At 39.1% G+C, this 56575-nt stretch overlaps 3 protein-coding genes across 5 annotated transcripts; all 3 read left to right on the plus strand.

Annotated features, from left to right (window-relative positions):
• The first annotated feature begins 219 nt into the window (after positions 1-219).
• On the plus strand, positions 220-27274 carry il12rb1 (interleukin 12 receptor subunit beta 1). Its single transcript, XM_061738983.1, has 16 exons — positions 220-274; positions 2003-2194; positions 7020-7137; positions 9877-10031; positions 10128-10270; positions 10373-10406; positions 12253-12375; positions 12634-12710; positions 18464-18692; positions 18796-18942; positions 19121-19219; positions 19764-19919; positions 20023-20178; positions 20335-20404; positions 20692-20767; positions 23344-27274. The coding sequence occupies exons 1-16, from the start codon at positions 220-222 to the stop codon at positions 23635-23637; spliced, it is 2124 nt and encodes a 707-aa protein (XP_061594967.1). The 3' UTR covers positions 23638-27274.
• A 2371-nt stretch (positions 27275-29645) lies between these two features.
• Positions 29646-46251, plus strand: LOC133458783 (ATPase family AAA domain-containing protein 2-like). The gene is made up of 22 exons (XM_061738984.1): positions 29646-29676; positions 29753-29824; positions 31071-31128; positions 32130-32204; positions 32766-32874; positions 33030-33145; positions 33533-33701; positions 34061-34149; positions 37209-37368; positions 37648-37738; positions 37839-38153; positions 38239-38344; positions 39361-39547; positions 40277-40462; positions 40606-40741; positions 42686-42882; positions 43055-43214; positions 44623-44745; positions 44994-45080; positions 45354-45454; positions 45643-45771; positions 46095-46251. The coding sequence occupies exons 1-22, from the start codon at positions 29646-29648 to the stop codon at positions 46137-46139; spliced, it is 2742 nt and encodes a 913-aa protein (XP_061594968.1). The 3' UTR covers positions 46140-46251.
• Positions 46252-47486: 1235 nt separating this feature from the next.
• On the plus strand, positions 47487-55968 carry klhl26 (kelch-like family member 26). 3 transcript variants are annotated; one of them, XM_061737205.1, is made up of 3 exons: positions 47487-47668; positions 50742-50924; positions 52986-55968. In XM_061737205.1, the coding sequence occupies exons 1-3, from the start codon at positions 47487-47489 to the stop codon at positions 54565-54567; spliced, it is 1947 nt and encodes a 648-aa protein (XP_061593189.1). In that variant the 3' UTR covers positions 54568-55968. The 3 variants fall into 3 exon arrangements, with proteins under 3 accessions (XP_061593189.1, XP_061593190.1, XP_061593192.1); XM_061737206.1 differs by lacking the exon at positions 47487-47668 and adding an exon at positions 48646-48882; XM_061737208.1 differs by lacking the exons at positions 47487-47668; positions 50742-50924 and adding an exon at positions 48646-48882.
• Positions 55969-56575: the final 607 nt, after the last annotated feature.

Genomic DNA, 56575 nt, shown 5'->3' on the forward strand with positions numbered 1-56575 from the left:
CAGAGTTTTTCCCTCAGCAACCACTGGCACTACAGCCCGCTTTGTCTATTGATACCTGTTGACTATTTCCAGAGTCCCACAAGCTAACCAAGCTTAACGCGACCCTTTCTTCAGCACGACAGCCTCTTACACCTGTGTTGTTCCCACTGGGTTTTACGATTGCTGCTAAAACAGGCACCAAAGACTTTGCGGATGCAACTCTGGTCAGCTGACTCAACGATGGCGGCGTGGGACATGACCCATTCAGATTCAATGTCCCCAAGTTCTGTTGGAGGTGAGAACTGAAGTTCTTTTTCAAAGGTTACTCTGCCCAACACTGCCAGAAAACCCTTACTATACGTTTGTATTTATCGAGTATGCAGGGCAGCCTCGCCTGTCCTCTGATTCAACTCTCCACCACTCGGCAGATTAGCTTCTTTCTTTACCAGAGTGTCCAAAACATACAGCCAAATATCCAAAAACATGACCATGTGGTCTGGCATCAAACTGCAGCATATGGTGTCCTGATTCTACCTGTACTTAAGGACGCCTTTATGTTTGGACTTGGCCTACGTTAATAACGTCACATTCTGATTTGATCAGAACGAATGTAAGGTAATTTTAGTAAGCATCAAAAGTTTAGCATGAGCCAAGCCAAGCGAAAATGGATAACTTGTAGTAAATTAACTAAGATCGTGGGCTCCATCTGGCTTCAAGGCCTGCTCTTTCCACCTTTGCAACATGGCGGCTTGCAGTATGATTTAAAAGAGGTTTCAGAGGGCCTCTTCAGAAATCCTGTGGGTGATGTGACAGGGCGTTTCTCCACCTCTTCTTGTATAGTCAGTGTCTAGGATGTATACTTGTACAACTGGGACCATATTAGGGACATGAAACCCACCATACATACTCTCAAATATCTTCTAGATCATCTTGGAGTATTTCATCTGTGTAAGTGGTCATTGTGATTTGAGGGTTGGGTCATTATAAAACAAATTGTTATTTTAATCTGTTCCATCTGCTGTTTTCCTTTTTATAGTGCATTTCATTAATCCTAATTTCATTCATGCATAAAGGGCATATTGGTTACACTCAGTGGTTATACTGTCCATTAAGTTTCATTTCTAGAAATTTACAATGAAGCTATGATGTGTCCTGCTGGTTTTAGAATTTTTTTTGTAAAACTTGCATGTGCACAGGGCGTATGACATCTTTGTAATATGAAAGCGCAAGTGATTTACCTTGAAACTGCATAAATGGGAAATGAGAAAATGAATGAGGATGCAAGATAAGGAAGACTCAGAGAAATGTTTTTGCAAGCCGCAGCGTGACCTGAAGTACAGTAAGTTACTATCATATCAAAGAGAAATCACATGCTCTTTCATGCACATTCATTTACAAAGGTTTTATATATCAGGATATAAGAATGATAATAACAACAACTAATAATTAGAGGGTGAATAGCGGTCAGGTGTTGTTAACCAAATGCACTGTTAGGAGCCTAAATTGTTAGGATGCTTGTCAACACAATGCCAAAGAGAAAAGACATCAGCACCGAACTGAAACAATGCCCGCATTAATGTTTTCATTTTGAAATACAAAACCATTCATTTTACACAGAGTACACTTAAAACCAATCATTGTAAAAGAAAGTTATAGATCACAGAAACTGAAAAATAAAAATGTTAACTCATTTCACATGTTTTTTTTTATCAAACTAGGAAAAATTAGAAAAATGTATAAATTTCCCATTGATTAAAAAAAAAAAACTCATAATGTTGTGCCAGTCATGCTGTTGACACATTACACAACATGTAGGAGTCTCTGTTCTTTTGCTGTAGTTTCCAGAGTTTTCTCCAGTTTCTTTGAAGGGGTTCATCAAGAGTAAACTCCTGTAAAGCATATAAAATATCAACAAATTACATTAAAGAGTCCCACAAACAATTGCTGTTGTGTCTGTCTACCAGTGTGACAAACGCAACCTCCCCCCTCCCCTGACAGTTGTGGTTTTGCTCTCACGTATAAGTTGAGACACTTGAAACTCCTGTGACATTTCTGAGAAAGGCATTTGAGTTACACGAATCCAGGTTAGGTTCGACTGTCTTACAACTGATAATCATCGTACAAGACTTTTTATTACACCTCATGGAAATCTTTACGCACTGGAGATCACTACATGGACTTGCCATGTTTATTCTCTTCGCAGCACTCAGCAAAGGTAATATTGTATTTAAGAAACAATTTTCTTCCTATTTAATTCTTTCAGTTCTACTTTGTGGTGAACAGTCTGTCACAATTCACCGCAATCATTGTCCCATTTAAAGCCAATTCAGAATACTTATCAGATATATATTGGTTAGCTTATCAGCATTGTGTGGTTATCACTTGTAGGTGACATCTGGATTTAGAAGTCTGAGCAGTGCATGGTACGAGCATTTAAAGTTATTTTGAAGGCTACATAACTTTTTAACTAAGTCCTTGCCTTATAAATACTATGTAAAACAAAACTTAAGAGCTAAGGTTTACTCCAATCTCATCTTTATGGTCAACAAGAAAAATATCTTATATAATATTTGTCATCCAAAAGCGTTTCGTACAGAACTAGTAAAATAATAATAATATATGGATGTAAATTTAACAAAAAAAAATATGAAAAAGAGTAAACTATTGCCCTGAGATTACTGTCATTTTGCTGAAAATGTGGACTATCGTAGTGCTATGTATTGTATGTTCTAGCTTAAAGGTAGGGTATGCAATTTTACACAATTTCGAACCCAAAAAACCTTTAGGCACTATCTCCTCACTATCTGCTACTTGTCCTTCTCGGGTCAAGTCAGGTTATTTTACTAATACTTGTTCGTAGATTTGTTAAACAAAACAGTAACATAAGAACAATATTTTTCAATTGCTATGATAACAAAGCTACTTCTATATTCAGGGCTGCACATAATTATTTTGGTCTGGTGCTCAGAGGAGCCCCTGGATATGTGACTTGGGGCTCCAAAAACGCGGTGACCCTTCACGCCGGATCGATAAAAGAGGGATGCAGGAATAAGTTATAGGCAAAACGATATTTAATCACTTATAAAGATGAATTAACAAATTATGGTGCGTGTTAGTCTGTAGAGTCAGTATAAGTAAGTTACAGTTTTTATCGGCCAGATTGGGATGCTCACGGCATATTTTGCACCTAGGGTTGCCACCTTTCAGAAATAGAAATGAAGGACGCCCCGATTTCAGCAGCACAGGAGCCAAAAAAAAGCCCCAAAACTTCTAAACTGCATAAAAATGTGTTTATTTTATATGAAAAAACGTGTTCTTTAATAGCATTGAACTTTCATGACTGTACAGACAGCCAACCGTATAGCAGCTGAAATAGCCTCCTATGCTCTGTATGTCCACATCAACCAAGGTGTAGAATATTGCTTCAGGTGAAGAATATGGTGTAAAAGTTAACTTATTTCAATAATTCAACTAGAATTTGGTGTAAAAGTTAACTTATTTCAATAATTCAACTAGAATATGGTGTAAAAGTTAATTTATTTCAATAATTCAACTAGAATATGGTGTAAAAGTTAATTTATTTCAATAATTCAACTAGAATATGGTGTAAAAGTTAATCTATTTCAATAATTCAACTTAAAAGGTGAAACTAATATATTAGCTAGTCTTATTACTGTACATGCAAAGCAAGATGGGTTGAATCTTTATTTGTTATAATTTTGATGATGGAATTGTTTATTGATTTCATAAAATATTCTCTAATTTAATTTTAATTTGGGGTTTTCATAAACTGTGAGCCATAATCAGAGAGCAGCGTCTTGCTGGTGCAGGAAACTGCTGCATGCAGTGACGGACACTGGCTGATTTATGGTTCCGCGTTGCACCAACGCAGAGCTTACGGGGTAGGATACGCGGGAACGCAAACGTACGGTACGCGTCGCCGCGTAACATCTTGCAGCCACTTCTCGGCGAACACACGTTTTATGGAAAATTCGGGTAGTGGTTCAGTTTGGCGTCTCTTTGTAGTTGGTGGTGATGGAACACCAAAATAATTACTTAATGGCGCTTGCTTCTTGGACATTTTGACGAGACGTGTCGGGGTTTGTTCAGTAAAGCAGATCCTTACCTCTCTTCCTGCCCTACCCACCGCCGCCACGATCATGTAGGGGGAGTAAGGACGCGCAGTGATTGGCCAGTACCAACTTTGAGTGGCAGTTCTGGGGAAAAGCTCTCCCAATAGATTTTTTAATATTAGTATTCTGGTCTGGCCACAACCAATAATATGCAAAAGCGCTTTGCAGCACAAGATTGACAGCGCACTGTGGATTTTGACGGCGCATGCGCTCTGGCGGCCCACTTATGTGCAGCCCTGTCTATATTGCTCTGTTCTACACTGTGGGATTGGAAACCTTACTCCCGAGGGTACAATCTGAAATTTCTCTTTTTATCAGTGTATTAATGAAGCAGAAGAAAAATAGAAGAAAATAGACAACAGAAAATAGATACACCATTCTTTGTCCAAAATGACTACAATATCAAAAAGGACAGACACTATTTGTACATATAATAGAATGAGCATTAAAATTAGGTAAAAACAATTTTTAAATGTATTTGGTTTTTATTTGATTGTCCTGAATTGGCTTCTAGAGGCTTGAACAGGCGGTGCCCCAGATGGGACAGGTCCTTGAGTATGCTTTTTCCTCTTCTGGCAGTGAAATGTACAGATGTCCTCCAGAGAGAGACTGGCTGACGTGATGACCTTTTTAAAGCACTTTCTTTTCTGCTGCTGTGAAGCCTGTAAACCACAATGAGGTGATGTGGCTCAGGACAGACTCAAATCAACCAGCAAAAGGAGGATATCAGCAGTTTCTCAATGAAGTTGCTTCCCCTGAGAAGTCTCAGAAAGTTCTGTCTCTGCTATGCCTTCTTCAGCAGTACATTTGCATTTGTAGTCCCCTTCAGGCTCTCTTCACTGTGTGTACCCCTCCCCCATTGGGGGTGATGGGCTGAAAGCTGGTTTTGTGCCTCCCGAAGTGCACGATCAGCTCATTGGTTTTGAAGAATATGAGGTTGTTCCATGAACACCATGTCGACCTTCACCATGTACGCACTCTCATCTCCTTATGAGATGAGACCAACCACTGTTATATCATCTGCAATCTTTATGATGGAGTTGTTAGAATTGAATGGGGTGCAGTCATGGGTATAAAAGGTATAGGTTAGGGGACTCAGTACACAACCCTGGGGGGCACCTGTGCTGAGGCCGAGGAGAGATGTGGACCTACTCTAACCCTTTAGGGGTGTCAGAGATCCTGCAGTTTGGTCACCAGCCTGCTTGGAAACTACTGCTACTACTACTACTGTCATTTAGCAGATGCTTTTATCCAAAGTGACTTACAGCGAAACTGTACTGTACTGAAAGCAGAGCTGAAGTCCAAGAAGAACAGCCTTGCGTATTTTCCATGGTTTTCTATGTGAGTCTACGCGACGCAACAAATATTAACAAGTCCATAACTCAGCCGTCCACATTCTCACAAGAACACCCTCCATCGATCATATCCCTCCTGTCTTGCAGCAGCCTCACTGGCTTTTGATCAAATCACGTATTGAATGTAAGATTCCCCACTAGCTATTTGAACTTTTACACATCAGCACACTATCTCTGAGTCTCAGGTCATCGTCCTGCATCCGGCTCACCGTTCTGCTCATGTGATCACCATGGGCTCCAGATCCTTTAGCTGCTCCTGGTCCTGGCCTCTGGAAGTCTCTCCCGCATTATATACGCAATAGTGATTATTTTCAGACTTTTAAATCCCGACTGAAGACGGATATTCTTAAAATTGCTTATTATTTGTAGTTCTCCTCATTCTTTTATTGTTTTGCTGTTTTATGTTGCATTGCCCTGTGATTGATTGCTGTTGTGCCTTCTTGTACGATAACCATGGGTAACTTGAAAGGTGCCTATAAATGAAATGTATTATAATAATAATAATAATAATTATTATTATCATCAGGGGACCAATTACTGTCTATGGTGCATTAGTTAGTGTACCATTTGTTGTTTATGTACATGCATAATCCCTGACCTTTGCTCTTTATGGAGTCATTGGTTCTGCCATGGTGTTGAGCTGCGCGGCCAGCTAGCTCGCTGGTCATATCAGGAATGGAGGGATGAAGCCAGGTCTATGATTTAAACAGGATACAACAGTCTTGGATGATTCAGTTAGTTGCTTTCTATAGCTGCAGTTCATCTATTTTGTTCACAATTAATCTTGCATGAGAGATGCTCGATACCAACAACTGGTGCTAGCTGACTGTACGCATTAACAGAAAAGGACAAACAAGAAAAGCAAAAAAGCACCAAAACCAAGAGTTACAAACTGCTGCGTCTGTGCATGTCACCACCATGAGTGTATGTATCTAAAAGACAGTTTTTTTGTTTGTCCACGACATTATTGAGAAATCACTTACTCTACCTTTAAATAGTTTCTTGATTGACTGAATGTTTGATGGGGATATTGCACATGTACATATATTATAAATTGCCTATGCTGTACGTTATGCTGTAGGCTTATAGGCACCTTCCCACAAATGCAAATGTGCATTAGGTCCACACAGACTGCAACAGATGTAAAAGGTCCTCTTTGTAGCATTTTTCTTCTTCTCTTCTTCTTCTTCTTCTCCTTATTTGTTGTTTTCAAGCTGGGTAGAATGATAGATTGCTGCAATGCTGGTAATAATTAATGTTAATATTCATCGTATGTTCATCATATGTGGGTTTATGTGAGTATCATTTCTTCACATGAGCAATATTTTTTGCTCCATTGCCATCAGTGGTGCAACTACAAAGCGAGACATACAAGAATGGACGAGTATAAACATAAACGGCTTAGGTCTCAAAGGCTACAGGGCAGTTGCTATGTAGAACCATAAGTCATGAGACATTTGCAAATGTATTAACCACAACAAAAGTACATCTGTTCAGTTGAACAATCATTCAATCCTAATTAAATTCTTTTTTAAATGTGTTTTCTCTATAGGATCAGCTTGTGAGGCTCCTTCAGCTCCTTTATGCTTCAGAAGAAACGAAGATGAGAATCGTTATACTTGTGAATGGAACTCCAGTGAGAGTGATGTGATGTTTGACCTTTACTCTGAGTGAGTACTGCGCAGTGTTTTAGATCCATGAATTTACTTAGTAATAACTTTGACATGAAGATATATTTATATTGAACGCTTACACTAATATCATTAGACAGTGCAAAAAAACAGTTTTTCAAAGTGAATGAAGATGAACAGATCCCCACAATATCCCCACATTCCTCCCACAATATAAAAGTGATGCCAAAATATTGGACAATTGTCATCTGACCTGCAGTAACTGGGAAAATAATTAAAAAACAGTCTTAAAGGGGACCACATTGCACATATATACAAATAATAGTTGTGATTTTTTTCCATATGATTCATGATGAATTATGCAAGATAGTCCCATAAAATTACGTACATTTAAGTGTTTTGTCAGTAGCAGATTTTGCGAGGAAATAGGAGGTGTTGAGGACATATACTGTACAGCATGGCTTGTAAATTGTTTTATTTCAAAGTCTTCTGTAGAAATAGTTTTCATGAGATGTAATTGTTTTCATTAGAAAAAATAAAGTAGTAGTAATACTACAGTAATACTAATACTACATACAGAGAGAGAGCTCGTTAGGGATTAACGAATGACAATATGACCCAGATAGGCAAGGGATTAGAAGGACCAGAAAAAGAGGAGAGGAAGGGGGTAGTACAGCAGGTTCAAGGTCATTTGGTAAAGAATTTAGCCTGTTCATAATATTTTTCATGCTATTTTTAACCGAGCTGAGTAGACCTCAAAAAGAATAATCGCACAGAAGCAAACGCTATTAGGAATAAATAAACCCAACATACAGCAGAGCAGAGAATGGTCAGAGTTCAGGTATTGAACTGCTGTGGGGACAAAAGTGTCTCCTTCTGTTACAGCGTTTTCCACCAGTACCTACTCGGCTCTACTCATCTCAACCCGGCTCGACTAGTTTCTTTTCCATTACGATCCAGTAGCTGGAGCAGGAGTAGCAGGTTGGAGCGAAGCAGCTGTGACGTACTTGAGTGTGTGACACAAACGAAGAAGGAAGAAGATGGTAGATGTGCTGCTTGGTCTGTGGCTTGTGTTCAATATCAAGTTAAAAAATGAGAGTGACAAAAGGGTTCAGGCTGAAAGGCTTTAAAAAAATGTTTTAGCTTGTCTCGGCGCTGGTAGCCGTGGGCAGCAATGGACTGACAAAGCTTAGATCTTTTTGTTCCTTATTGCCACATCTGGTTCCCTTTGAATTCTCTCCTTAGCCACCAGGTTAATGAAGGTCTTCACCTCTGCGCTGGACCATGGAACAGACTTCTGCGCTGCCATTGTTGTCGAATAAAATGGACAAAAAACCGCCGTCAGAGTCGCTCTTCAACTGATGTTCACATCCTGACTCAGACGTCTGACTGGCCAACCTCCTGACCAATCGGTGGCAGGTGGTGTGATGACGTCAGATACAGCCCAACTCAGCCCGCTTAGAATCCTCAGCAAAATAGTTACAGAAAAGTATCTACTCTGCATGGGTAGACCCCTATAGGAAAAGGACCAAACCGAATCGAGCCGAGCCGGGCTGAGCAGGTTTTAGTGGAAAAGCGCCATTAGTCCTGCATCCTGGCCAATGCAGTCTGTGTCCTGATGGGAGCCGCTCAAAACACAGAATGTAAAATTAGTGAAGGGTGTCAAAGAATCTTGCCATCAGCCTGCCTAATGAAAGGGTAAAAAGTCCCTCTTCTATTTGGTATCATGGTGTTCAGCACACTGAACATGGACCAGAGAAAACTAGGGTGAGATTTATTGAAGAGATCAGAAGGAAGATAACGGACAAGCATGTTAAAGGTAAAGTCTAGAGGACCATCTCCAAACAGCTTGAGGTTACTGTGACTACAAGTTTCATTCAGAAGTTTAGGGGCCATAGGAATGTAGCCAACCTCCCTGGATGTAGCTGCAAGGCAAAAACTGATGAAAAATTGCAGAGACAGATAATATCAATGGTTACTTAAGAGTCCAAAACAACTTCCAAAGAGATTCAAGGTGAACTCCAAAGTCAAGTTACATTAGTGTCAGATCCACTCATCACTCTAGCGGCTAGCCGAGGAACTGCAGCGAAACTTAGTTCCACATGAGGCTCAACCTGGAAGTAAGATGGCGCTTTCTTTAAAGCCTCTTTTTCTTCATACTGTGCACAGCACTGTTGCATGGGAAGCCGACGGTGACACGCCCACAGTTTGTCAATCAAAGTTAGCTCTGCTTAACAGCTCCATCAGTCGACCCTCACATGTCGCTCTCTGTCCCTGTCTCAGGGACAAATCGGTTGTGACGTTACATACCGGTGGACCCATCAGGAAAGCATCATGACCTCTCACATCCAAATACACCTCTGTTGAAATGCTCAAAACAAAACTCTTGAACATAACAGGATTTTGTCAGACACTTAATGGGTTGCTTAGCACCCATTAAGTCTGTTAGGATTTGGATTTAGTTTGGTGTTTCTGTTAGCATTTGGGTTTGGTTTATTGTGTGAACATCTGAGTTTTGTTGAAGGTTGATGTTCTTGGGTGTTTCCCAAAACCTAAGACTGTAATCGCCAGAAGTTGTATGCGTGTGAAATAATATATTTCCTTGCGCTCTTAATTCATGTCACAAACATGACATAATAATGGACGTTCTGGGACTAAAAGTACCATTTAGTGTTTGTATAAGTAAAAATGTAAAAATTGTGTTTTATATTGAACAGGTTTTTTAAAACATTCATGCTTTTCTTTCTGTTCTCACAATAGACCTGTCTTTAATTTCAGTGATGGTGAGATAAAGCTTAGCATCACTAAGAAATACCATACATTCCCTGCGGAAAGTCTGATTGTTGGTTTTCCTATCAACATTTGGGTGGAAGCTAAAACAGGAAACTCCACATGCAGATCACCCAGCTGGTCTGGTACACTCAAGTACACAGGTAACATATGCCGTGACATGGAAGCACTTCTTGAGGAACTGATTTTGTTCTACAGTAAACATGTATGTAAAGCAAGTAAAACTTTATTCTCAACAGTTAAATATGAAGTGCCACAGAATATTTCAGTCTCCTGGTCAAGAAACAATCTCAGTTTGAGCTGGCTGGCTGCAGAGACACATCCAGCTTTAGTGGAGGTCTGGTTTCAACGAGATGGGCATCCTAGAGAAAAATGGGAAAACGTGAGGAAAAGTATTGATGTTTGATCATTAAATCTTTTTCTCTTTTTGCTTTTTTTTCCACTTTACAAACTGTCTAACTTTATATCTACATTTTTATTGTAGATATCAACAAATACCACCTATGAAGCTTCCAAATGTGAGTACTTGTCTAATATCTATACAATTAAAGTCTTAAAATCAAATTTTCATTCACCTTTTTTTCCACATTTGTTGAGGCTGATATATCTGGTCTGTGCTGCCTATGGGTCTGCCTTTGAGACAATGATTGTGATCATTTATGGATGCATAGATCATAAAGAGCATATATTGCACTGATCTAAACTGACATAACGTTTCTGACATGAAGGCCAGTTTGATGGAGAAGTTTTCCTGATCATCCACCCCCCCCCCCCAAAAAAAAAAGAAAAGACAGTAACAATTACACAATGCTCGGCATCAACATTGAAACCATGGATAAGTGAAGTGCATTGCATTTATTACTTCATTACAATTACACCCTTCAAGAGATAGGACATAATAGGCAGCAAGAAACCAGTGGGGTTTGATGTGCTGAAAATTGGAAAGTAGGCAAGTACAAACAAGCCCCAGAGTCTTCTACCATCTCTGCTGTGAGAGAGGATCATGTCCATTCTTGTTAAAAGGCATGTAAAAAAGGGACAATGTTAGTTGGAGCACTAAAATAGAAGAGAACTGTGTTGGATCGTGTGCTAAACCTTGGAGCTTGAAGATAAACGTTTAATAAAAATGTCCCAATCTGTGGCAAAGACTGGGCAGCTGAGGAAGCTAGAGACTGGAGGCTGAGAATATGTAGAGTCACTCTGGTCTGTGGATAGTAAAGTTAGATAAGAAATAGTTTATTTGCACCACAATGGGGAAATTGCAGTTTGCAACAACATACAGAAACAGAACAGAATACAAGATAAGATTAAGAGTGTTCGTTGTGGAGTCTAACAGCAGCAGGAAGGAAAGACCTTCTATATCTTTCACATCGAGGGTGAAGCGGCCGTCACTGAAGCTGCTCCAGTTCCGTCAGGTCACCGTGTAGGGGATGACACTTTAGCCAGGACTCTCCTGTCACCCACTTCCCTCACTGAGCCAACTTGCTCAATGTTGATACCCTGGATGTTCACTGGTGAGGGGAGGGCAGAATGGCATCTGCAAAAATCCACCACCATCTCCTTGGTTTTCCTCGCGTTGATCAGGAGGTGTTCTCGCCAACACCAGTCCACAAAGTCAAGATATACTCTTAAGCGAGAAGAGGCTGAATGATGCTTCATTGGAAGGACAGCTCACATTCATTGTAATAATTAGTCTATCTGAACTGGCATAATGAGATAAAGGCTTCTGAGGAAAAGCAAAGGTGTGTATCAGTGAGACATTGAAACGAGTGCTATGGATGAGAACTTGCCACATTTGAGCCAAACTATAGCCCCTTTCACACAGAGATTCCGCAATATTGGTGTAAAGAAGTCCTGCCAATACGCCGCCTTTGTTGGTTCACACAGAACCATACAACGCCGGCATAACGCCGCTCCCGTCTGTAAATTCACACAGCATGCCGGCGTTCCGCAATCAGAGGCGTGACGACAGCGTCAGCGTCTAGTGGCATGCCGGCATGCCGGCTGTGTCATTCACACAGACCCCGTTTCGGCTCTGTGACTACCTCCGCTGCCGGCTTATTGGTGGGGCCACTTGGCCCCCCCATTCCGCCTCCGTGACTTTCACACAGAACAGCGAGGCGGCTTAAAGGCGCAACGTTCCCGCCTCGAACTGGCTGTGTGAAAGGGGCTAATGAAGAGTCAGAAGTCATGTCACAAGATCTTGATCTTGTGAGGTGGGAAAACATTTGCCAAGCAAAAAGGGTTCAACCATAAAAAGAGTAATGATATCAATTAGATTAGAAATTAGATGAATAATTTTGTTCATATTAGGAAGTATTTTGACGCAACGGTTGATGTAACATTTTTCTGTTTTTCACGCAGACAAGGTCATCATTGCGAATCTCCTGGAGCATTCAGCTTACCAGGTTAAGATCAGACATAAATCCACAAAAGCCAAACACCCCCTGTGGAGCAACTGGTCTCCAGTTGAGACTGTTCCTGCAGGTAAATCATGTGATACATGTAAATGAATGAATGGACTATTTGGTATTTTGGACCTTAAATCGATGGTATTTAATGGCTGAAATTGTCTGTTGGCACTAGACGTCACTTCTGGCAAATTTCTAATATTTAAACTCTGACAATACAGTATGTCTTAATTACTCCAAAGCGAACTCCTCGCATTTCTCATTGTTGAATTCCTCAATTTAAGCAAAATGAAAAGAGAAAGAGACCTCTAAACATTTAATGTTTTTATTGCAGAACTTGAACTTTCGCCTGAAGTAACCCAAACAATAAGACTTGCAAATGGTACAAGAGAGGTGAAGCTAACTTGGAAGGTAAGTTAACAAATGTAAACAAACCATATCATCAGCAGGACTATGCATTTAAAGGTTGCAACTTTTTACCTGTTCAAACCAGTATTTAGAAAATCCAGGGAAATACTTACAAATCGGCTGGTGATCTGAGGTATAGTAGACTGTCACCCAGGTAACGATAATTTTTCACTCAGGGAAACTGAACTTCCTTGCAAGAAACAGAAGGCTTTAAAAAAAAGCACTGTCACATGTCACACAAAATACTCCAATATGGCTGTAGATCTGGATCACTATTTACTTGGGGGACAAAAAAATAGACAAATGTCAGAAGCAGAGGTCATGAACTCTTCTAGTGTTCCTCAATAGTAGTTATGTTTCCTATGCAAGATTACAAGCACTCAAGAACAAAGGAAGGGAAGTCTAGCACTGGCTTGATTTAAGCCTTTCTTGGGCAGGTAATGCATTTCCGTTTGTCAAGAAGTTGAGAATGCAAAAAAAGAAAACATCTTTAACTTTGGAATACAGTTATCCAACTTTTTTCGAAAACCAGTTGTAAAACAGAGTGTAAATTTGCCAAAACACACAAGGAAGGTAATTTCACCTAGAGTCCATAAATCACCGCGTACCCTACGTCGTAGCTCTGCGCCGGTGTAACGCGGAACAGTAAATGATGTACACCAAACATGGTGTACATCAATTTTCAGCCAACATAAGGAATTATCTACCTCTTCTATCCGTCTGACATACTTCCCTGCAGGTCCCTATCCCTGATAGGCCTTCTATGATTCCTGTGCTCATCAATAACCAACCCAGACTGCCAAAGGCTAAATTAGATTTTAAGAATAAAAACAAATCAAATGTCAATGGTAACCTCATATCAGTCAAGTGTAAACCAATTCCAGATACTGTACATCCCACTGCTTTTAACAGTAAACTTGGTCTTCTTAATGTCAGATCCCTCTCCAATAAATCATTTTTATGTAATGATTTTATTGTCAGCCATGATCTTGATTTTTTTCTAATCACTGAATCATGGCTGACCAAGGATAACATAGCTCCTTTAATTGAAACGAGTCCCCCTGGCTACTCTTACCTGAATCAACCTAGATTAACCGGCCGGGGGGGTGGTCTAGCTGTTGTTTATAAGAACTGTTTTAAATGTTGTAGCACCACATTTGGGTCTTTCACTACCTTTGAATCCCTCTGTTTCACTGTTTCAGGTAGCACACGGACCCTCTGTATTCTTATTTATAGACCACCTAAATCTACAACCGGTTTTATCACAGAATTCTCAGAATTATTGTCAATTGCTATCCCTAAATTTGATAATATTTTAATTGTAGGTGATTTTAATGTGCATATTTGTTGCCCTGAGAATTTTTTAGCAAATGAGTTTTTAAATCTGGTGGAATCTTTTACTTTGTCTCTGGCTCCTACTGGTCCTACTCACATCAAAAGCCACACATTAGATCTTGTTTTATATACTGGAATTACTGTAAACAACACGCTCTGTGTTGATGTTGGGGTTACTGATCATAATTGTATTTTATTTAACACTACCCTGCCCATTACCTCAACCCAACATGAAAGTCAGACACGCTCCCGCATTTTTAATTCAACCTCTGCCTCCATATTCTGTCAAGAATTTGCTTCCTCTGAGTTCCAAATTTGCTCTTTAATGAACACTAACGATATTTTAAATGGTTTTAACAGCACCTGCTCAAACATCCTAGACAGAGTTGCACCTTTTAAAACCAAAAAGCCTAAAAATACCTCTCAACCCTGGATAAATGAGGAAATTCGCTCATTAAAGAGAATCTGCCGTCAAGCTGAACGGAAATGGAAGGCCACACGATTAACTGTCCACTTTGACAGTCTAAAAGTCTTAATGAAAGATTTTAATTTGAAAATTAAAAATGCTCGAGCAAACTATTTTGGCGATATTATTGAGAAAAACCAGCATAATACCAGAGTGCTTTTTAATATTATCAGCCGTGCTACAGATGCCCCGCCCACTGTGATTGAGCCGTCTACGGAGACATGCGAGGAATTTTTATCTTTCTTTTTTAACAAAATCAGTGTAATAAGAAATCAAATCACCCCACTGCCTCTTGTAACACTCGAACCACCTATTAATCTGTTGTGCTCTTTAAATTTGTTTCACCCTGTCTCAATAGAACATCTTGGCAAAATCATCTCCAACATGAAGCCCACATCCTGTCCTCTCGATATCATCCCCACCCGCTTCCTTAAAGAAGTCCTGCACTTAGTCTGTCCTTCTATTTTAACCATAATCAACTCCTCCCTCTCATCAGGCATAGTCCCAGACCACTTCAAGATTGCATTAGTACAACCACTGCTCAAAAAACCCTCATTAGACCCCACCATCCTGAACAACTTTCGTCCCATTTCCAAACTTCCATTCCTGGCCAAGGTTTTAGAAAAAATTGTTGCAGAACAGGTAATCTCATTTATGACCGGAAATGGCCTATTTGAAAAATTCCAGTCTGGCTTTAGAACGGGCCATAGCACAGAGACTGCACTCCTCAAAGTGCTCAATGATCTCCTTTTAGCAGCTGACTCTGGCCATTTATCTATTTTAATCCTTTTAGATCTCACTGCAGCTTTTGATACCGTAGATCACCTGATTTTATTGGAACGTCTCAAGAACTGGGTTGGCGTCTCTGGCATTGTTTTAGACTGGTTTTACTCATATCTCCACAATAGGACTTTTAATGTTGCCATTGGTGACTGCAGATCTTCCACAGCATCTCTGTCTTGTGGAGTACCTCAGGGGTCAGTCCTTGGCCCGCTGCTCTTCTCACTCTACATGTTACCTCTAGGTCACATAATCCGCAGACACAATATTAGTTTCCATTTTTACGCAGATGACACACAGCTTTATTTCTCTTTCGACCCTACCATCAACCATCAACTACACACTCTCAAAGTATGCCTAAATGAAGTACAAACCTGGCTGTCTAATAACTTCCTTCAATTGAACCCGGACAAATCCGAGGTCATTATCATAGGCCCAGACACCACACACAGTCACATCTCACCACAACTTGGCTTATTCTCCACCAGTATTACCCCCAGCTGCAGAAATCTTGGTATCATCTTCGACAGTAATCTCAACTTTAATCAGCATGTTAAAACAACTGTCCAGTCTTGTTTCATTCAACTACGCAGAATCTCCAAAATCCGGTCCTTTCTGTCTCCCAAGAACCTGGAAATTGTCATTCATGCATTCATCACATCCCGTTTGGATTACTGTAACTCACTCTACTCCTGCCTAAGTAAACATAATCTCTCCAGACTTCAGCTTATCCAAAATTCTGCTGCCAGACTCCTCACAAATTCAAATAAAAGAGTACACATAACCCCGATTTTAGCTTCATTACACTGGCTACCTGTGCGTTTTAGAATTTGATTTTAAGATTTTAATGATCACTTTTAAGGCCCGGATGAGACTGGCCCCTGAGTACATCAAAGACTGCTTAGTCCCATACGAGCCAAGGTGTAGCCTGAGATCCTCCGGCGGGTCCCTATTAGAGATTCCTAGATCTCGACTAAAAACTAAGGGTGACCGGGCCTTTGCTATCAGGGCCCCGTCGCTCTGGAATGACCTGCCGGAGGAGATCAGGCGAGCCACATCTCTGTCCATTTTTAAATCTCTTTTAAAAACACACTTTTTTAAATGTGCTTTTACTTAACATCTAATAATGTACTCTATAATATCCAATGTTATTATTTTCTAATGTTTTATTGTATTTCTATGCTCTTATGTTTTTATATTTTTGTCATTTTATTGGATTCTGCCTTTTAATTCTGCTTTGTAAAAGCACCTTGTAACTGTGTTTGGAAAGGTGCTATACAAATAAAGCTTATTATTATTATTATTATTATAAATCAGCCCCCGCTGTGCTGTTCTTTAATTGGTAGCGAGTAACGACGTGTCCAATTTTAAATATAGCGGATTAAAAGTACGATTTTTTCCTTGAAAATGTAACGAAGTAAAAGTAAAAGTACAGAAAAATGAAAGTATCAATAAAAGTACAAATTCTCAAAAATCTTACTTAAGTACAGTAACGAAGTACTTGTACTTCGTTACTTTACACCACTGGTGAAAACAGTACAGACCAGCAAAGGAAAGACAAGACAAGATATACACAAAAAGCTTGAGGAGACACAGGTGCAAATGATCAGGGCAGATGAGAAGGGAAGTCAAGACATGACTTAAACAGAAGGACGTGGGGTTTCAGAATAAAACAGGAACATAACTAAACAAAACTGTGAAAAAACCCAAACTGTGACATAAATTAAAAACTGTGACAGCTATTCAGTTGTCGGTATCCTTTTACTTTTTTCTTTTACAAGCATCCTGCAGCATGAACATCACCTGCAGTTACTATTCAGTTTATTTCAGACACTAAAAGGATGACAACCCGATAGGGATTTATTTTTTTCCCTTTTTTTTTCTTTTTTAATCACAAACATAGAAGTAATTTTCCATTTGCTGCACTTTTGCTGAGCATACCTCGTTAGTCTCCCACACATCAATAACTCCAAGATGGGAATGCCTATAGGCTTGGTTGCTGTGTGGATCTTGCTTTTTTGGTGCAGCACGTGTGAGAACCAGACTCAAAGTCACATGTGGCAACCCAAATGTCAACCACCTAACTTCTGGGTTAAGGTCAGTGCAGATGCAAGAAAATTTGCAGTTTCTCGACTAGCTGCTGCAGGCTGGGATCAAAAGCAAGTCAATCTGCGCTGACTCCCATGTTAAAATGTCTAACTTTAGAGCAGAAATGAACATATTCATAGCCTGGTTGCTCTCTATTGTTTGATTTCCAATCCATAACAACTCTAAGGGGGTTGCATTTTTTTTTATGAATAAGGCAATAAATGTATTTCTAATATGAGACATAGCCTTCGATTGACAGTCGGCTCAGCCAGTCAAGCCATTATCACTTCCTTTACAGTCATCATCATGCAATGATGCTAACCGAAACAATTAGCAGTTTATACTAGCCTTGCGTCGGTTATTTCTGATTTCTCCACTGAAATGACAAATGAAACAGGACATTCTGCTTTAAATTTTCACCGGCAGCGCTTGAGCTCCTTTGGTATTGATGAGCTAAAGGAGCTGGGAGCCACAGCTAACTTTGATTGAGATAAAATTGAAGTTTTCCAGTCGGCTTCCCCGGTAACATGGCACCATGTGGTACAGGGAAAAAAACGCTTCAAAGCCACTCAGAAAAACCTGTGGGTGACATCACAGATGGGCTGGCCAGCTATTTCTTCACTCATTCAACCATATGTATAATCCAATACAGTTTAGTTGTGTTGTAGCATAATCACTGCCACAGCTTTACTGGATAGTGAAAGGCCTGCTCAGTTGTTGGTGCTTTTAAAGAATAATTGTATATGCTGTATGACTTGCTGTATGCTGCGCTGTAACAGGAAGAAGAGGAAGTTGTGGGAAGCTTCAGTACAGAGCCGAGCAGAGTTGACGCAGAACTATGCTGTGACCACTAAATTTTCAAACGTACAAATGTGGGCGCCGGGAGTGGTCCTGCCTCTTGTCTTTTTCAGAAAACTCTGTCAGTGTTTGGGCATTCTATCAATGCCACTTGTCATTTTTAACATTCATCAGAACTCTCTATGGGCAGGCTTGAAAATAAGGGCAGTTATACTGTATATAACATGAAATGTTTTCTACTGCTTTAAAATGATTGTTGTTCTGAACTGAACTATCTTTTGCTCCTCAGCCTGCGTCGCATGCAGCAGCGGTCAAAGGTGTGACATACAGCATAAATGACACACAGTCTTATCATCGCTGCCCTTGTGAGCAGAAGACAAGGGACACCAATTCAAACACTTACACCATTAAGGTGTCACACTCGGCGGTCAACATCTCTGTTGTTGCCAGAAATGCAGCAGGGCAGTTTACCCTGAAAACTGTGCAACTGCCTGCCGCACCTATGGCAGATTTAAAAAGTAGGTTCATCTATTTATATATCATATGATTTCCTCTTAAGCATCCTTTTTTTTTTTTGCATACGTAATCCATAAAGTCTTATATTTTTTTCTTCTCTGGCAGTTTGTGACAAGACATTATTGGATGGAAAAAAAATAAAGAAGAAAACCTGCCTTGAGTGGTACGAGCTTCAGGATGCCGATTTGAAACCAGAAAAAGTGATGATTTTAACAGCAAAAGAACAAAAGAAAAGGAAAAAAATAATGCAAAGTTAGTTGTGTATTTCATTCTTTTATACTTTACTCTTATACAATATTAATCATTGTGCAGCATTTGCAACATAATTCACAGATGATTTCAAAGCATAGTGGCAGAATGTGAAAATGTTGCATTTTATTGACACCGTTAAAAAGAGTGAAATATATCACACTTTCTGTTTCTGTTACAGGCATGAGGGACTACATCCGCTACCTTTACTTTGAACACAGATGTGAGGGTGGGAAACCACAGACAATTAAAATGTGTCTCTTTTATAAGAAGGAGGGAGGTAAGTGTGCCTGGTCATTATGTGAGAAATAGACAACTGGACAACTGAAGTGTTAAAGTTTAAAGAAAAATGTATGTATATATATATATATATATATATATATATATATATATATATATATATATATATATATATATATATATATATATATATATATATATATATATATATATATATATATATATATATATATGTATATATAACTGCAACATACAATAATGCCCACTTGCTCATAACAAAATATATCCAAAAAAGTTCCACCCAACACATCAATTTAACTGCAGGTTACATGTGAGGAGACCCCAAAGAACAAAGAATTCAAAAAAATTATGGAAGTGCATGAAGGTTGAAGCATGAGTTTGGATAGATGAAATATGAGATGAAAACCTGAGAGAAACTGTGAAAGTCTAGGTTTGACAGAGAGAAAAAGCCCCCTAGTAGTTCAAGACCTCCTTTTTATTGCCATCTGGGGGTTGTGCTGTTGAGAAACAACCGAAGACATGCTCCCTTATTTGCTTTTTTTTCTCTTTCTTATCCATTTCAGTGCCAATAAAAGAACCTCAGGACTTCAAAGTTCTTGGTGAAACACATAATTCAGCTGACCTGTCCTGGAAAGCAATTTCATATGAGCACCAACAGGGCTTCCTCACACACTATAAACTGTGCAGGGAGAAAATAGGCTCAAAGGAGGAGCCAAGAGGTATGAATGTCACTGCTGGCACATCAACTTTTTTCACACACATCAAGTATTTTCCCAATATTATGCACAGCTTTTTATATTCTTCCACATTTCATTTGATCAGAATGCTTCAACATATCAGCATCACTGGCCAAGCAGCATTTGGAAAATTTGACACCAGATGCCAAATACAACATCAGCCTAGCTGGGGTGACACATGCTGGAGAAGGACCTTTAGCCACAGTAATTATCAACACATCGCCAGAGAAGCCAGTGAATGGTATCAGACCTACAGAATTGGTTTTTGTGTTGAAATGGTTTTATTATATTTGTAAATGTGTCATTTTCTACTGGAGCACTTTCCTAATTTTCATCTTTCTTCTCTTTTCTTTTTTTTTTTGTTCTCTTGTATTTATTTTTTCTTTCTTTAAATCAGTTTGGTGGAGTTTCGGGTTGCTGTTTGTCTTCTTCTTCTTCTCAACCATGTGCACTGTTGTCTTGAAGAGGTAAGTTATACCTTCCAACCGCCAGTTCCTTGGGAAGAATTTATCGATAAACTCCCAAGCTCAAGTATGTACAATTATGTTACATCTGCAAATATCACATTTTCTTTTCTGAACATTATTTACTTGATCCACCAATTGTGATGACAAGGATATACCATTTAGTCTTTTTAATGTATGTTTACTGTTGTGGTAAAAAATAATGGAGAACATATACATATTTCTTGGTGGTGAGGTATAATCAAAAGCATGAGTAGTTTGAACCTTTTCTTCTCCGTTGTAACATTCAGAATCAAAATCAAACTCTGCCCGCCTGTACCGACACCTGTAATTCCAGATTTCATCTCCCGTGAAGCAGACACTGAGGTAAGAACAGAATTTGATTTGAAGCTTTGATGAAATGCAAAGCGTTTGTCCCTAAATGCCCCAGTACCTAAACCCAAAGTCACGCTTGTGTCTTGTTAAAAATGCATCTCTATACTATCCCACAGTGAAACATAGTGGTTGAAGTATCACGCAATCAACATAATTCTCAGCAGCAGTGAGTCAATTCCAAAGGGGTCCTTGGGGAAAATCCACTACAGAAAGTAATGACATTAAACTGGAGCAACACTGAGAATGGCAATGATTTTTGACAGTGAGAAAAACACAATGGCTGCAGGATAAGTCTATGACCTTCCTTGTGTAACTAAGCTCATTTGCAATCTTTAAATAGATGTGGAGAGACTTGAGAATGGAAGTTGTCAGATGCTTTGATAGAGCTTTAAGAGCTGACTGAAAGAGTCAGTTAAACTGCTTTCAGGCCTGGTATGCAAAGCCTGCAGAGAGCTTTTCAAGAAGATGTTAAACTGATACCTCAGAGGTGCAACACAATATTGCACTTGCTGTTTGAAAATGAGAGATTTTACTTGTGAAACCTTGTTATTCCCCTCTGACTCATGCTTTGAAATTGCATGGGTCTGGTACTTGCAAAGGGTGTACACCACTCTTTTACTACTTTTGCACATTTGCATCACATCTCTGGCATTGAACCCATCAGATCCAATACATGGTCTGGAAGAATTCTACAATAAATGACACCTCTACTACAAATAACAGAGGGCAAAAATACCAATTTGTGTAGGACCAACGCAATTTGTGTTCAGTTAGACATTGACATAGGTGTATGTGTTTGAAAAATTGATGCATTTCACTACGAATCAAAAATGAGAAAACACACAAAGAGTAGCGGTAGGTGTATCTGGATGTGGTCAAATGTGGTTTCCAACGTAGAAGTAGATCAGTTCCAGGGAAGTTCCTGACAAATTATAGTAAAGGCGATGCGTGAAAACCATAAACTTTTAATTTGACCATAATGCGTAACTGAAATTATGTCTGAGGACACAGCAAACACAGTGTACAGTAAATCAGTACATTTGTTCCAGCCAATTGGTTTCCTACCCTAGGAGGAAGTTGTAATTGTTTCGGTAATAAAAATAACTTGTCAAATTATTTGTATAGCTCCTCAGTATATGTAGAAATGTAGTACTGAGAGAAATAAAATGATTTATCTTCTAGTATCATTTTTCTGTACAAAATATATTATCAACTAATGTGTAATTAAAAATAAACCTGTCAAATGAAAATAAGCCAAGTCAAGCTAAGTTAAAATAAGTATTGAGAGTTGTATTTTTGGTGGAGACAGTCCTCACTCTGGTCCTCTATGCAAGCATTTCATTCAAAATTGGATACATTTTCAGCAGTAGTTTTCTGTAAAACGACATTGTCTGTTGAAAATGTAAAAGACCTGCTCAGAGTTGATAGATCATCCAGCCTACTGCAGTAACATAGCAGGGAAAAAATGGTTATGTGATGGCATTATTGTTCTTCAATACCAAATGACCCTTAACAGTGAGCAGAGAAAAAGCTCCACAGTGCAGACAATGTTATGTCTTCTAACACACTCTAAGCAGCTATTTCAACCCAAGGCAAGTTTATTTGTATAGCACAATTCAACAACAAAGTGATTCAAAGTGCATTACACAGACATTAAATGGTCACAATAAATAAAAGGTGTGATTTAAAATTAAAAAAAAGAACAATAGATAAAAATCAGTAGCTAAAATATGTATAATAAATTTTGAAACCTAAGCTTAAAAGAAAAACTGCAGATTTGGAGCTGGCAACTAAGAACAGGTGAGTCTTAAACCTGGACTTAAATACCTGACTATTTCAGCTGATCTGAGGCTTTTGGGGAGTTTTTTCCAGACATGTGGTGCATAGAAGCTAAATACAGCATCTCCATGTCTTGTTCTGAACCTGTGAACTGATAAAAATACTAGATCCAGATGACCTGAGGGACCTGGATGGTATATACCGGGTCCGGAGGTCACTGATGTATTTTGGTCCTGGACCATTCAGAGATTCAAAGACCAGCATCAGATCTTTAAAGTCTATCCTCTGACGGACAGAATTGGACTGATGTGGTCCACTTTTTTTGTGTTGGTGAGGACTCGGGCAGCAGCGTTCTGAATGAGCTGTTGTTGTCTAACTGACTTTTTAGGTAAACTTGTAAAGCTGCTGTTACAATAATCCAGCCACTAAAAATTAATGCATGGACTAGTTTTTCCAGGTCCTGCTGAGACATCAGATCATTTATCCTTGATGTATTCTTGAGGTGATAGTAGGCTGACTTTGTTATTGTCTTAATGTGTTTTCCAATTTTTTTCCAAAACTGCTTGTCTATTTTATCTAAATATTTTGGATTTTGTCTGTGATGAATTCGACAAAGAACATTTTTGAGTGTATTCCTGTGCAAATCTCTGAATTGTTAAGAAAAATACTGTTCTTTCCCAGTGTTTAAGCATTTAAAAGTACAATTAAATTGAACTGAACTGAATAAAATAGCATTTTATTCTCTGTGCATCAGTGCCCTGAATCTGCTCTAATGTGACCCATAACAGGAGAAGTGGGAGAAGGAAGAGGAAGTACATGAGCTAACGCTGCACCAATGTCTTCCTGAGGAGAAGTCTGTTCCACCAGAGGCCACCCCCCTCAAGCATGACTGGGATGATGAAACTGAGAGGGATGTGGAGGATGACTCTGAAGGATCCAGTGATGAGAGTGTGTGTCCTGACTCGACAGATCGGGCACTGAGGAAAGGAGAGTTGACACAGCTCGAACAGCTGGACACTGAACTTGCCATGCTCATATACAAGAATGGTTTGGTGTTCGATGTAAAGACAGAATCACCTTAAAGGGACCTAATGTTCTTGATGCTTCACTGCACAAAACGGACAAACAAGCTGACCTATTTGTTGTATTCGTGGAGAATTTTCTTCCTTTAAAGTGGAGTAGGTGATGCATGGACAATTCAAAAAAACAAGATGAATTTTTATACTATACAACCAAAATCAGCCTCTTCCTTCAAATCTCTTTCACAATTACACCTTCTTGTGTTGACGAGGCGTAATTGAAAATGCACTACCAGGAACTTACCAATGTAATAAAATATAGCCACTGTCAGCATACAGTATAGGCAAGATACCCATATAACCACTGAGCGTGTTTGCTCTCCCAGTGCAACGTGTTTACAATGTCACTGACAACTAATGGAAGCTCCACCACTAACTGTTTGCCAACAGCACTTGTCATGGGCAGATCCAATTATTTTATTTAGCCAAAGAAGAGGGTCTTATCAATCGTTGAACCTCAGATTCAGGAGGAACAATGCAGGTTCTGGCTGGGAGTCCAAGACCAGCTCTGCACCCTCCCTGGGCTCCTGGAGGTGGCATGGAAGATTGCACAACCAATTCACTAAGGGCCAATAATAATAATTAAGCTTTGTGGACTCATAAAAGCCATGGGACATGGATATTTTGTGGGAGACATGCTTTAAGAGTTTACGGGTACTGGGTCAATTGCAATGGGCTATTTATCCCCAATTCAAACGGCCTGCAACAAGGGTAGTAAGTCAGGCCCTGTTTACACGGAGAAAAAACGGTGGTGTTTTCATGCGTTTTGGCCGTTCGTTTACACGAAAACAGAGCTCAAAGCCCCCAAAAACGATCATTTCTGAAAACTCCGGCCAAAGTGGAGATTTTTAAAAACTCCGTCTTCACGTTTGCTTGTAAACGGAGGGAAACGGAGATTTAGGCTTCAGAACGTCACATTATGCTACAGAAACGTCACCTGCGTCATGAGGGCGACCTGTGTTTACAATTAGTTTGGCCACCGTCAATATTTTCTTGTATTTTACCTGTTTTATATTCTAAAGTCACACTTAAAAGTAACTCCACTTCTCTGTCACTCTAAACGAAAGACTCTCGTTCCGTCTTGGAAGTAAAGCATGATTTATGGTCCCGCGTTAAATCGACGCAGAACCTACGGCGTAGGGTACGCGGCGACGCTCGCTGTACGGTGCGCGTCGCCGCGCATCGCCGCGAACCCTACTGCCCCTGCAACTCAAACAAAAATAAACAAACGTTACTGGATCGATATGTGCTTTTTGAATGGTCACTTACTTAACTGTATTTTTTTTAAATAATGTATTTGCATGTTTTTATTTAAACTATAATTGTGTGTAAAACTTGTTTTATTATTTACTCACAGTATGTTTCAGTTGTCATTGAGTAAAGATTACATGAAAGCAACTGGGAAACAGTCTACGAGAGCAAAATATTTAACCACTCTCCTGCTTTTTAATTGCACTTGGTCAACAAATCTTTTTTATTTATATAAGGGACAAAAAAGACTCCTGTTTCATACTTTGGTTAATCTGTGTTTTGGTATGTACTGTATTTACAAGCTCGATTTTTCAAAGGAAACTTGCTGACTGTAAGTTTGTTAAACATTTTTAGTTATTAAAAGTGAATCTGAATTTGCTTTAATTACATTAAGCATTGCGGTCTTGGACTGTAGGCAGCTCTTTATGCAAATCAGCAACATATTATGAATTAAAACTAGATACCTCAAATTTTACTGCTCCAAATAGTGGTCCCATGACAATCCAGGGAACAAAACTAAAAATGCAAGAACAAAGCATAGAGTGCACATATGTTGATGAAGCTTTAAGTCACTTGACACCTCTGTGTCTTAAGAAAGGCTTTGGAGCCCCTTTTTCTTTGCATAGTGCTGTATTGGAACACGACCACTGTATGTCAATCAAAGTCGGTTGTGGCAACCAAGTGCCAACCATCTAACTTCCGGGTTGGGTTACATGTGGAACAAAGATTTGTTGTAGTTCCTCATCTTATCTCTAGAGGCTCGCTGCAAAAGCGGGTCAATATCCATTGACTCCCATTTTAAAATATCCAACCTTAGAGCAGTATCAAACATATTTGAAGCCCAGTTCAAAAAACAATTTTGTTCTAAATTGTTAGATTTCACACCCATAACGACTCTGAGGGGTGGGAATTTTATTGTACCATGCCAGGTGAATTTATATAAAGCAATATATTTATTTCCTATAGGATTGATTGACAGCTCAGCCAATGATTAACCACTATCCCTTCTTTATCTGTAATCGTGTAATCGTTGCAATGCAAGTTTATTTCTATAGCACAATTCAACAACAAGGTGATTCAAAATTGCAAACGCACTATTTGATTTCACAGTCGAGTATGTTCAGCTGTAAGAGTCTGCCGGCAACTCTGCAATAGGGATCCACCAAAGGAGCTGGTAGCCAAAGCTGACTTTGATTGACATATAGTGGGCTCTTTTCAGAAACCAATGTCCCATTGGTTTCTGAAAAGAGCCCACTATATGTCAGTGAGTTAATGCTTCGTCCATTGTTTTTTATAGTTTGCTATCAGCTTCTTCAGCCGGCCCCCTCCGAAATAGCTGCAGAGCTGCCAGCAGACATTTACAGTGGAATATCTCATTTCACATATTGACCTCATATTGAAATCAAAAATGTTTCAAAAAAAAGGTTTTTGTGAATGGAATAGTCCAAACACCTTAATAGGCTACCTGTCAGTCATGTTATATGCATGATCACGCGATGATGTGACGTAAGTTTTCAGCAAGAAAATAAAGTCAACAAAAGAATATACATGACAAAAATAGCGTAGCATCATGTTTACAAGTCCAAACAAAAAAGCAGTGAACAAAAGAGAAAAGAAAAAAAGAGCCAGGACAATGTTGAAACAAAAATGACAAATTTGGATACGAGTGTGGCCAGTCACAATGTTAGCCTACATGCGACAATTGCAGTTTCCTATAGTGGATGTGCATGTATGTGTACATGCGGTATGTGCTTTTGTTTAGGGCAGGGGTGGAGGCACAAAAAAAATATTTACACCGGGACCTGTCACGATGATGTTACGCCACTGGCATTCACCACTCATTAGTGAGCTGACTGTCAGTAAGTCATATTAGAAATGAATGTATTGCTTTACATAAACTTTCCTGACATGGTAAAAAATAAAAAATAAAAAATCACCAAAGTGTTGTGAAAGGTAAGCGGTTGGCAGGAAGTGGTCGTTTAAAAAAAAATGCTTTGACCTCAAAATAGTTGCTCATGTTAGGTGAAAAACCAGATTACTCATTACCAAAGCAACTTTGGTGCTTTTTCTATCTTATGCAAACTAAAATGTGTCCTGTTTTTATAACACGATGACAGACATGCAGCATTTTCCACCACTCTGAAGAAGAAATGCTTTTTTGCATGTTTCTTTACGACTTGACGGATGATTATTGTGTGTTTATCTCACACAGCTTGAAAATTAAAAGTTCTCTATCTTGCCCTGGAGGCTGCGATAACTAATGTTTGTTACATATAGTATTGTTTTGTTTATGCATAAGGTACTTCAGTAAAAAAGAATATTTAATTATGCAAATGTGTTACATTACTGTTCAAAACTTAAGTATCAAAGTTCAAAGTCTATAATTTAACTTGATGTTGCACGTTTGGATTTTACTTTTTTGAATAAAAGTACAGTATCCATCCCCTATTTATTTGTTGTTTGTTTGTTTTTTAAGCAGGTTCATACTATAGAGAAAATACTCAAGATACTTTTAAATAGCAAAAACCCTCTTCAGATATAAAATACATCACAATCAGGGATCAATTAATCTGTCAAAGAGACAACAATAAGCCCTTTAAACACTCATCACATTTCTGTTAATGTTTCTCACAACTTCATTCAGGCATGACCGTGAAGTAGAAGGTCACTTTCTATATGAATAAAGACTTGTTTATTGTACAACTGGATGAAATCTCACTTAAATATTTCATATAGGGGTTTATGTAAAACGTACAATCACCTTCACATCCCTACCGGATATCAAAGTGCTTTAATGCTATTCCCTTCCTTCTGAGGTGAACCACCATCTCTCAAGTCTTATCAATATTCAACATGACGGATCTCCTCCACCCTTTGTGGACAAAATTGTCCACCAAATATCTACACTCCTGCTCCTGTTCATCATGTGTACCGGTGTTGCATCAGCGACAGCCTCGACTCTGCTATCGACTCTCGTTATCATTAAATCATTAAAAACATAAGGGAATTATGAAATATGCAATTCATTAATGAAATACCCAATTAAATAATAAAATCTACCGTTTTGAATCATTCATTTGAAAATGTCCTTTTTCAAGAAAAACGTATTTGAAAATACATTACATTATTTCACTGTGTATTTATTTATTACATTCCTGCTGTGTGAGCACTGTTAAAAGAACTGTTAAAAAAACAGCCATCAAACTCATATATTTTATTTATTCATATATTTTCTCATATTTTTTAATAATTTTCTTTCTTAAAAAAGGACTTTTAGTATTTTTACGTTCATTATTTCAAAAGGTAGATTTAATTATTTAATTGGACATTTGATTATTTAATTGCATATTTCATAATTCCATGATGTATTCAATTATTAATTGATGTATTTAATGCTTTAATGATAAAAGTAATTATTTAGTGGTAAATTCAATCATTTAATTATGTTTTTATAACATTTATGATACATTTAATTAATCAATGGGAGATTTCATGATATATTTATTTATTTAATTTTGTCACCCCTAACCCTCCATACATTCCATCCATTTACTTCCGCTAACCCACAGGCATAATGCTTACAATTTCAAATTTATAATGATACATTTCTCTTTTGTCACTATAACAATAAAATTTGCTGAACAAAGACGGGAATACTTTTTTTTAGTTGAGCTGCTGAATTATGAATTACAGTTATAATCTGTTACAGTGTGACCAACAGTATAATATTGATAATGATAATTGATAATATATAATATATCTGAATAAATCACCTAGGATATTACCTCTTCTGCAGTTGTGTTACGAATAAATACATTCTACAGACGAATGAAATGACGCCGTCAGGTCGCTAGGTGACGGCAGAAACCAGCATTTCAAAGCGACGCAGCTTTATAAAGGTAAGAAACTGCTTCATCGGTTTATGCATTTATATGTTGGCGGGTGTGTATTTTGTAATAAGATTTAGCATGATTTGATAAACGCAGCAGACTACTCTCCCAAAACAACCTATAACTTTGGGAAGTTTTAGCAGAGTTTTATATTTTTGTTGCTATTCCTTAATAACTCCCACGCCAGCCGCCCGTTGTAACAACGAGTTTGAGCGTCAAGTTGATTTAGATCAGGGATATTCAATTGGCGGCCCGCGGGCCACATGCGGCCCGCCAGGAGCTTTTATGTGGCCCCTGGTCATATTTCATTTATTTGAGAAAAAGAAAGAAAAAAAAAGTTTTTTTGTTTTTTTTTTTTGTTTTTTTTTTAATAATATTTTTATAACTGGCTACTATGGACTAAAATGGTTGTGCTCAATGCTTAATATAATATTCAAATAAGGAAATCTTGGTGGAAAGTGGTGCTTTGTCATTATGGCGTGTTTTATTAAAAGTAGGTCAATATCAATTTCATTAAGTTTGCACAATGCATGGTTTCAAAATGAACTAAAAAATATTTCTTTATCTGAATATTATATTTAACATTCACAATTACTAAATCTGGAGACAATTAATACATAATTCATATGTAAACTAGATATATTCAAATGTATAATACAAATGTATTATATTTACATAAGTCTTCGTCTTTGAGTGCAAAATACATTTTGAAAACCCCCACATTTTCAAATTGTGCGGCCCTCTCCATACAGTCCTTTTGCAGATGTGGCCCCCGGCCGAATCTAGTTGAATACAGTTGATTTAGGTTTTTGTGTCCCATGTATTTTCAGCAGGCCGATTGTAACAGCGAGGACACACTTTAACACCGACATGGACTTCAGTGACAGTGACGGGGACAATGGTCTGTACTAACACGTAGGGGAGACTATAATAAACACAAACATACCGGTATGTTCATGTTCTGCTGCTGTTTCCAGATGCAGCCGTTGACATGGAAACGGCGCAGGGAGCCACTGCAGGTAGAGACAGACACCAGCCCGATCAGAACCGTAAAGATTTAAAGTAGCTGATGTACTGCATCAGCTAATGGGGATCCAAATACATTCATAAATTCATAAAGTTCTGTTTTCAGGGACCCATCAGCCCTCAGATCCTAAACGTATCCACCTCTCATCACAAAACTCTCAGGATTGGGAGTTTTCTTTTAAAGGAGCATGAGGCTCCTTTTAAGAAATGAGACTCTCTAGCGCCACCCTTCACCGCGACGGCCGTCGGGGGTACTACAGCCAACAGTGAAGCCGGTGTTGTGCCAAAAAGTGATTGCCTGCCAGAATCTGATTTCTTCTGATTTCTGGCCGCAGGAGCGCGCACCGCAGCCCGTTGAGCGAGAGCACTAAATCGTCAGATTTTCAGATTCTGAAGCTCAAGAATGAGTCATATTTAGGCAGAAATAACTTTTCTTTAACTGTATTTGGCCTTCAATCAATTTCTGGCTGGTGAAAAGGCCTATTTTGTGTTGTAATGGTCCTTTAAAAGAGTTAAAAGCAATCCTGTGAGCTCTAGTGTTTATATTATGAAGCTCAAGAAATTTGAACAAATCATATTTAGGCAGAAACAACCTTTCATTAACTGTATTTGGCCTTCAATCAATTTTTGGCAGGTAAAATTACGCATTTTCAGGGGAGAAATCAGATTCTGGCAGGCAATCACTTTTTGGCACGACACCGGCACGGGAGAACGGGGAGAACGCGCATGCAGCGTCATGTGACGTCACATCCGCAGCCCAGCGCGGGAAATTTGGGCCCGAATTGCAGCACATTTTGCAGCACACAGCCTTTTCAAGGCAACGGAGAGATACACTAGAGTGCTCATTCTTTTGGGTTTGGAACGCTTCATCTGACATTATTACTAGAAAACTTAAAACGTATACGAATTTTTTTCATAAATCCTGCCTCAATCCGGCCTCAAGCTTCTTTAACATATCAGCCACTAGATCTAAATCTGCACGTTTCTTTAAAGATGTAGTTGTGGTTGTATAGGAGCATGCCAATGTCAATGATGTTAGATTATATGCAACCAAGTAATTTAACAGATTATTATTGATTTATTGAAGCCCAGTGCAGATAATACATCCCATCATTGGCTCTCCGTCTTTTGCAGAATAACATGCTGTTGTTGTCATTACAATACTCTAAAAGTATTCTTGTCATACTTCATCTAAGAAACAGAATGGTACGCAGGGATAAACAGTTTACTGAAGAAAAAATGTAGCAGTTATTGCTTGTTTTCTGACAGATGTCTGGAGACGAACCAACCGGATCGGGGCATCAGGGTCAAAGACACGAGCTTTCAGGTCAGTTTGCTGACAAAACGTAGAGGTTTTATTTCTACTTGTTGATTTGACATTAGGTCTGTCAGTCAGGAAGACCACCCTCCCTAGATCTATATCATAGTGAATGAGCTCTGTAAATTTATAAGGAAAAAAATGGCAGTTATTTTTTTGATGCATTACATTTGATAATTAGTTTAGTCTGAAAAGCATGTTATGTATAAACAATATAAAACACTCGTAAATGAGATCGAACTTTGGTGAACACTGAAAATGTCACAAATAATGACCTGCACAAAGATTCTTTTGTTTATTTTTTTTTTATTTTTTGAATATTATATGGACTACTGCTCTCGACTTCACTGCAAAGTAATGTTGTCATGTGTAGATTTACAGTTTAGATCCAAGTTAGCAATTAGCAAGACACAGCAGCCCCATTCCTCACCACTGTCATGTCAGTGTCAGTTCATAAGAGTCCTAACATGCTGAATTCTGCTATAGATGGATTATTTTAGCATATTATTCCTGTGTGATTTAGAATCATTGCAGAAAAATTAGGGATGTAAGGGGAAATCTCCTTTATGCACTCTAAAGGGACTGCATAACAGAAATGCTCTAGAAACACTATTTTAGTCCAATATGAAGATAAAAGCCTTTTAGACCTGAAAATATAGTAATTTTACTCCAAAAATATAGCAACCTGGTAGAAAATGCCTGTGGTCACATTTTTTTCCCTGTTACTAGAACTTTTAATACATTGAATTTAATTTTTCCACAGATGCTCTTGTATTTTTTCAATTCTGCAAGGGCGTGTAACATTTTGTGTTTGAAAGCAGGGGGACAAGGGTTTGGTGTACATGTTGTCATATTTTTGGTACACATGTGAATCCTTCTTTTTTAGTTTGAAAAATTTGTTGAGAATTCTGTGCAAATTATCCCAAACTTGAATGAAAATACAAATTAGAGGTTCTATCCTTTTGCTCTGATAGAGATTGACCTTTCACTTGTTTTTATTTTTCCTCCAGAAGAAAGCCGAGAGTTTGTTCTAATTCGTTTAATGAGAATCATTCTGATGAGGAAGAGGACAAAGTTTCCATGAGGTCAGTACACAAACTGAGGGTTGTATCATTGTGACATGAGCTCTTTCTTCAATACACCTAACCGGACCAACAAAACCCCTTGCTGAGGTGTTGATGGCTTCTTATTTACGTTTTCAAACTGGAGAACATGGCTGGCTGAATAGTAAAGTTCAGTCAGAAGTAATACTGATAGATGCTTTACATTTACAGGACTGAAAGAAAGCTCCTGCACTTGCAAAAGGAAATCCAGAAACTATGAGATAGTTTGGCTCCTTTTTGTCCATTAATGGGCCCAGTGTTTTAAGTCAGTGTCCAGCTTCCCTCTATAAACCAGTGACTGACACACATCGCTGAAATTAGGATTCTAACAGTTAATCTAGTGTTTTTCAATATAAAAGAAACATTATGTGCCTTATTCCATTGAAATTAAATCATTAAAGATGAATATGTATCAAAATATTTCCATCTTCTGCTCATACGTTAACTATGTATGTTTTTCTTTTCTTTACTTCAAAATCCAATGTTTTCATTTGACGTGCTTGTTTCTTTTCGTGCCACTAGTTTTTAATTCTGCATTTACAGCTGTCGGCGGTTCGGACTGCGAAAAGATTACCAGCTCAGTTCTTGCAGAGGCAAGACCTCTGCAGGGGAAGGTCTGGCTGACATCGATCCTGTGGGCATCGATCAGTCCGTGAGTTATAACTTAAGTCAACCATTAAAATGATCTGTGACCGGTCTGTCAGGCTCCTGAAACCGATTATGTTTATCTTCTGTAACGGCCTCAAAATTCCCAGATTTTGTTTTCTTCCTCCTCACGTGGCTCTCCTGTCCCCTCCCTCTCCTCAGGTGGGTTTTGAAAGCATCGGAGGTTTGTCGGGTCACATCACATCTCTGAAGGAGATGATTGGCTTCCCGCTTGTCTACCCAGAACTCTTTCAGAATTTCAAGATTCAGCCTCCCAGGTGACACAGAGAATACACACCTTTACAGGATTTGATGCCCAGGAATAAAGAAACACTGTAAACAAAACAAAAAAAAAACACTATTGTGAGCCTGTCTGAGGCAGTGGAAACAATAATATAGCTTTTTTATTTTAAACATTCTCATCATAGCTCAGTGTTGTTACAACCAGCAGCTGCTCATGAGGCGTAATCTTTAACACTTAAGACCTTTTTTTTTGTAAAGGTAATTTAATTGTGTGTTTTCTTTCAAAGCAAAAAGTCTAAACAAAATATGTATTAAATTTAATCTGTACTTTTAATTGAAAGAAAGCAGAAGGCATTAATGGAAGCTTTAGATCATGGATTCATGAAACCTGAACATATGATTCTGCCTGTGTGTCGCTGCAGAGGATGTCTGTTTTACGGACCTCCTGGAACCGGGAAAACCCTGGTTGCCCGGGCGTTGGCCAACGAGTGTAGCAACAAGAAGGTGGCGTTCTTCATGAGGAAAGGAGCTGACTGCCTCAGCAAGTGGGTGGGCGAGTCGGAGAAGCAGCTACGATTGCTGTTTGAACAGGTAACTTCACCTTTTTTATTGACAGCGTTATCTAATGTCACTGTGCTGTTGCCTGTCGACGAGGAACTGTTGTTTATTACCTTCAAGTATCTCAGCTGGGTTAACATCGTGTCCTTTTTCAGAAGGTAGAACTCCTCTGATAACTATTACTAGGAGGGTGGAGGAATGCATGAAAACATTTATATCAGCAGCTTTCCCCCACCCTCCAAGAACATATGTGATCCAGTGTTGTAAAACTAAAAATCACTAAATATTCAATTTACATCAAAATGCTTCAGAATAAGAAAAAAAAGTAAAAAAAAAAAACAACAACAACATAGGTACTGTAAGTATTATCTCTACTTTTATCTATTCCTCAGGCCTATCTGAAGCGTCCGTCTATCATCTTCTTTGATGAAATTGATGGTTTGGCTCCAGTCCGATCCAGCAGACAGGATCAGATACACAGGTTTTTGAACTCTTTGTCATGGCTCTCTCTTTTTATACACTATGGGCCCGATTTACTAAGATCCTAAATAAAGAGTACTAAATTGCGTGTGCACTGAAAAAGTTTGCACTTGCTGTTTGCGCGTGGTTTGCGGGTGATCAACTAAGATTGCGTGCGCAATTGATAACAGGTGCAAACAGCAGTATTTAAATGAGGTGTTGCGTGTCTTAAGGTTTGCGAGCGCAAACTCTGCGCCATGGAGAGTCTGGATGGAAAGCACAGTCACAAGTCACAAGCGCAAAATGAAATTTGACGAGTTGGAGTTAGAGATATTAGTGGAAGAGGCAAATAAACACATTCATGAACTACAGCAAAGACATTTACACATTACCAAAAGAAACGCAATATCGGAGAAAACCTGCGATAGAATAAATGCAGTTGGTAACACAAAAAACGGAAAAACGTCTGGTTTTTCATATTTCAATTTTAGGCACAGATCAAAAATACGAAATAGAAAAACGGGCCACAGGACTGAATTTGATTTTAATATTGAATTGGTCGGGTTTGCGTGACCCGGCGGTGCTCGGCATGATCTGAGGAGAAAAAGACAATCTGACACAGACCTGGAGAGCGCTTTGATTCATCTATTTATGAGTTAAGTTTTTATTCAGATGTCCACAGTATATTGCAAATATTATATATTATATAGCAAACACTGACAGTAAATGTGTGACAGACGGGACCATCATATGGCAAGAAGAGAAGAGAAGTGTTCAGAACAGCGCACAGAGCGCACAGAGCGCACAGAGCGCACAGAGCGCACAGAGCGCACAGAGCGCACAGAGCGCACCGAGCGCACCGAGCAGAGAGCTTTGCCACCTCGCAAAGCGCCAATGACGTGATCTGTAGTTTGCATTATTCGTTTTGGAATACTCAATTTAGATATATACTGCATGGGATTTGGACTCAGAATAATGGCTGTACACAAGTATTTACAGCTGATAATGAATCACTGTGAATATATAAATGTCAGTTACGTGTAATGAATGGATGGATGAACTAAAAGCGTAATCAGACAAGCTTTTCAGTGTCTTGATGCTCCGGTCAGCTCGAGACAATTGTCTCCAGCTGACCGTGGCATGCAGTGGCAATTATAGCCATTATTCTGAGTCCAAATCCCATGCAGTATATATCTAAATTGAGTATTCTAAAACGAATAATGCAAACTAGTAGATCACGTCATTGGCGCACAATAAGAAACACTTTTTTCTCCATGAAAACACGTGATTTATTTATTATCACAAATAAAAAAAATGAAGATCCTGTGGCAACATTTTGCTGAATAATACTCGATTTAACATTCAAATAAAATATTTCTCCTTTTGCATGTGGAGAATCCTCACCACAATAGTAATGCTGTGCAGATTAGCACCTTCCTTTCGAACGTATTAAATACAGACGCAATCACAATCCCCGCAAAAACTTTCAGGCTTGGTAAATCTCATTGCGCGTGGTAAATGGAGATATTTGCATCTTCCCCTCCCAGTATTTAGCGCGTTCTGGTGGGTACGCCCCATATTGATTATTCATCAGGGCAAAAGTACTAAATGGATTGCGTGTGTTATTTTGCGCAAGCTATTCTTTGCACGCTGTTAGTAGATCAGCTGGCACATTGGTTTGCGGGTGCTGTCAAGTTTGCACAGGTTTTTACACACGCAAACCTTTAGTAAATCAGGCCCTATGGGCCTGATTTACTAAGATCCTAAATAAAGAGTACTAAATTGCGTGTGCACTGAAAAAGTTTGCACGTGCTGTTGTTGTGTGTTTTGCGGGTGATCAACTAAGAATGCTTGCGCAATTGATAACAGGTGCAAACCGCAGTATTTAAATGAGGTGTTGCGTGTCTTACGGTTTGCGCCATGGAGAGTCTGGATGGAAAGCAGGATAGTCGCAAGCGCAAAATGAAATTTGACGAGTTGGAGTTAGAGATATTAGTGGAAGAGGCAAATAAACACATTCATGAACTACAGCAAAGAAATTTAAACATTACCAAAAGAAACGCAATATGGGAAAAAATCTGCGATAGAATAAATGCAGTTGGTAAGACAAAAAGAACGGCAGATGAGGTTAAAAGAAGGTGGCAAGATATAAGGCGAAGAACTAAAGAAAAAGTGGCCTTTAATAAAACTTATGCAACCATTTTTAAAATAGCATGCAGCAGAATAAAGACTCTCTCTCTGCGTATTCTTTGATTTTGGCGATGTCGCCTCCTTGCCACAATAACAGCAGCCAACCGTGCGTAATGCTGGGCAGATTTCTTTCGAACGTATTAAATACAGACGCAATCACAATCCCCGCAATAACTTTCAGGCTTGGTAAATCTCCTTGCGTGTGGTAAATGAACCTATTTGCATTTTCCCCTCCCAGTATTTAGCGCTTTCTGGCGGGTACGCCCCATATTGATTATTCATCAGGGCAAAAGTACTAAAGGAACAGCGTGTGCTATTTTGCTCATTTGAGAGGCGCAGTCCTCTTTGCACGCTGTTAGTAGATCAGCTTGCACATTGGTTTGTGGGTGATGTCAAGTTTGCACACGTTTTTACGCACGCAAACCTTTAGTAAATCAGGCCCTATCAGCATACCTCACAAACATCACATGGAGTAGAGCATTGAGGCGCTAAAATAAAGTCAACTAGATTTGATTTTGTGCATTAATGATTTTCATGCAGCAGTCTTCTTCTGTTGTTTGATCTGATTATTGCAGGGTGTCAAGTATTTAACCATTTGTGTCAGAGAGTTGTTTATGCCACACAAAAAGTCTGACCCACTTGGTTGTCATGTGAAATGAGGTGTAAATGAATGTTCATTTATCAAAGTGACAAGCACTCAATTTGAATTGGGTGACGATACAATGATTTGGTGACATTTCTGTTTGTTAAGCAGTTGTTGAATCAGTTTGGCACCAGTTTCTTTTTCAAACCATCAGTCTGTTCATGAAATCCAAGAAAGTCCAGCTGCCATTTTTTCTATGTTGCTGACTACAGAGTATCCCTGACTGACTGATATTTCATTCCCTGCAGCTCCATCGTGTCAACGCTGCTGGCTCTGATGGATGGACTGGACACTAGAGGGGAAGTCGTGGTGATCGGAGCGACAAACCGTGTGGACTCCATTGATCCGGCGCTGCGGCGCCCTGGACGCTTTGACCGGGAGTTTTTCTTTGGTCTGCCTGACAGAGAGGTGAACCTTTTTTTTTTTTTTGCATAATTTCCACTCTCTAGACTTTGTTTCTCATTGGGAGACTTTATTTATTATACACGTTTATCCCATCCAAGGGCAAATCATTTTCTTTAGGGGAGTAAATTGGAGCCCTGTCATGTATACATACTCATAAACCAGTACAGTAAATACATAATTACTTCAATTCCTTCAACTAATCAAGAATCCATGTTAAATTTTCCATTTAACTTCTTTCTTCATTTGTCAAAAACCTCAAAAACTCAACTCTTTCTGTTTTAGTCTCGTAAAGACATCTTAAAAGTCCACACCCGGGGATGGACACCTCCCCTTTCTGAAGGTTTACTGGATGAACTGGCTGAGAAATGTGTCGGTAAGAAAGACATGGCGGTTTTTCCTCCAGCTTCTATTACATGGTATTTTTGGTTGTTTTTTTTTTGGTTATTTAACTTCCAACTCTTGCCCTCACTCAGGTTACTGTGGTGCTGACATCAGGGCGATGTGCACGGAAGCGGTGTTGGGCGCTGTTCGTCGCAACTACCCGCAGATCTACAGCACCTCCCAGAAACTCCTGCTGGACGTCTCCTCCATCTCCGTCAGCAGCTGCGACTTTGTGGTAGCCATGAGCAAGATAACGCCGGCCTCACACCGCTCAGCTGCCTCCCCTGCAAGACCGCTGTCAGCCATAGTTCAGCCGCTGCTCGGCGCCACCCTGCAGCACATCCTGGAGGTCCTGCAGAGGAAATTCCCACATGCTGCTCGGGGGTTGAAGAGGAAGAGAGAGCCAGGTGATTCAGAGCTAAAGACTGGGAACACTGGATCAACGACTTGCATCTTGTTTACACATATTATTGTCTGTTTTTTGCATGTTAGATCTGACATCAGATATCCTTGACGATGGTCTGATGTATGGAAATGAGAACTTTTGGTCTTTCAGCACTTTGACGCCATCCACCTCCAAGAGTAAAAACTTTGCAAGGTGAGTCTCTTAGACATTTCATCGGGACCGACACAAATCTCTCTGTCTGAGGGAAAGAATAGAAAGTTTCCTGGTGACATTTTTGGTATCACATAAATAGAATTGGTTCACTCAGGGGCGAAAATCCCGGGGGGGACAGGGGGGACAAGCCCCCCCCCCCATTAGTAAAGCTGTCCCCCCCTAGAATAATTTGAGACAGAATTAATAATTTTGGAACAATGCAGTAGTATTTAGTAGTGATGCACCAAAATGAAAATTTGTGGCCGAAACCGAAATCGAAAATAATAATAAACAGTAAAATCTCATTACACTTAAAACAAGACTCATCACTGGAAAAAAACAACAATTTTCACCTGTTTCAAGTAAATTTTCACTTGAAATAAGTAGAAAAATCTGCCAGTGGGACAAGATTTATCTTCTTATTACAAGCAAAAAAATATTGTTCCACTGGCAGATTTTTCTACTTATTTCAAGTGAAAATCTACTTGAAACAGGTGAAAATTGTTGTTTTTTCCAGTGATGAGTCTTGTTTTAAGTGTAATGAGATTTTTTTTAACTAAAAATGAGACATTTTAACTAGAAATAAGACAAATATTCTTGTTAAGATTTTGGGTTTTTGCAGTGTATTATGTCAGATGTGCTGTATTATTGCCACCTTCCACCTAATACCATTGTTTTGTATTGCTCTAAGAAAGGTCTTCTGCCTGTTTGCGAGATAGAGATGAAAATGTCAAAATGCTGTATTAAAGGAAGGCTAAAACTTTTATTCCTTGTCCCCCCCTGGATTTATTCTCTAAAATTTTACTGTTTATTGTCCCCCCCAACTATGAAACGGGATTTTCGCCCCTGGGTTCACTCATTATAAAAAATCTCTTAAACTCTCCTAAACTTTAAAGGCTACTTGCCCAAGACTCCAACAGAATGACTGAAACTGTCAACGCTCACAAATAAGTTTAATAACTTCCCTTTTGTTAACCTTGTTGTGGCACCTCCCACTGCCGTGCTGCCTCTTGCAGGAGTGCAGCCAAACAGGCGACCTCCAACCGTCCCCGGATGCTGCTGGTGGGCCGCGCCGGCTCTGCTCAGACCTCCAACCTGGCCCCGGCAGTCCTGCACGCCCTAGAGCGTTTCACTGTCCACAGTCTGGACTCTCCTGATCTGTTCGGAGTCAGTAGCACCTCACCAGAAGACACCTGTGCACAGGTGACCCCTCGGAAAACAACACACCGATGACAACTCCAGTCCACTTACTTAAACCAACTTTAATCCATCCTGAAACTGTTGATCTGATCAGAGCAAAGGGTTGTCATCCTAATAAGATGCGAAAAAAGGGAGCAGTGCAACTCAGACTCTGTTAGGCCTCAAAAGCTCCAGCTTGGATCTCTTCTGTTCTCTTTAGAACTACAACCTTGAGTAGAGCTGCTGAAGGTCCATTAGTGGAAGAGTGCTTGCTTTTATAAGCTTTTAGAAATTTAAATTAGACACCTGGAAAAATAAAGTATTTATCTGTCTAATCTACATTTTCTTTGTAACGGTATTTAATCAAATATCTTTAATATTTGTGAGTTGGGTAAATGGAATGTGAAAACCAAGGGAAAGAATGGAACAATAAAATAATCTGCATCATTAATACATCAATTAATAAGGAAGTAAATGAAATTACAAAGAATATTGGGAAAAAAATGATTTTCAATTTTTTTATATGAATATCAAAATTTAAAAAAATGTGAGCTGTATACATACAGGTGGAAAGGTTGATTGTTTTCCTGTATTTTGAAAAGATGGGTACAGCAGAGCTCAATTGTCACTGGATTTTTTCTGTTTTGATTTTCAGTCTTTACATGACAGCACATCAAAAACTGAAACGATGTTAAAAAATAGCTTATTTTGCAAAGATTAAGCTCATGCTAGATGGACCTCTCCCCTGATCAGGTGTTCAAGGAAGCCAAAAGGACATCTCCCAGCATCCTCTACATCCCCCACATCCAGCAGTGGTGGGAGACGGCCAGGTCAGAACTGAGGGCATGTTTCCTCAGCTTGTTGGACAGTATCCCCTCCTTCTCTCCCATCCTCCTCCTCGCCACCGCCAGTGTCCCTTATGAGCAGATGGACCCAACGGTGAGGCCTGATCTTTGGCTCAAAAGTACTTTCAGTGTTTTTTTTCTGATTTCATGAGTACATATGTAAAACCAAAAAAAGCATGCAAACCAGAAGGATTTCTGGTTTCTGTATTTCTGACATTTATCTTGCTTTATCCTCAGATTCAGGCTCTGTTTCAGGAGCAGTATGAGGAGGTTTATACCATCAGTGTTCCCACCTGGCAGGAGAGAACAGACTTCTTTCAGGATCTCATTCTGAACCAGGCAGCTGAGGCTCCACCCTCCAGAAACAAAACCTGTGTGTGACTCATTGTCTTTTTCCCATTTCAAATACAATTCATTTCATTTTTCATTTCATTTTTATTTATTCTGGTCATGGAAATATGCAAAGAAAAAAAGCAAGCAAGTAAAATGACAACACAATCAAAAACATATTCCAGAACCAGAAAGGAGCAGGAATGTCAATGTCAATTTTATTTATAAAGCACATTTAAAAACGACCGAGGTCGACCAAAGTGCTGTACAGCATACAAGAGAATAAAACAATACCAAAAGAAAAACACAGTACCCAGTGTAGAAACAATAAAATCACTAACATACTAAAATGATCAATAAAATAGTAATAAAATACAATAAAAAACAATCACTTCACACAGATGTGGGGAACTAAGTTGTCACACACTAAAAGCCAAAGAAAATAAATAAGTTTTCAAAGAAGACTTAAAAACCACTAGGGTCTGGGCAGATCTAACAGTTAGTGGCAAACTATTCCACAGCTTAGGGCCGGCCACCGCAAAAGCTCGGTCACCTCTAGTTTTGAGCCTAGTTTCGGGACGTCTAAAAGTAACTGAGTTGACGACCTCAGAGCTCTGGCTGGTGTGTGAGAGTGGAGAAGTTCATTAAGGTATTGGGGAGCCAAGCCATTCAGTGATTTAAAAACAAGCAGCAGAATCTTAAAATCAATTCTGTAATGAACAGGAAGCCAGTGCAGGGAGGCCAGAACCGGGGTAATGTGGTCACGCTTTCTAGTTCCAGTCAGGAGTCGTGCAGCAGCATTCTGCACCAGCTGCAGGCGTCGCACAGAACGCTGGTCTAAGCCCACGTACAAGGAGTTGCAATAGTCTAGCCGTGATGAAATAAAAGCGTGAATGACCCTCTCCAAGTCTTTAGGAGATAGGTAGGGCTTTACTTTGGCCAGGAGCCTTAGCTGAAAGAAAGCACCTTTAACTACAGACCCAATCTGTCTATCGAATTTAAAATCACTATCAAAAATGACACCAAGGCTTTTAATAAAAGAATTCATTTTGGAACCAAGGGGGCCCAGAGCATCAACAGAGTCGTTAAAAACAGCCGGATGCCCAAACACAATAACCTCAGTTTTATTTTCATTTAGATTCAAGAAATTTTGTGCCATCCAAACCTTAATGTCTTTAAGGCAAGCTAGTAGAGGCTGCAGAGAGTCCTTGCACTTTAACTTTAACGGAAGGTAGATTTGGACATCATCAGCAAAACAATGAAAAGAAACGTCATGCTTTCGGAGAACAGAGCCCAGAGGGAGCATATATAAAGAAAATAATAATGGACCTAAAATGGAGCCTTGGGGCACCCCACAAGTAAGAAGGGCCACATTGGAGGAGAAATCACCCAAGTGGACAGAAAAAGAAGGAAGAAAGAAGGAAGGAAGAAGAAAATCTTATTATACCTGCCCCTCCCTCAAAAGAAAACTGAACAATAATAACAGATGGTCTGCACAATTACTTAATTAATATCACAAGAAAAGAAAAACAAGAAAATAAATTGTCTGTCTCCATACGCATATATTATATATTTAGACTATTTCATACATAGCTATTTTTTTCTCTTTAAATTTATATTTAAACTGAAATATGTTTATACAGCACTTTAAATCATAATTTAATGAATTCCATAACTTAATTCCAACAATTGAAGTGCTCATCTGCTTTAAGGTTGTTCGGGCAAATAAATGTTTAAAATTAAATTTTCTGCGACTATCTTCGTTATTTAAACTGAAAGTAAACATGTATTGTAAGTTTTCTGGTAATAATTTACATTTAGCTGTGTACATGATTGTGAGTGTCTGTAACTTAACCAAATCCTCAAGTTTCAGTAATCTTGATTCAAAAAATAATCTGTTCAAAACACCAATTGAAGGATGAAGTGGCACAACAATGATGTGTGCATGGAAGCTGACATAGTTTCAATCTTCTCCTTCATCCCTCAGTGACTCAGACCTTGAAGATCCTTCCTGTAGCACCTCCGTCTCCTCCCCGGCAGCCGTCGAGACAGGAGCGCCTCCGTCTGGAGGAGCAGGAGGAGGACGTGCTGAGAGAGCTCCGTCTCTTCCTTCGGAATGTCACAGAGGAGCTGACGCTGGACCGCCGCTTCAAGGTCTTCACCAAACCTGTCGACACTGAGGAGGTGAGCTGAACTTTTTAGTGTTTCAGTAGAAAAAAGGCCCCAGGACACGACCTGCTGAGCTGCTTCATGTTTCTGTAGCTCTAAATGAGTAAAACTCAGTTACTGGATATGTGTAAAAAAAAAAACATTAAAAAAAATCCCTGCCACATCTTCTCTTCTTTATCAACTTGAGGTCCCGGACTATCTCATGGTGATCAAGAAGCCCATGGACCTCGCTACGCTTTTCACCAACATCGATGAGCACAAATACGTGACTGTGAGTGAGTTCGTGTCAGACGCAGACCTCATCTGGCAGAACGCTCTCCAGTACAACCCGGACATCGACCCAGTAGGTGAGATGCCACTGACATCCTGAGGCTGCAGAAATACTTTCAGACCAAATTCAAGAGGCCTGAATTAAAGGGAGCTAAATTATTGGAGTTTTAAAGATTTTTGGTCTTTTCCTGCTGTGTCATTCAAATAGAGGCAGTACTGGAGTTGAGGGGGGATGAGGGGGGACGGCATCCCCCCTGAAATAAAAACGGTCAAAATCATCCCTCCTGTAAAACTGCCATCCCCCCTTTTCCATCCCTTATGTCATTTCATCAATGAATGTGGTTTTACTGCTATTTCAACATTTAGAGTCATCACCAGAAAAATAACTTATATGACAATTTTCACCTGTTTCAAGTAAATTTTCACTTGAAAAAAGTAGGAAAATCTGCCCGTGGGACAAGATTTATCTTCTTATATTACAAGCAAAAACATCTTGTTCCACTGGCAGATTTTTCTACTTATTTCAAGTGAAAATCTACTTGAAACAGGTGAATTTTTTTTTTCAAGTGATGAGTCTTGTTTTAAGTGTAATGAGATTTTTTTTACTAAAATGAGACATTTTAACTAGAAATAAGACAAATATTCTTGTTAAGATTTTGAGTTTTTGCAGTGATCCATTTTACTTATCCTGTGAAGGACAGAGTCATATTGATAAGTTCAGAAAACTGTTTTTTTTATTTTTGTGTTTTGATGTATTTGATGTAAGCCCAGTGGATATTTAAAGCTTACAGAAGGCTGCATTTAACTGCTGCTATGTCATTCTTTTCTGTCATTGTTTTAGTCAGTGCTATTATTTGTAATATGTTATATTATTTGTAATCAGCACAAATTATCTGTCCCCATATGATAAAATCCACCATCCCCCCTGATTTTATTTTACAACTCGAGTACTGAATAGAGGGATAAAAGTTCTCCATTAGTTGATTTCAGGAAGGCTATATTTGAGATCAATGGGCATGGACAATAATGCTCCGAGCTTCCTCTCCAGCCACTCGCAGCCCAAACTACACTAGTTTCTTTGTAGTGTTTGCATTGTTTGCTTAACAGCTGCAAATGTGAATCATTACCACATTTTCATGAAAAGCAAATCTAAATGATCCAAACGCCTTTGTGTCAGGGGATCATCCATGTGGCCACTGGTACTAACCTAATAAGGCCTCATAGTTGCACAACTAACGTTATGGGGCCATAAATCAAACTAATGGCAGTTTGTCTCGACACGTCGACGGGTTTTTCAAAGTTAGACAGTTTTTCTGTATATTGCCAATAAAGCGCAGACACACTAGAGCCTTGCCTTTGACCGAATATGTGTTAAAGGAGATATTTCTATAAATGCACTCCCCTGCCACTTGTTTAGGTACACCTGGTATACCTGATGAAGTGGTGACTAATGCCCACATTAAATGTTGTTTTTGTGTGTGTCAGACCGCCAGATCCGTCACCGCGCATGTGCCCTGAAGGACATGATCCGCGTTATCATCAAAGATGAGCTGGAAGAAGACTTAGAGAGATTCTGTGAGGACATCAGAGAGGCTCGCATCAAGAGAGGTCAAATTTCTGTCTCTCTTCTGATCATTTCTTTGCCTCTCAGGCTGGACGTTTGAAGAATGTGCTGGTGGTTTAACACCACGTTTCACCATATGTTTATGTAAATTATCAATATCTGCAGTACAACACAGAAGGTTGTTTTGAAAATCACATTAAACATGTTCTCTTAACTCTTTAAATATATCTGCTAAATATTGAATCCAAACTTGTTCACCAAAGACTTACATTTATTGTTATTATGCCTGCAGCGTTATCATGTGGGGCTGTGACCAACCATGGCGAGGCCACTGACGTCTGCAGCTCCACCGTCTCCGGTAACAGTCCTGAAGCTCGGCGTAAGTTAGTCATGAGGCTCCTGTGACTGGAAAGGGAGCATGATGTTACAAGTGAAATATTGAGTGCAAACAGAGAAATCTTTAATTTATCTTTAATTTGTTAAGCAAATTAACTTCAAGTATATATTGTAAACACATGCAGATAGATTCATTTTCTAAATTCAGCCACAAGGAAAGATCATTCCTGGAGAAACTCTGATAAACTTGACAGCCACAATTATTAATGAAAGGGTGTAAATCAGTGGCTCTCCCTCTTCTCCATGTCTATCACAGAGCTGCACAACAGAGCGGCTCTGGAGCCAATGCAGCTGGAGTGTCAGGAGGTCCCTGATGATGAGCCTTCCTCGCTGACAGTGGACCACAACAAACTCAAGGTGAATCCTTCATTTTGTTTATTTTCTTAACACTTTATTAAGCCATGAATGGACGACATTCATGTGGGAAGGAAACGTCTCCTGTCCACGTGGATGTCTTCTGACTGAAGACACTGCCGTGTCATGCAGAGGATGTGGATTGTGGTGCAGTGAAGTAGGAAGGAATATTTGTTTCTTGTTTTTTTCAGGATCTGTTGAACAGTGCTGTGGTCAAAACACAGGATTTTGAAGTGGAGTCGGTGGAGAAGCTCTACGCTCTGCTGGCTCAGTGCATCTTCAGGCACCGAGACAACCCCGACAAGACGGAGCTGGTTCAGGTTCACCAAACTCACGTTCACTGAGCTCTTTTTGTTTATTCTTTTGCAAGTGGAATCAAATTTCCTGAAGGGCAGATGTTTAAGACAACCTAAAGTTTATTTAATTTCAGTCTAAACCATGTTGTCAGCTGCTTTGCTAAATTTCATAAATGCCATGAGCCACAATACAGCTGTTTAAAACAAATGAGTCATACTTAGTATTAAATATTATATTAAACATTAAAAAAAGGGAAAAACAATCCGTGAGAACATGACAAAATCACTCTGGCTAAAAGACTCAGTCTCTGATTTGTAATTTTATTTTTGTCTTTCTGTTTTTGTAGGAAATGGAGGCCCAAGTTGACAGCTTCACATCAATGCTGACATAAACTTTCTGTGCATTCAAACATTATGTGGTGCTCTTCATTTTATTTTATGAACACAGGAAGTGCACAGGGATAACTTAGAGATCGGGTTCCAGCAGGACAATGTACGGGATGTTTGGTAGGAGGGTTGGAAAAGACCAGAAACTTGGAGCAGAATGAGGATTGAACAGGTGGAAGTCTGGATAGTCAGTGAGCTGCACATGTTCTCCAACAGCCAAATGCTAGATAAAAAGTGAAGAGTAATATTCTCAAAATTATTTTATTTTTTTAACTTTCTAGAAATGGGTTTTTAAAGTGCACTGAACCGGGAGAACGTTCTTCTGCTGGGAAAACATACTGCTTTGTTTCAGGTCCAAAACATGAATAAATGCTCTTAGACCCGGAGACCGACAATCTCACATCATGAAAGTCATGGAGAGACTTTTACTGTCCCACCTGAAAAGCAAAGAGCACCTTCCAGGAGTTTGCAGTTTGCTTATCGTAGTGGGGTTGGAGTTGGAGACACCATAATACACCTGCTTCAAACAACCACAGTCCTCTGGAAAAGCAGGATCTGTGAGGGTCATATTCTTCAATCTTTCTCCACCGCATTTAACGTCATCCAGATTGCGTTACCATGTAAGAAACTCCAGAAGACACCGGTGGACGCCTCAACAATCACCTGGATTTCTGACTACCTGACAAACAGACCACACTTTGAGACTGAATGGTTGTGTGTTTGACCAGGTGGTCAACAGAGCAGGAGCACCACAGGGGACTGTCCTCTCACCGCTCCTCTTCCTGTGTACACCTCAGACTTCCAGTACAAGTCGGTGTCAAAATCTAATTAAAACTTTATTTATAAAGCACTTAATGCCATAAGGCAACCAAAGTGCTGTACAGGTGAATAAAAATACAACAATTAAAACCATAACATACAAATAAAGGCAGAAAGCAAAGTCACTAAAATAAACCATAAAAAGACAAAAGATAATGCAAGGACTGGCCTTATGACCGTGTTCGCAGGCGTTAAAAGCCAGTGTAAAAAAAAAAGACACCTTTTTTCAGGATCTGTTGAACAGTGCTGTGGCCAAAACACAGGATTCTGAAGTGGAGTGGGTGGAGAAGCTCTACGCTCTGCTGGCTCAGTGCATCTTCAGGCACCGAGACAACCCCGACAAGACGGAGCTGGTTCAGGTTCACCAAACTCACGTTCACTGAGCTCTTTTTGTTTATTCTTTTGCAAGTGGAATCAAATTTCCTGAAGGGCAGATGTTTAAGACAACCTAAAGTTTATTTAATTAGTGACAATACATAAATGAGAACCATGTCTTCACTCTCATACTGATGAGGCCTCTTTTTCTTTTCAGTATGGCCAACAAGAATAGCACCCTGCGCTGCTCTTTTTCAGCCCCAAGCCATAGTGCCACGCTCCTCCAGGGCTTGTCGGTTTTGCGGGCTCAGGGTCAACTACTCGACGTCGTGCTGGCCGTCAATGAGGAGCGCTTCCAAGTCCATAAAGCAGTGCTGGCAGCCTGTAGCGATTACTTCAGGTTAGTCTGGAGCAGGAAGCTTGACAGTGACCATTTGCATTTAAAATTGGCAGCACTTTAGTGAAGCTTCTCTTAGGCTTATTAGGCTCATTATTTTCTTATTTTCTTATATTTTTCTTATCTTGCACTTCTATCTTATCTTCTTATTCTTATCAGGCACTTATATTAGGACCAGCATTTGTGATGAAGCACCTGTAATTTCATTGTTATGAAATATGAACGATGACAAAGAATCTTGAATCTGAATGCGCACATCACTATTGACTTTCTTTCTGGCTTTTCTGAGTTGCGGTTTCTTTTACTTTTTCACTTAACAATGGCAATTGTGAATAATAATAATAATAATAATAATAATAATAATAATAATAATAATAATAATCCATCCATCCATCGTCCGCCGCTTATCCGTTCTTGGGTCGCGGGGCCTCAGCAGAGATGCCCAGACTTCCTTCACCCCAGACACTTATATAACAATAATATTTTATAAATTATAAATTATAAAATTATAAATTTTATAAATAGATAATAATAATAATAATAATAATAATAATAATAATAATAATAATAATAATAATAATAATGATAATAATAATATATTTTTTAAAGGCCCTGTTTCTACCTACCTCTTATCTAATTTCCATTTTACACGTCCTCTTAATTCAGAAGATATAAAATTAACATTTTTGTAAGAGGCTATCCATCTACAACATAATTTAGCTTATTCATGAACGTATTTACATTATGTTTCATGACTGTGTTTCTAGTACAGCTGTTAACCTCTTAATGGCCGTGATTCTGGCGCCCCCCAGTGGCCATACGGAGTAAAGCCTGAATTATGGTTCTGCGTTAAATCGACGCAGACCATTCGCCGTAGGGTACGGCGTATGTTACGCGGCGACGCGCACTGTACGGTGCGCCTACGCCATAGGCTCTACGTTGGTTTAACGCGGAACTATAAATCCTCCTTAATACAGATTGAAGGCGGTGGGAGAGGTGACCGCCACCGCAGCTCATCACAGGCGGACTCCAGACAAACAGCTGCTCACCGTCCTCAAACAGCTGTTTCCATTCTCTTTGGAAACACTATGAACGAGCCAGCAGTGCCAATGACACCCTGCTAATATTTTTTAAAAATGTCCTATGCGTGTTTGTCTGTGCTAGAAGATGGCGGAGTCGGATGGCGGCGACTTTTCTCTGAAACATTCGCAGAGCAGGTGAGTGAGCCGCGCTGGTCGCTGGTTGCAGCTCTGCTGCGGCTTCAGCGGGGGCTCCCTGCTGGGAGACCCCGCAGCTCCGGAACTGTATGCGGTGATGAGGTGTTGCGCGTCGGGGCTTCCCTGTAGGAAACACCGAGGCGTTGTCAAGGCCTCCAGGCACAATTAAAAAAAAAAAGGCAAACAGCCTGCGACCTTCATAGTTGAAAATCTTTTAGACAAAATTATTTCTAACTCAAATGTTTTAATATTTTGTTTGCAATATTAAAACACTACTTATCGTTGTTTTGTGTCAACTTTATTGAAATGTTAGAAGATAGTTTAAACATACATATAGAAAAATAACAAAATGCCTATAAATACATACAGTGTATCTCAGAAAATGTGAATATTGTGATTTTCTGTAATGCAATTACAAAAACAAAAATGTCATACATTTTGGATTCATTACAAATCAACTGAAATATTGCAAGCCTATTATTCTAATATTGCTGATCATGGCTTACAGTTTAAGAAAACTCAAATATCCCATCTCAAAAAATTAGAATATTCTGGGAATCTTAATCTTAAACTGTAAGCCATAATCAGCAATATTAAAATAATAAAAGGCTTGCAATATTTCAGTTGATTTGTAATGAATCCAGAATGTATGACATTTTTGTTTTTTTAATTGCATTACAGAAAATAAAGAACTTTATCACAATATTCAAATTTTCTGAGAAAGTCCTGTATATGTGTCCATTACCTTGCATTGCTTATTTTTGCATGGTAACTTTACAAAAACTATACAAAAAATAGTTAACTTGCACAAAATTTCCCAAAATAGAAATGATAAAATAAGAATTAATACAGTTATATATCAATTTGACTATGAAAAGGATTTGATCAAATCTGTGGGCATTAAGTCACATTGATTAGACGGATAGGGTTAACATTTAGATATGGAAATTGAGGAAACCACTTTTATATGAAATGACTTGCTATGTTTATCTGAATAATGTGCAGTATTTGTTAGGCATTGGAGACTCACATGAAGTACAAACTGGTCCGGTGATTCTTTTTTTCCCTTCCTCTTTTCATTTGATAGTACATTACCTTGTTTCTGCTCAATATTAAATTATTCAGATACTGTCCGGAAAGCTCAAACACTTCACTTTTAAAGCATTCTTTGCCTTGCGCATAATTTCTATTAAGCAACAGTTTTTTGTGCCATTATAAGTCCATGTTTCAAACCATTATAATTAGTTTTCAACTTTTTGTATTCAGGATTTTTAACTGCCAAATGCATTTCAGTGTAGCTTTCTTTCCTTGGCAGACAGCAAACTGTTGTGTACTGCATATTGATTTTTATGTCTGTTGCCCTTCCTGGAGGAAATCTCCACATTAAGCTAGGCTTCAAACTGCAGTGGGAATGGTTCTGGGACACTTTGGCACTTGACAAAGCTTAGGAACAATTTGGCCAAAACCGCAATCCTAACGGCATGTCTAACCCTGTTTGTATGTGCAACTGTAAAGTGTTTGAATACACCAATATATTCCCTTTTTTTGTCTCTCCTCACCGTTATTATATCTGACTGTAGAAACACACCAATGCAAATGCATTATAGACTACAAAATCCATTTTCCCTTGGCTGAGTAATAAATTAAATTACATTTCCATCAGTCTGACACTTGACACCAGACACCATGCACCCCCCCTTTTCTCTGGGCGTTACAGCACATTTCATCAGTACATAATGGCTACTAGATGTAACTGAAAAATGTATTAGGCTCAGTAGAGAAATTAAGGTTAAGTGGCGATACATAAATGAGAACCATGTCTACACTCTCAGACTGATGAGGCCTCTTTTTCTTTTCAGTATGGCCAACAAGAATAGCACCCTGCGCTGCTCTTTTTCAGCCCCAAGCCATAGTGCCACGCTCCTCCAGGGCTTGTCGGTTTTGCGGGCTCAGGGTCAACTACTCGACGTCGTGCTGGCCGTCAATGAGGAGCGCTTCCAAGTCCATAAAGCAGTGCTGGCAGCCTGTAGCGATTACTTCAGGTTAGTCTGGAGCAGGAAGCTTGACAGTGTCCATTTGCATTTAAAATTGGCAGCACTTACTGAAGCTTTTATGCAGGGTAATCGGTAATACTTTTGCAAAGTGTATTTTAACTGTAATGGTCTTGTGGGTGTGTACTTATATCCATTTAAAATGTGCGTGCATGCTTGCGTGCGTGCGTGCGTGTATATATATATATGTATACACATTATATATGTATGTATGTATACTGTATGTGTGTGTGTATTGGGGGACAAACTCAGCTTTAAGCTGATAAAAAGACAATTTCCAACAAAGCAAAACACAAGTACAATATCAAGCAGCTAAGGGAACACATTGACTTGTTGTAAAAAGACAAAAATGCTGTGTGCCTCAGGGTACCAGGACTACCAACCGGCTGCTACGTGCTGCAAACACTAGCTTTGAATAGGTTTAAAGCTAAAACATGACAGATTGCAAGGGTGCAAGGATGACCACTCTGACACAAAAACTCATTAAATACCTTTATACAGCCCATATCTGAATTCAACCTTACTTTTGGCCTTTCATCATCCCAAATCATATTCCGGTGCAAAAATCCCCTGGAATCATGCAGCCTAATCCCAAGTCTCTTTGTCAGATCAGAATAACTCCTGACTTCGTGGATCGTTTCTGGTACTGGTAAAACCTTATGTACCAAAGCATACCATTGTTGCAATCTTGTGGTAACTAGGGCTGTTCGATTAATCGATTTTAAATCGTAATCGCGATTATGTAATTAGAACGATGTTAAAACGTGAAAATCGTAAAATCGATTTTTCACTTTTTTTTTTTTTTTTTTTTTTTTTTTTTTTTTTACCTTGTCTGCACACATATTAATGATTGATGGAAATACCTCTCAATACCTGCGACAAGTGCCCCATCGGAGAGGCTCTTTAGTGTAGGAGGGGGCGTTGGAACATGCCACCGGGCATCCCTCAAGCCAGATGCGGTAGACCGGCTCGTGTTCCTTGCAAAAAACTTGCAAATGTGAATAGCAAATGTAATGACTGACATTACACACCTCTACCTCCTTCATGGGTTGCATTATTATTTAGCATGCAAAGACCCAGTTTAGTTTAATTAGAAAATGTCTTGTTTTATTTAATTGGAAATATAACTTACTGTATGTTTGCAAGTGCTGATTTGCTGATTTTTTTTTTCAGAGATAAAACTTTATATTTTATTATATTTTTTTCAACTTTTTTTCAACTTATTTTACAGAGTTTTGCACTTTTGGTTTAATAAGAGCAAAGTTTGCACTTAAAGCCCAATGGGGCAAATGTTCAATAAAAAAACAGCATATTTGAAATCATTTCTTTGCCTTTTGTAAATTCACAATTGTCAATAATCGTAATCGTAATCGAAAATCGGATTTTGAGAGAAAAAAATCGAGATTTTATTTTTGGGCAAAATCGAACAGCCCTAGTGGTAACATACAATCTTGTTTTTGCTCTGATTGCATATTTTTTTGAAGTGACATGGATTTGTGTGCTGCCTGTCAATTCGGCTGGCTGTGATTCCAGAGAGATGCCAACTGGCCAAATTGGTGCATGTATTTATATACAGGAGAAGGAAAGAAAAAGTTCATCTGAACATTCCTCTTCAAAAACCTCTTGAAAATTAGCAAAAAAAACCTATTACACTATAGTAACTTCAGTGAGTATTAAAGACATGGTTTCTAGTGTTTATGTTGTGAAGAAGCTTGATTCTAGAACATTATAAATATTAGGACTTATAAAAACATATTTTCAAGAAATGGAGAGTAGGAGGCTTAAAATGATGAATTAATAAACACATTGAGTGAATTTACTCAAGGATGACTTAAAATACAGCCAAATATGATTACTTGAACATTTTTCACTTTGCCACCTTACTATACTTTAAATGAACAAAAAATCTAGCTAGAAGAATTGCTTTTTCTTTTCACATTTTACTATCTCTGTGACTTTCTCATTACAAATACAATTTGTGAAACACATGCATTTAGAAGAAGATAAATTAGAGCATAACTTGTAATTTACTTGCATGCTCTTGTTTTTCAGAGCTATGTTTACTGGCGGCATGAGGGAGTCAAACCAAGATACGATTGAGCTGAAGGGTTTGTCTGCCCGAGGACTGAAACACATCATCGACTTTGCCTACAGTGCCGAAGTCACTTTAGACCTTGACTGTATTCAGGACGTCCTCGGGGCTGCCGTGTTTCTCCAGATGGTTCCTGTGGTGGAGCTCTGTGAGGAGTTCCTCAAGTCTGCGATGAGCGTTGAGACGTGCCTGCACATCGGGCAGATGGCCACCACTTTCAGCTTGTCTTCCCTCAAAGAGTCAGTGGATGCCTTCACCTTTCGTCACTTCCTCCAGATTGCTGAGGAGGAGGACTTTCTGCACATTCCAATGGAGCGCCTCATCTTCTTCCTCCAGAGCAACAAGCTGAAGAACTGTAGCGAGATCGACCTCTTCCATGCTGCCATCAGGTGGCTCCAGCATGACGGATCCCGCCGGGAACAAGCTAGTAGTGTCCTCTGTCACGTGCGCTTCCCGCTTATGCGCTCCTCAGAGTTGGTGGACAGTGTTCAGACTGTGGACATCATGGTGGAGGATGTGATGTGCCGACAGTATCTCCTTGAAGCATTCAATTATCAGATCCTTCCCTTCCGACAGCATGAAATGCAGTCCTCGCGGACTCTCATTCGTTCTGATGTTATGTCACTCATCACCTTTGGTGGGACTCCCTACACCGACAACGACCGCACAGTGAGCAGCAAGGTGTACCACCTCCCCGATGTTGCTACCCGGCAATTCAAAGAGCTAACCGAGCTGGAGACAGGCTGCAGCCACGCTTGTGTTGCCGTTCTTGATAACTTTGTGTACATCATCGGTGGGCAACACTTGCAGTACCGCAGTGGGGAGGGAGCTGTGGACAGCTGCTTCCGCTACGACCCGCATCTGAACCAGTGGCTGCGCATCCAGCCCATGCAAGAGGCTCGCATCCAGTTCCAGCTCAATGTTCTGCAGGGACGGTTGTTCGCTACGGGAGGACGCAATAGGTCTGGGAGTCTGTCGTCCGTGGAGTGTTACTGCCCAAAAAAGAATGAGTGGTCTAACGTAGAACCTTTAAAACGCAGGATTTGGGGTCATGCTGGCACTTCCTATGCAGAAAAGCTGTATATTTCAGGGGGTTATGGTGTCTCGTTAGATGACAAGAAAACACTTCACTGCTACGACCCAGTATCAGACCAGTGGACCTTCAGAGCTCCCATGAATGAACCCAGAGTGCTCCATGCCATGATCAGTGCCCGGGATCGTGTTTATGCACTGGGTGGGCGCATGGACCATGTGGACCGCTGTTTTGATGTGCTGGCAGTTGAGTATTACATTCCAGACAGCGATCAGTGGACAACCGTCACTCCCATGAGAGCAGGCCAGTCGGAATCAGGCTGCTGCTTACTGGACCAAAAGATCTACGTCGTAGGGGGTTACAACTGGCACCTCAACAACGTCACAAGCATTGTCCAGGTGTACAACACGCAGACAGATGAGTGGGAAAGGGATTTGCACTTCCCAGAATCCTTTGCTGGCATAGCTTGTACACCAATTATACTTCCACAAAACATCACACAGCGCTAAGCATGCGACCTTTTGACTGTGAGGATTTTATTCTGGGGCTTCTTACTGGGACCTCAAACTGTACTCAATATGTGAACATCTGGTTTGTGAGTGTGTCTATATATATATATATATATATATATATATATATATTAAAGAATGGTTTCAGAAGCTACAAAGCAATCTTACTTGGACAGTTTCAAGCCTTGTTTTCAGAAGTGTGTTTATTCTGCAGACTGACTGACTCATTGTTTTCTTTGAAACATTTTAAGAGTCTTGAATTTGTTAGTGTGTGTTTTTTTTTTTTATTAAAGTTATGAAGTCTGACCAACAATTTAACACATTTAAGTGGAAAATTCTCCAAAAAAGGCATATTCAGAGTAATTTCATTTTTGAATGTATTGTGATCCAATCGTTGCAGTTATTTGTACACTGGCCCGTGAAGAAAATATTGTGTGCAAATTAACCATACCTCTTATTAACTGTAAATATATGCTTTTCAAGTTCTCATCCACAGTAACAATTCCTAATTTGGGGCACTTTATATTAAAAATGTATTATTTACTTTTTCTGTGAAAGTGTTTGATTTAACAGTCAAGGGCTTAAGTTACACAGGGCACAAACTGAATTTATTATTTTTTTTCTTTTTAAGCATTTGATTAGATTTTGTTTAAATATGTTTTTTTTGTTTTTTTTGCTCAATTTTATGTCTTAGTCTCCTCAGCTTTACTGATCAACAAACTACATATCAGGATTTAACAATCCTTGCACAAATGTGTTATACGTCTTATAATTTTGAATGAATCATTTCAGGGTTTTTTTCCCCTTTAATTTATACCATGTGTTTCCTGAGCTGAATATGCAGCTGCCACACTGGTTTGTTATTGTTGTTCTCAGCCAACAGAACAAACTTGTGCCCATCTCTTATGGCAGCTACATAAATAATTGATTTGTGTGGCCATTATTATGTTGGTGTATCTTATTCTTCATGAAAAAAAGCACACTAGTCTACACCAACAATTAATGCTGCATATGATCTTATATACATGTAACTATTGGCTTTAACGCTCTTAAATTTCCTTTTCACTTGAACAAAACTATGAAGGATCAAATTTTCATGACTGTTGACTTGTTTTTTACTTTTTTCCCACTCTCCATTTTCTGCACTTTTTAAAATGATGTTTAACAGCTATTCTTTGTTATTAATCAGTCATGTGTTTAGTATATTGTGTTTATCTGAAATGATAACTTTCCACTTCAAAACTCTCCTTAACTTGCCTTAGTGTGTCTTGCTTTTCCTGTACTGGTGAAAGCACATTATTTGATGAAGTGCAATACAATGAAAACTGCTGTTGTCACAAGGGGAATGTACACCTATGTGCAATTTTATGTGTTTCCTTTATTAAAGGGGTATTATATTTTAAAAATGGTATTCTGGTTGTGTTTTTTTATCTGTTAAATGAAATGATTTTAGGACACCCTAGTCTCCTTAAGTACAGCTGTTTTGGCCCAAAAGCCTTGAATTGAAAAAGGTTGAACTGTTTTCGCCCATTTTGCTCTTATTTTCATGTTGCTTATATAGGAACTTGACGATAAATGACAATAAAATGAAATAAACCAAGAGATGTTATAGAGACATTATGGTAAAGCATCTGGTTAACTTTTTTTTTTGTCCCTAATTTTTTAACATCTCTAAGTGTCAAGTGGCTGGGATTTGATTTATATACATTTTCTTGCAATTTGGACAGTCTTTTGGCTTTATGTATAATCAGAACATAATTTTTTTTTATTGTTTTCGTGTTCAAATAGCACTAATGAAACATGGAATCATGGTAGGGACCTTGCAGGAATGGAGGGACATTTTTATTAAAATTATACATAAATGGAAAGATGAATACACAGGAAAGTAAGTACGTGCTAAGAGTAAGATGTGCAAAAGATTACCGTAAATGCTTTGCATGGTGGTCGGAAATAAAAAGAGAAACAAAAGAGCTAAAATTGTGTTTCTATTAAAAGATTGATTTTTTTT

The sequence above is a fragment of the Cololabis saira genome, chromosome 13, assembly GCF_033807715.1.
Source record: "Cololabis saira isolate AMF1-May2022 chromosome 13, fColSai1.1, whole genome shotgun sequence".
NCBI lineage: Eukaryota > Metazoa > Chordata > Actinopteri > Beloniformes > Belonidae > Cololabis > Cololabis saira.

Coding starts and splice junctions, on each gene's coding strand:
- il12rb1 (XM_061738983.1), top strand. CDS start 220: ATGGCGGCGTGGGACATGACCCATTCAGATTCAATGTCCCCAAGTTCT. Junction 18,943..19,120: donor AAGGAAAAAAATAATGCAAA/GTTAGTTGTGTA, acceptor TTTCTGTTACAG/GCATGAGGGACTACATCCGC. Junction 20,179..20,334: donor GCCAGAGAAGCCAGTGAATG/GTATCAGACCTA, acceptor TCTTTAAATCAG/TTTGGTGGAGTTTCGGGTTG.
- LOC133458783 (XM_061738984.1), top strand. CDS start 29,646: ATGGACTTCAGTGACAGTGACGGGGACAATG. Junction 29,825..31,070: donor ACACCAGCCCGATCAGAACC/GTAAAGATTTAA, acceptor GTTTTCTGACAG/ATGTCTGGAGACGAACCAAC. Junction 32,875..33,029: donor CTGTGGGCATCGATCAGTCC/GTGAGTTATAAC, acceptor CCCTCTCCTCAG/GTGGGTTTTGAAAGCATCGG.
- klhl26 (XM_061737205.1), top strand. CDS start 47,487: ATGGCCAACAAGAATAGCACCCTGCGCTGCTCTTTTTCAGCCCCAAGC. Junction 47,669..50,741: donor GCCTGTAGCGATTACTTCAG/GTTAGTCTGGAG, acceptor TTTTCTTTTCAG/TATGGCCAACAAGAATAGCA. Junction 50,925..52,985: donor GCCTGTAGCGATTACTTCAG/GTTAGTCTGGAG, acceptor CTTGTTTTTCAG/AGCTATGTTTACTGGCGGCA.